The following is a 72,089-nucleotide window of genomic DNA, read 5'->3' as shown; positions in this document are numbered from 1 at the left end:
GACTGCAATACCAACTTTGATCTTTTTTTTTTTTATTTTGAATCCATGACCTAACCCTTAGAAACAACCACTCACCCAAAGCTTCTTCACTTTATAAAATCAACCAATGCTCTGCCATAGCAACCCTTGTTTACTACCACGAACATACCCAACAAACTGCTTTCTGCAACGCCTCTGCCACAAAACTATCACACTTCCCTACTACTGTTATCATACTTTTGTTACGCTTCTGTAATTGTTCTCCTGCAACTGTGACATTAACCTTTGTATCACCCTTCTTGAATAACACGACGAGCTTAGACCACTTCTCTTTCTTTCCTTGTCTTCTTGGCAACAACAACCACTGGGAACAACAATTCTTCTTGGAAGCATCAACAATGACTACCAACAGACTCCGTAAAATTCTTTCTTCTTTTGTTCAACTCGAGCATCAACATATTCCATCACTGATCATCACAGCTCCATTTACTTCAACAACAACTTCTCTTTCGAGAAGAACATGGTGCAACAACAACGATATGCAACATGCGCAATAGCAACGAATACCAATATTCATTTCCTTTTGTCATTCTTTTCATCATCAATATGATGTAGCAGGTACAACTCAATCTTCGCAGACAATTCACATAAAACATGACAACAACAATCTTCGTCAGCAACAAACTCTTTTCTTCACGTAAAGCTTCAAACTGTAAACCTGCAATTTCACTACCAAGTCACATGAGCAGCTGCATCTTCATCTTTCTCTGCCTTACATCAAACATGTCTCCGTGTCCAGTCTCTGAACATCAAATAATACTCAACAACAACCATTAAACCATGACTACGACAGCAACGTAATCCTTAACATCACCTCAAACGACGCATCTAACTCATCTCAGTTCTCTTCTTATATCAAAAGCAATTACCACCTTCCATCAAAGGAATACAATGAGTCAAGCTATTTTCAGTTCCTCATTCATCATCTCGAGACTGAGATGCATATCCTTAAGCTCGTACAAACCAAACAGCATCAGTTCTTCGTCACGGATTTGCTTGATTAAATCTCAGCAATAATTCCGACTAAATCGTACCAAACTTCCTTGTTTTTATAAAAAAAACTCTCGACCTTGCTCAAAGTAATTTTACTTCAAGATACACACTAACAAACCAATACGAAAACATCTAGACAGTCATCAAGTCACAAAATAATGACCTAAGACTTACTCCTTCTTCTCAACAAAAACTAAACACAATTTTATTATGACCAGAACTTTGCGCAACTTCAAGAACACCATGAATTCTCTAACCCCGAAAAAACTTATGAATCTTCTCTAGCTCTTTCTCATTATCCTCTCTCTTCCTCTCACCTTGATCTGATACCATATGTATGATCGAGCAAGAGAGAGGAGAACACAACGCGGAAGCAATAACAACTACATTGATAATCAAATTCAGTGTACAATTATCATGGCTCAACAACCTACTTATAGTCTCACAAATTTGACGATTACTCAAAGCACTTTCCTAATAGAAACAAACTCTGAATAAAACACACTTTTAGAAACATAAAGGAATTCTAAACATAGTAAAACTCTAAAACCAGCAACCGGGTCAACTTGCTTCTCAAGTTAACTCGACTTCCAAATAGGACACATTGTGTCAACTTCTCTTGTTGATCCAAACTGACTGCGTCAACTGCAGTAGTTGATCCCAACTCTTCTTCATGCCACGTCAACAATACTTGTTGATCCACTAACCAAATCACCATATCTTGGTTTAGCTTCCAACACAAATTAATATAACCAGTATCATATGTAATACCATGTATTTTTAGCTACTGTTTTGGGTCGGGTTATACCCGGATTGGTTAACCTCGTGGCTTAGGTTGTTTTTATTTATCCTTAGCCTAGGTGGGTGGATTGGACTAGAAAGACTACAAGTTAGGGTGAAAATAGAATAATCAATAATAAATAAAATTAAGGGAAAATGAAAAGATAAATAAAAATAGTTTAGAAAAGAAATTTTATAAGTTAGAAAACATAAGGCTAGTAGAAGAAGAAAGAGATGGAGCTATAGATGTTTAGAGAAGAAGGATAAAGAAAAATCAAGAGGAGTTTGTAGCAATTGAGAGGTAGAATGTGAAACCCTTTCTATTTTGATGTTTTTCTTTGGATGTTTAATTTATATGATTTTTTTTTGTTAGGTTTCAGTAATTTATTCATATAAGTATATACCTTTGATTGATGATCAGGCTTCTGATATGGCTAGATAACATCATTGAGTATAATTGGTTAAAATTTGAGAACAATCCACTGTAAATTCACCGTTGAATGGTTGTTTGAATTTAGGTGATAGTTTCTGAATTTCTTGACAGTTTCGCTTTGATGTGATGTTGATGTTCTTAGGAAGTCTTAATGATGTTAAAATGATTTGAGATCTTAATAAAAGTTGTAGATAAACATCTTATCTTTCAGTTTGCTTTGGATTGGGTCAATTTAAGATTTTTATGAATTTATCATGAATTGTTTGCTAATAACATGTCATATGCCCATACTTTAAATTGATAATATAAAATCATTATCTTTTGATTGAGCCGTCTGTTTACTGTGAAATTTGGATATGTTGTACATGATGGTGTCAGAAATGTTCAGTAAAATTTTGAAGTAGATCGGACAAAGTTATCACCTGAAATGTATAATGAAATATGGCTGCAGTTAATTTGTTTGTATAAAGGCTTGAAAGAAATTCATGTTGTTAAGCCATGGTTGCTTGTGTTGTTTGTAAAAACGGTTTTCAAAAGGAAATGAGTTCATGTTTTTTCAATTAGATGGAATATAGTTTCATGCTAACGGCGGGTAATGATTCCCGAGAGTTAAATGGGTAATGATCCCCATGGGAACTTGTGTTTCCCGACCATCGATGGCGGCTGTCCGTGCCGATAAACGATAGGTGGTGTACGAATTAATATTTTCGTACTGTGAATGAAACGGGTAATGATCCCCGAGAGAAGATGGGTATGATACCCATAGAAACTTTCGTTCCTGACCTTCGATGGAGGTTGTCCGTGCCGATAAATGATAGGTGGGTGTACGAACCAAGGTTTCTGTACTGTGAACTCAAGATTTGTTGGAGAGATGTGTTGAAATATAGTTTCCAGACACATCGCACTTCCGCTCAGGTCGAGGCTGCCACTCGTCCCTAAGACGGATCAAAGAAGAGTGGGGAACCTCTCGCTGGTTTTTAGAATTCGACATCAGGAAGCACATCGAGATTAAATGATTTATTGGAAACATAATTCGTTTTATGAACTCATGCGTTGAAATTTAAATGGATGAATTGTGAATTGATGTGTAAAATTCAAATGGATGAATTGTGTTATTATCAATGATGTAATGAATCGTAAATTGGATTATTTGTTTGAAATATTATTGGCGTTGTGAATTCATGATTGGAATCTAAATAAGATAATTTACTAGAAACATTATTGGTAATGTGATTGTCAAATATAACATTGATTCGCTGAAGTCATGATGTGTTTCTTGGTATATGTTTTTGCTTGATAAAATGATTATGTTTGCGCATCTTTGGAGAATTGGGAATGCATTCTATTGGGATGTTATCTCACCCCAATTGACATCCTTACAGATTTATCAGAGTGACACAACAAAAGCTAGGAATGAGTAGCTTAGTGATTGAATTATTTTATTGGATTGCTTGAAATGTAAATCTTAACTGAAATGTTGTTAAAGATGTTAAGTAAATTCATATGAATCAACTCATGTATATAAATATTTAATTATGTTTAGTATAAAAATAAATTTTTAAGTCTCTTTCCGACCCGTAATTCTTCGAGTTCGGATCTCCATATGGGTTTGACTTTGAACCAGAATTCCCGGTGTTACATCATAACTCCAAGTAAACATTTTTTTCAAGTACAATAACAAGTTTTTTTAGTACAAAGGCAAGATTTTTTCTTCAACTTTAAAACTAAGAAGGAAATCCTATACACACTATTAGAGCAACTAATGCGATGGTTTTATTTAATCAAAAATATAAGGTTAATAAGTACACGTAAAAAGACTATATCAATAAAGTTAGAATCTTAAATTAAAGTATATTATATTAATACTTATGCTATTCTTTTCTTCATTTTTGAAATAACACAATCAAATTTTATAAAACAAACCGAGAGATGAGTAAAGAAATTTGCTTTCTATCAATAAAAAAATATTTACATTTTGAAGTTCTGCAAAATTTAAATACAAGACTCTAGAAATCCAACAGAAATAATTATTTATTTACTGAAAGAATCCGAGAAATGATGTAGACATGTAATTTCCATTAACCATGTTATTGACTTCAATCGTGATTTTTCGTTTAACATTTAAAACTTAAGTATACTAACATTTATTATTTTTACATGCTTATTGCTTTGGTTTTCTCCGGTATCTCAAGTCTTTTATAACAATATACTATATAGAGGGATCGGGTACAGTTCATGCATGTTAACCAATAATGATAGAAAAATAATTTCATATATGTTGTATATAAACGCAAAGAACACACATGATAAATTGAGAAAAAATCATGTTCCAACTACTTCCATCAAGTTCATATTTACATGATAAATTGAGGTAAAAGTATATGACTAGATGCAAATGCGTGATAGATTTGGTCCTATATCTATATCCTAGTTTCCAACAATAAATAAAAAATGATTTGAGTTTCATAAACCAAGCGCTTTAAATCAATAAAAATTACAATTTACCAAATAAGTGTATTTACATGCTATTTCAATATATAACCTACATTTTTGGACAACATGAATATGCACACACTCAGCCCAATTGGCTCCCAGACTAAAAATTGTAAGATGTTGAGCTACCAAGCCCCTTTTACATATTGCACTCCCTATAATTTTTTTCGCTTCCCATTGGTCAAATACTTGGCTCCGTCTTAGGGTTTACGTAACCACATAGGATCCTTTTGTTTCCCCATATTCTTTATAGCATGTTTGGATAACACATTAGAAATAACTTTTCGAAAAGTTAAAAATCAGTTTGGATGTCAAGTTTCAAAACGACTTCTAAAAATCGAAAATTAACTTTTTATGAAACAAAATAGTTTTGCTTCTGACTTCGGGAGAAGCAGAAGTCAAAAGCAGAATTGTATCCAAACGAGCTATAGTCAATTTCCAATTCACTTGCTATCTATACAATTTTTACCTGTACTTTAGTCAATTTCACCTCCTTTTTGTACATTTTTACCTTTGCTGGTAAATAGTATCTTATTCAATTTTAAACCATCAGACGTATGGTTATTGGTTAGGTGCATATCAGGCTCAAGGTTAGGTAGGTCAACACGAATCTGTTCCACAGGTCCATTTATTTTTCCATAGTTAAAAAAAGAACTCTATTATTGGGGCTTTGAGGGGTGGGACTTTGGGGGCTTGAAAGACTATGTGGAGACTAAGTGGTATAGGGGGAGATCAGATTTATGTAAAAGTTCTAAAACACCCTCAATAATTTTCACTTATGACACTTCTACCCTTCCATTAACTGATTAATCTAATCAAAAAAAAAATCATTAAATTAAAAAAAGACTGAAAATCAAAATCATTAAAAGAAAAAAAAAAACCGTCCCACCACCACCTCTCTCTTTTCCTCCTCCTTCTTCTTCTTCTTCTTCTTCTTCTTCCCTTACTCCCCCCTTTCTGTTTTCATTCTTCTTCATCTATCATTCTTCGTTTGAAACGATTAATCTTCGATTCAAAAAAATTACGTCGTCGATCAAACTCATTGTATAAAAGCATGAAAGCAAAGGAAAAATTAGGCCATTCTTCGTCGAATCAACCTCCTATTGAAGCAGAGAAACCAACTTCAACTAATGAAGTGGTAAGTGAAGATGAAGAGGAATTGAATGAAGGAGATGGACCAGCCTCTCAGACTCCTGAGATGACAGCAATAAGGTATGGATCGAAATACCCACTGTTTATTTAAGCTCTTTCTCGATCTTTCAGCTGGTTTCGAAGATTTTAGGTCTGAGAAAACAGTTTCAGAATTTGATTACGGCTGGGAGTTCTTTGATTCTCATCCGTAAATATGTATCACGGTTGGGATATGTTGAATACCCAGCCGTTTAATTGTAACACGGTTGGGAGATATAAGAACTCCCAGCCGTTTTAATTTTCACGGATGGGAAATTGTTGAATACCCTGCCGTAATTCTGGTCGATGCATACGAGATAAATTATTCCCATCCGCAAAGACTGAATCACGGCTGGGACTTTCCTAGCCGTATACGTCTCTGAGTTAGAATGCATGTTTCAGCGAATGACAATATACTCGTTTTTAGTATGTTACTTCATGGATATTTTGTTAGCCTTTGACATTTTAATGTTTTTCGTTGTTTGGTTAAGGATTGAGATGGATGGATTTTTATAACTTTGCATTTATGAATTAATTTTAGTCTTTCAATGTGTTTAATCTAAGAAAAATGAGGAAAAAAAAAACAACATCTTGGTTTTTTTCAGGCAGTTTCGGCTAGGTCGATGCTTCACAAAACCTAGCCGAAAATGCCTATAAATGTTGAAAAAAAATCTTTCATAGCCGTAAAAAGAACAACGGTTAGGAACTCCCAGCCGTGAAACTCAAAACAGTTAGGAAACCCGTCCGTAGGAGGTTCACGGTTGGGAAACACCTAGCCGTTTTTTGGTCTGAATTCCCTGAACTACAATGACTTATGTTTACGGCTAGATATCCAAGCCGCGTTGGAGAAAATGGAAAGGTTATAATTTAAACTTCGAAGCTCAACTAACCATCATCAAAGATCTCTTGATACATCGGAAGGGATGTTACTAAAACCAACTTTGTAATGGAGATACATTAAGAATGTAATGAGTTTTATTGTGGTCTAGTTAATGAAAGTATCAGTAATTTTCAATCGTATTAAGAATTCATGTTGAATCCAAAAAAATATCAACTTTCAAATCTAATTACAGCCGAGAAAGTTTGTATACCCATCCGTTTTGCAGACTCAGGTAATTCATGGAAGAATTACGGCCAGAAGTTCGTAATGTCCCGTCCGATATTTTTAATCACGGCTGGGAGTTCCTAATATCCCAGACGTTTTAGTTATTTACGGCTTGGAATTCTTAATATCCCAACTGTTATGTGGCGTTTCGGCCGGGTCGACAAGTTTACCCAACCATTACTGCAGAAAATTCCAGATTTTTTTTTGTTCAGATTTTCGACGGATTTGAACTGATAAAATTGATGTCGGGAGTTGATTACAAGGTTTTCTTGAGTTTTGTGACGAAGGGTTTCGTCATTTGTCTTAAAAATTTGTCATTTTTTTCTTTCCAAAATTAACATTTATCCTTCTTCAAGACTCAGTAAAATCAAGTTTTGATTTTCAAATGATTAGTGTTTTAATTAGTCTAATCGATTCATTAAGACTGATTAATTAGCTTAATAAATTTAATTAGCACTAATCAAATGAAGGGTAAATTAGACACTAGAGAAAAATATAAATAAGGGGTCCTATGGGTTGTTATTTAAGCCCAATAATAGGATTCTTAAAAAAAAAAAAGCCTCAAAACCCGGGTACCATGTTGATCCGAACTAACCGCACGTACAACACGTGTCAATCTTCACAACCGTTAGATGATTCTCACTTCGCATAAGGTTCTTCATTCGTGTCACACATAAACCCAAACACACGCATGGCCACACGCGTGAAACCCTAGATTTCTCAACTCCCCCTTTCTCTCCTTCCTCCTCCTTCTGCACACACGAATCTCTTCTCAGATCACCGGAATCCCCAACCGGAGCCCTAGAAACACAGACACTATCAGTCTCTCTTCACCACCTCACATCGTCGAACCTCTCAGTGATCTCCTCCTTCGATTCCACCCAAAAATTTCATTTTTGAGCCGCCAGGAAAAAGAGATCTGGTAAAACGTCAATTTTAGGGTTTTTATTGATGGGATTTTCTTTAATCAGTCCAATTTTTTAAGAAATTCCAAGTTCAATTTCGTAAATTATTGATTGAATTCGTTAATGGCACAACAACACGAGAAATTCGGTCCGTTTGGTGTAGTTACGACAACGGAACACCACCACGAAGATGCAGAAGAAGAGGAAGAAGAAGAAGATGTTGAGATGAGAGACGAAGGAGAAGAAGAGGAAGAAAGAAACGGGAATTCAAATAATACTCCGTCGACACCAACAACGGCGGGTGGTGGAATAAGGAGGAGTAGACCAAAAGAAGAAAAAGAAAGAACAAAATTAAGAGAAAGACATAGAAGAGCAATAACAGCAAAGATATTAACAGGATTAAGAAGACATGGTAATTATAATCTAAGAGTAAGAGCTGATATTAATGATGTTATTGCTTCTCTTGCTAGAGAAGCTGGTTGGGTTGTTCTTCCTGATGGCACTACTTTCCCTTCTTCTTCCTCCACCTCCTCTCAGGTTAGCCTTTCATTTCTTTACTTAAAATGTCTATGAAATCTGAATCTCCTCTGCAAATTATTTCCATTTTTTTATTTCTCTTTGACCCATTCTGGATTTTTACACCCCAAAATTTGATTTTTCACACCTTTGGAGTGTTTTTATTTCTCTTCTTATCTTTCTTCTTTGCCACGTGTACGGTGAATAAGTCTTTCTCCGGTTGTATCATTTTCCTGCTAAGCTGTCAGTAACACGTGTCCTAGTTTCTGTTGGAAGTTGGGCTTTTTTTCTCGTGAAAAGAGGAACACTTTTAATTTAAACTAACGTACGCCGCAATAATCTCCGTGGTGCACGTTAGTAAAGTGTAAATGTACTTCGCATCATCTCTCAGCTGCTGCTTCCCGTTGGAGACGGTTGAGAGTAAAGTTTTTTCAGGGTCCCGCCCAAAATGAGATCCAACGGCTGGATATCAATCTTGAAATTTTTGCAGGATCCCCCTGATTCTTGGATCCATCAAAAAGACCACTCACTCTGTTAATAAGAGTCTCCTGCTCTTTATGTTTTGATCTTCATTTCATTTTGTTTAGTGGGTTTGTTCAAAGAATTAGTGTCATAATGGGGATATTATCTGTTCAATGTTTTCAGGCAACAAAACCATTAACAACAGTAACAAATGCAGCGGCATTAATGAGTACTAGTAATCAAATGGGTGGTGGTGGTGGTACAACACCAGTAACGCCAAGTATAATTGGTGTTAGAAATTCGGTTCATAATCGATCAGCTGGTCGAATGAAGACTGTTTTTGTACCGAGTAGTGTTGATGTTAGTACTAGTAGAAGTAGTACGATTGCTAATGCGGTGGTGGGTGATCAAGCTGGAGAGAAAGTTAATGATGATTCGTCGGCTCTTATTGATGGTTGTATGGAGGTTGTGGATATTAAGGATATGAATCCTGATGGGGTATGTTACTTTTTTGTTTGATTATCTCTATCTATCTTGAAGTTTTTTTATTCCAGTGATTTGTTTGTTTCTTGATTTTGGAGTTTTGCACTAGAATACTAGACTGGTTAATATAATTGTTTAGCAAGACTGAAACTAGGGAGGACCTTTCTTTTCTCGGAATTGGAGTGAAATAGGGGGGTTTTGTCCAATTTGAAAATTGATTTGGGATTATATGATAAACGTTTGGCATCCTGTTTACTTCAGCAATGATTTAAGTTATGAACCTAGGGAGGTGTTAATAGTTGACAATATTGGGTTAAATGTAAACATCTTTCTAGGGGTTATGCTTTTTTTGTGTTGCGTAAATAGAATATGTTTGCTAGTGGCAGACTTGTGCTTACTGCTGAAAGGTTGAGTCAATTTGTTTGGGTTTGGAAGATGGTTTATTTTGATATGCCATCAAATCAGTTGAATACCAACTTATATGTAATGACATTTCTAAAGTCTATCATTGTTATCATGTGGTTAACTAAAGATGGTAAGCTGCCTCAGTGACATTTCAATTTTGTGTCTCTTAGCCAATTATACTACTAGTTGGCTTTCACATTATTGTGTTGCAGATGGATAATTCTTTCTTGTTAGAGTTATGAGTAGCTATATCTTATATTGGCAGCATTTAGGATGGATTACTCATTTCAAAGTATCCTTCTTAAGTTGCATAATCTTTCTATTCCAATGCCATTGTATCCATTTTTTTCATTCTATAAACCTATGAATCAAAGCTTTTCTTCCGTATTCTTATATCTGTTTGATATTTTCTTCTTTGCTCTCCATAGATAATGGATATAACAACAAACTTTCAGGAAAGGGATTTTGCCAGCAGCCCGTATGTTCCAGTTTATGTGATGCTACCTGTGAGTTTTCTATGAAACCTTCATCGTTTATTTTCCCTCCCTTTGTTGTTGTTTCTAGGAAACAAATTTTGTCTACTCGGCAAGTAATGTTGATCTGGGATAGCAGGTTCTCTTTATATCTGATTGTCCTGGTCCACACTGATTTAGTTTAAATGAGTCATGTAATGTTTTCTGATTACAGCTGGGCATCATCAATTCGAAGTCCGAACTGGTTGATCCAGATGGTTTGTTAAAACAGCTGAGGACCTTAAAATCGATTAATGTCGATGGTGTGATGGTTGATTGTTGGTGGGGTATTGTAGAGGCACATGCTCCGCAAGAGTACAACTGGTATGGTTATAAAAGACTCTTTCAACTTGTCCGTGATCTCAACTTAAAGTTGCAGGTGAGCTGTGTGCCTCTTTTTTGTTTGTTATTATGCACTTGAGAGTTTAAATAATACTGTTTCATTGTGTTCAAAGATTTTTGTCTGTCCAAATATCCATTTGATAAGTTGTCTTAGGATTCTCTTTTTCAGACAACTAAATTTAAGCCTTAGCTAATATTCAGGTGTGCTAGATTGATTTTGATTGAGAGGCTGTTTTATTTGACAATGTGTAGGTCGTATTGTCATTCCATGAATGCGGAGGCAATGTTGGAGATGATGTCTGCATTCCTTTGCCTCACTGGGTAGCAGAAGTTGGTCGCAACAATCCTGACATTTTCTTTACGGATAAGGAGGGAAGGCGGAACCCTGAATGTCTTTCTTGGGGGATAGACAAGGAGCGTGTTTTGAGAGGTCGGACAGCTGTTGAGGTAATGGAGTCTGTTACTCTATGCCGGTTTCCTTATGAACTTTCATGTAACCCTTTACTGAGAGAATAATCTTCAACTGCGCATAGTTCAAATGCACACAATAGGTATTCTATTAAATTCAGGATCCATGCTTTCATAGGCTGCAGGTTTGATGGGTTAGCTTATTGATGAATTTCATATGGCTTGATGTGACTGCCAACTACTTTTACAAATGTAAATCTCATAACATAATATTTAAACTAATAACAAAAGGATTGGAGTGAACAAGAATGCAGAGACATACTTGTATTAGTAAACTGATTGGAACCCATCATATAAATAAGTGTTTGATGTGGCTTGTTGTTCGATGTGGGCATGTGAAACCAATTATAATAAGACATGTAGCATTTGAGTTGGTCAAAATCAAACATTGTTTTTCATGGGATTTGTTGAAAGGAAACAAAACTTAGAAATGTGGATTGGTATCTATCCATTGCAAATATTGTTTGATATTTTACTAAATGCATATCACACATTCCATAGTATGATTGGACACATACTCACATCAAACAACGACCCACACAAAAATATATTCATATGTTTCACTATGATTTCTTCTTTAAAATACTTCCTTAAACTTTTTTGGAGAATGGATTTCATGTGGACCCTGAATTATGTTGGTAACATAATATGTGAAGAGTTGGTAGCTTAGTTTGATCCGTCGACCCTAATTAGTCATGGCTCCCCTCATAAGGATCAAGTGAAGGGTCAATCGACTCAATTCTCATTAGATTGTTGTTGCTTCTTGGATACTCTTGGTGGTTCTGTGTTTTATATTATATATTACTTCCTTGCTTGGTATAATTTTTGTTAGGTTGACTCTGAACTGATATTTCTTGTCTGGTAATAAGTATAGGTATATTTTGATTACATGAGAAGCTTCCGTGTAGAATTTGATGAATTCTTTCAACAAGGAGTAATTTCTGAAATTGAAGTTGGATTGGGACCATGTGGGGAGCTGCGCTACCCATCGTACCCTGTAAAGCACGGATGGAGGTACCCAGGCATTGGGGAATTCCAGGTAATCAACAAAGTTACGTATTATGTTAAGTGTCAATTCCAACTAGTTAAAATCAGCATTGCATATTGGACTACTTGGGATTGATAGTTGTATGAAATCTCCAATCATAACTAGTTACAGACATGCTTAAAATTAAGAATGTCAAACTACCAAAAGGAAGTTCACCCTCAGGAAGCTATATCCACAAACCTAGATAGAAGGCTGATGCAGCAATCTTAAAACTGAAAGTTTAGAAGTAATCAGTTTCTCCACTATCTCCTCTTTTCTTGTCTTTTTCTTGTTTATCGAATTAGGCTTAGGATATAAATCCCAAACTGATACAATTTAGTGGCCCAGGAACCTCGAGTAACTAGAAATATGAGATGGAGGATACCTTCTTATACAAAATACAATCCAGCTGATCCATATTTTCTTATATTCACCAAACTATCACACATTACACCTAGTATATCAGTGGTGATATTTTATGTGATAAAATTGAAGATGGGTTGTCACGGGATCTGAAAGTATTTTTATTAACTACACATATCACGTGTGTCTTTATGTTATGTTATTTTTATATCATTCTCTTATTAGTAGTTAGCTTGGTTTCTGTCATCTGTGTTGAATAGTGCAGCCTCAAATTCTGGTTACCAAACTATTTGATCTCAATATTAGTTATGCCACAATCTTCGCATCTTAATAAGGTTCCGCACTACCACCACCTGATCATCCGCTTAAACGTCTTGTTTAGTTCTGTTTAGAATGTGCTAGATCTTTTATTCCCATAGACGTATATATTAAGCCTTTTGAATTTTCCGGATATTGTTTTAGTGTTATGACAAGTACCTGATGAAGAACTTGACAAAAGCGGCAGAGGCAAGAGGACACTCTTTTTGGGCTCATGGACCTGAAAATGCAGGTTGTTACACTTCACAACCACATGAGACCGGGTTCTTTTGTGATGGAGGTGACTATGATAGCTACTATGGACGATTCTTCCTCAACTGGTATTCACAAATATTGATTGAGCATGCTGATCGTGTACTGTCCTTGGCCAAGTTGGCCTTTGAAGGAACCAGTATAGCTGTGAAGGTAAATAAACACGTCCAAACTTTGCTCCATTTTATTTCCCTCAGATCGAACTACATCAACTTGCCGGCTTCTGGCATACTTAGCCTTACAGTCTGCCATAGTGTTACATTAAAACAATAGAATCTTGATGGTAATATGATATTTGCCACCAACAGACTTAGAGATTATCAGTAACTTGCTGTTATCTCCTCCAAGCACCTATGGTACTGGTTCAAGCATTAGGTGAGGATAATGCACAATAAATGACATGTTATGAGTTTGCTGGAGCAGTTCTGTTTGACCTGGAATTTCTCGGTCCACACCCATAGGTTTTACTAGCTGAGTAAATTGAAAAGAAAAAGTATATGCTGTATACTTTTTTCTGTTAGTGAAATGTTTACCAGTGATTAAAAAATATATCATTTACTGTTGCTGTTTGTCCATGATTCGGGCCAACTGACTTGGTAAAGAAAAAAATTGTACCATTCCACAGCAACGTCCTGAAGAAAGTTTGATCGAAGTTACCAGCAAAATTGCCTTGTTCACTTGCTTGTTTGTTTTTCTTTCTTCAATTTGATATATATCTCATTTGTGTTTCGTTGAACCAGTTATCAGGAGTCCACTGGTGGTATAAGACGGCAAGCCATGCTGCTGAGTTGACTGCTGGGTTTTATAACCCATGCAATCGTGATGGATATTCAGCAATTGCGGCAATGTTAAAGAAACATGAGGCTGCACTGAACTTCACGTGTGTTGAACTTCGTACTTTAGATCAAGCAGAAGACTTCCCAGAAGCACTTGCAGACCCAGAGGGTTTGGTTTGGCAGGTAATGAAGAAGATATTCGTTTTGAAGTTATCATTTAAATTTTTGAACAACTTCAGACCTTATTGTTTTGTGTTTGTTTTACTCTTAAGGTACTGAATGCTGCATGGGATGCTTCCATTCCCGTGGCCAGTGAGAACGCTCTGGTTTGCTATGATCGTGAAGGGTACAACAAGATACTAGAAAATGCCAAGCCATTAAATGATCCAGATGGAAGACACTTGGTCGCATTCACATACCTTCGGCTGTCTTCTTATCTTATGGAGGAGCCGAATTTCGAGGAATTTGCACACTTTGTGAAGAAGATGCATGGTACGACATCTATCTGACTATCTCTATGTTTCTTCGTTATTACACTGTATAATGTTTCGCTTCTTACGTTGTTGATATAACCACTTTGTCATGTAAAAGAACTTCTTTCTTTCATCTTCCCTTACATTTCAGATTTTGTTCATGCTTGATTCTAGCGATCTTTTTGAGTTGCTAGAAAGAAAAATGGTGACTTTTTACTTCCATATTAACGGAAACGGAGGTCCATAATATGAAACATGACAACTTCTTTTATTCTCATTTGGCAGGAGAAGCAGTTTTGGACCAGTAATCGTAATGTGAGGATCATCAAGGCTATATGTGATCTAACTAATGAATATCAGTATCTTCTGTTGACGAAGTATTGTTTCTTCGTTTGCAGTTTTGTAAGAATATATTACCGTTACTACTCAAGGATGGATCTGGGGATGTTTCCCACCTGTAAATCATATATCCTTTACAAGAGATAAGAAATTAAAGATATCCAGCTAGCCTTCAGTTCTTTTTTGTTTTGTAATTGATTACGTATTTATAATTTAAGAAGAACTTGAAGAGTTGTCAACAACTAAGGTGAAACGTTGAACCATCACAAATCACAGAAAAGCCCCATTCTCTTTGTTCCCTTATCAGCAGCAACCCAAATATTCTCCCACTGATATATCATCGCTGCCATGCCATCAATCACCGCAGCTACCGTCATTTCAGATTTGTGTTCTTTGTCCATCACCATCATTAGCCATGATAATCAACGATTCTCACAACAACCTCAACCCATTCATACTAGCAGCGCTAGATTCCCATTGATTCATGTACCATTCGATTTTCAGAAACATTCATCAACAATCAATGATCAATCACTTTTCACTGAGTGCATGCATCATTCCCTGTAGGCTACAACGAAACCCCATTCGACTTCTATTTTAAACCCATCGAACATCTGAACCATTCCTCGCTAGCCGTGGCAAGAAACCTACTGATTCACAGCTAGCCAGAGTCATCAGAAAACTGCTCGTGAACTGAAGAAACCACGTCCAAGTCATGGTTGTTTGGGTTAATAAAACGGCGGCCTTGAGCGAAAGCGCGTCTGTCTTTAGCATTATTTGAATTTAAGATGCCCCAAGTAATTCCAACCTCTACCTTTAGCAATTCTCGTTTTACTGCCATTTCTGGGAAACCGACAAGCTTAACCTTTTATTTCGCACATTAATTCTTCATACGACGATATCAGAATGAGCTCATTCTTTCGTTGTTGACTGTCTTTTCATTGTCTTCGAGATGATAATAAGAGAAGTAGACTTCACTTTTGCAGCTATTTTTTTTTCTTTTGTGAAGGTGATAATAAGAAATTCGTTTGAAAGAAATAAATAGGATTTTGTTTTTCTAAAACGTCTTTTTTGTTAGTTACTGAGGTAGCAATTTCTAAAATGAATGACACACTAACCTAGTTTGTGGGATGTGTACAATAAAAACAATACCAAACTTAAAATTATAGTTAAGCTTCAGTGACCGAAGTCAAATGATTGTGAATAAAAACATGGGCTATATTTAAAATAAGCATGAAAAATTTAAAGGGATATAGTTTCAAGTTTTACGTGCAACCTTCGATTACATATGATCAATATTTCAACAATGATTGAACTTTTTAAAAAAGATTGACTATAGAAAATTGTATTAAACTTTAGGAAACCTTAAATCTTTGCGTAGGTTTTCACCTAAATCTATGTAGGGTTTCCTCTAAATCCAAATATATATATGGTGGAACTTTCTCATTTTAATAACTTGAAAAATTAGTTGGGTCTTTTAACTTCTCTTCTTTGATGCTACTATTGAATCTTTTCAAGTTGATTTCTTGGTGTAGTTATGGACTTATAATCAGTGAAAAGACGAGGGTAACCAAATACACCTCTTTATTTATCCATTTATAAGTCCTCTACCGAAAGTGATTGTCTATAGACTGAGTCGAGGCAATACAATAAATCGGTTCACACTTCGTGTGATCGTCTATGGATACGAGATCGAGACAATACGATTATAAGATAACTTATGTGATTGACTATGGATACAAGATCGAGACAACACTACAACGAAGTATAATACTTGATAATAGGTTTGGACTTAACCAAACTCTATAGGATCACTATCAAGTATGTATGGAGTTAATGTTTGTGTATTTTACTTTTAATTATAATAAAACAATTATAATTGCGGAAATAGAAAAGTAAAAGACACATCAAGATTTTGTTAACGAGGAAACTGCAAAGGCAGAAAAACCACAGGACCTAGTCCAGAATTGAATACTCTCATAATTAAGTCGTTATACAAAATCTAAATCAACTTCGTACAGTTGAGACCAAGCAACTACCCCTAGTTCACTTAGTTTCCTCAGTATCCCTGTGCCTCGACTTTGATGAGTGCACGCACTGGAACAATTCCTTCGGATCGTATTCCAAACAGTAAAGGAACAACAAATCTGTTTGGTAACAACTCTTTCGATTCTTTCAGGATAAAGATATCTCAAGTCATATGCAAAGGATCTTCCGTTCAATCTAATAAACTCCTTTGCCTGGTTAGATCAATCTATCCTATAACTACCAAAGTATTCAAGTTTAGATTCACACACAATCCAAATAAATATCAAAGAGATATATTGAGAATGCCGATCCCACGCAACTAATCAATCGAATAAATTTGATTGTAGTTGGATCCCAGCCGATCAAGGTTTGTGCACACCCAAAGATAAGAGAACCAAATAAATCTTCTTTGTGTTCAAATCTTCTTTAATCTTCAATAAACACTTGCACAACACCACTTGAATCTCTTTTGATCAATGACGCACAAAACGGAGTCTGTTAACAATGGATTATCAAAAGATGTCTTCAGATCTACAAACAGTTCTAAAGATCCCGTCGATACTTCAATCTAGTTCGACTGAATCTTATATTAGAAGAGAAGATTCTCAAGAATAAGCAAACTAGGTGCAATCAAAGATTCAACAACCGTTAGTCAATCAAATCTATCGAAAACTAATAACACTGCAATTATCTAGTTTCCCATCAGCGGTACTCGTAGAGCTTCTTGATCCCACAAAAGTCTTTAAACGAGCGGTCATAAGAGATTTCTCCTAATGGGGTACTTTCCACTCCCGATAGACGGCTCCACCAAAAATAATAAAAATATGAAGTTTGCCCGGATCTTAGTATAGTTTGCTAGAAATGAAAACTTAGGTATTTATAGACCAAGGATGTTTGGACACCAAGGAATTTCCAAAACCGAAAATACTCTCAAGATATGCAATGAATAACAAAATTCGGTTTTCATAATTCCAATAAATGTTTGTCCAAAATTTTCGAAACTCTCAATATAAAATCTCCAATTAGTAAATGCACATTACTAATTTTTATTCTCTAGAGATATGCATTTAATTACTGGTAATTAAAGCATACAAAACCAAAAACCTTAATTAAAAGATTCTCAATTTATTTCGGCACAAGATCTCCTTGAGTACTAAGGAATATCTTTGAACAATAAATGATAAGAGTTACCGTACGTGTTGAAAGTATGTTGACATCTTTTCACTATAAATCCTTTCTCATATTTACATGGATTTACATTCTTGGAATCAGTTATACCATACTTCCAAACAAGTTTAGAATTGGTTCACCTGTATTCCAAGATCACTATTCATGGGTTTACGGTTTTACCAAACACAAAGATTGGTTTTACCTCAATATGGTTACTGGGACCGGTTACATCAGTTACATGGATCGGTTACGTCAATTACCAGGATCGGTTAGCATATACTCATGGTATTAGTTGTGATCGGTCACACCAGTTACCAGGATCTTTTACACCACAGGACCGGTTAAACCAATTACAAAGATCGATTACACACACTCTTTGATTGGTTAGACAAATTACTAGGATCAGTCACACTAATTACAAATATCGACCATACCATCTCATGGTGATTACTTAGGATCGGTTACACCAATTAATAAAAACTAGTCATACCATAATAAGTCAGGCATTGTGATTAGTTATACCAAGATACAGAAAAAAGTTACGACCGGTTCTACAATCTCACACATATTGGTAATCCAAATATTTGCAATGAATAGCCGTATCAATAAGCCTAGCGATTTTCTTTTCGATTCATAAAAAAAGTTCATGAATGTACTTCCTTTAAACAAATGTAAAACATTCTTTCCTAGGATGAAATCTTTAACCCGTTCACATAATCATAACAGTATATACAAGACTATGTCGATGTCATATCTACGAAGTTCAAAAGATAAGTGTTATACTTCATAGTCTAATTCCCTAATACTATGATCATACAAATATGACCATTTCACATCACTAGAGTATCATACAATATGTACAGTATATACAGCTTCGTAGTTATGTTTTCAATCAAGGTTGTGAAATCGTGAATCGCGGAGCGAATCGTTTTTAATTTGGAGAATCAAACCGTATGTTAAATCATGAATCGAAGATTCATGGTTGATTGTTGAATTGATATATGTATAACTATATATTTCACTTAACTAAACAAATAATTTTCATTCTTGATTTTTTATGTATAATTTGTATATATGTAAAATAAGTTAAACATTAACAACAACGACCAAGTTGGTACAGTGGTTGAGACCCACTACCGGGAGCGCTGAGGTTCGACCCTCTACAACCACTTTAAATTTTTCATAGCATTGTTTCAACAGAAGTTTCATAGTCAAAAAGTCACAATCGTAAGTCAAAGCTGGTCAATGTACGATTTATGGAAGAAACGATTCACTCCAACGATTTGAATCGAATTGAATGGATTTGGATCGAATCGCAAATCAGACGATTTTCAAAACCATGTTTTCAATATAGCACGACTTGAAAGTTACGTTAGAAATGAAAGCAGTTCAAGTCAATATTACTAACCTCAAGAGGAAGGATGATGTTGTCGTTGTAGTTTGCTTCTTCTTCACATTCTTCAGGTTTTCGGAGTAATACTTGTATGTCTCAACATTCCTAGACTTTCTAGTCTATCCTAAACGAAGTTGACTCTAATATACAATCAAGCGACTTTAGATGAGTTTTGAATAACTAAATTATGACAACCAAACTTGACATACCAACGCTTGGTAAGTTCAACCGAGCTATGCTCCAACAATCGGGTTAATGATGATTGATCAAGCGAACATTGAAAAGCAATAAGAAACGAAGGAGAACAGACAAGATTGACCAGAGAAATAATCCAAACACTAACGGGTCAAGGGTTAGGTCCGTAAAATTTTTATGATGTTGATTAAATCACAACTTTAATATATTTAATGGTTATGAGGCAATGTTAGATCTTGTATGTATAACCGGAGCCTGTCATGTTTTAATTATCTTCATTTTGTTTAGTTGTTCGTTAGTATTCTTGATTCATTTCAGTCTCATTTTCATTATGTTGTTTGACCTTTCTATACAATTATCTTTTTATTTTTATTTCTGAGAAGTGCATTATGAATGGTGTTACTCAAATTTTAGTGTTGCAATGGTTTCAAAAAAAAAACTTGTTCAATGAATCGTGCGAACGAATACCAAAAAGAAATACATCAATTGTCCACCTCTTAATACGGTAAGGGTACCACCATTTTTGAATAAGGTGATGCTGCTTAACCCTTCGAATCCCTTAGAAGTTTCCCATACTTGTTTTTCCTTCCAAAACATTATTGTTTTACAAATGTATGTTCTTGTATACCAGCAACCCAAACATATGATGTGAGCTGAGAAAAATCGTCTGTTGTACTAAAAGTGACCTAAAATTTGGGTATTTTTATGTAAGTTTCTCATTTTCTTTGTGATTTTGTAAATAATTAGAAATTCTATGGAGATGGTAATGAAATGAAATTTATAGTGTCTTTTGAAAAGGAGGGGGTACCCAAATATACCTCAAACTAAAACTTTTCCTACCTATAAGTCCTTTCTCGGAAAGTGATTGTCTATGGACTGAGTCGAGACAATACCACTAATCGGTTCACACTTCGTGTGATCGTCTATGGATACGAGATCGAGAAAATACAAAAACGAAGTATGTTTCCTTGATACAAAGGTTCGGACTTAACCAAACATAATATGATTGCTTATCAAGTAAATAGGAATTAAATCTTGTGTAATTTACTTTAATTATAATAAAAAAATTATAATGCGGAAATATAAAGTAAATGACACAACAAGATTTTGTTAACGAGGAAACCGCAAATGCAGAAAAATCCCGGGACCTTGTCCAGAATTGAATACTCTCAAGATTAAGCTGCTACACAAAATTACACCTAACTTCGTATGGTTGAGACCAAACAACTAAACCTATAGTTTACCTAGTTCCTTTTGTATTCCCACGCCTCCAACTTATAAATAAATCACGTACTTGGAACAATTTCTTTGGTTCGTATTCAAAAGAGTAAAGGAACAACGAATCTGTTTGGTATCAGCTCTATTTAACCAAGTGATATGAGTCGGACAAAGGCTCTTCTGTTTATCTTAACATAAACTCCTTCGTCAGGTCCTTAGATCTATCTTATGTTCAATTACCGAAGTAATCGTTTAAGATTAAGTCAACAACACTCTTAATCCAAAGAATTGTGTTGATGCCGATCTACTCAATTAATCAATCCAATCTACCACAAGGATAAACCGATTATTAATTGGATCCTCTTTTACCAAATCAAGTATTGTGCACACCAAAGATTATAAATCAAACTCAGATCTTCAATATCTTCTTTGTCTTCAAATCCTCTCAAATCTTCAATAAAAACCTACACACAATCTATTGAATCTCTTGTGGTCAATCACACACAGAACGGAGTCTGTTAACAATGGATTATCACAAGATCATCTTTAGAACTAACAACAGTCTAAAGATCCCTGTCGAAACTCTGAACTAGTTTGAGTGATTCTTATATCAGAAGAGAAGATCCTCAAGCATAAACAAACTAGGTGCAATCAGATTTCAACCACCGTTAGTCAATCAAATCAGTCCAAAACAAAAGATAAACCGCAATTATCTAGTTTCCCACCAACGGTACACGCTAGAGATTCTCAATCCCAAAGAAGACTTTAAACTGAGCGGCTGTGAGAGATTTTTCCTAATTAGGTTACTTTCCTCTCTGAATAGGCGGCTACACCAGTAACAAAAAAAAAGAGGAAGTCTGCTGTTACGAAGGATTAGTTTGCTAGAAAGGAAAACTTCAAGTGTTTATAGACAAGGAAGTTTGGACACCAAGGAATTCCCAAAACCGAAAATATTCTCAAGATATACATTAAAGCACATATTCGGTTTTCATAATTCCTGAAAATGTTCTGTCCAAAAATAATGATCGAAATCTCTAGTGAATGCACATTACTAATTCTTATATTTCCCTACAAAATGAAATTATAACTTTAATTAAAAGATTCTTAACTTACTTATGTTTCGATCCTGGGAGTTTCTTCCTTTAGCTATTAAGGAATATCTTTGAACATTTAAAGAAATAAACATTCACAGCACGTGTTCAAAGTATGTCGACATCCTTACTTTGTAAGTCCTCTTTCACACTTACAACCTTGAAACCGATTTTCCACACTTCCAAACAAGTTTAAAATTGGTTCATCTGACTTTCACGAACTATGCGATTGATCAAACAAACATTCAATCACAATCATGGGTTTATCGGTTCTACCAAAACAAGTTTTGGTTCTACCTCCATGTGAGTATTGTGCATAGTCACACTAGCTTTCCAAAATTCGGTTGACTAGGTACTAGGATCGGTTCCCTACATATATATGGTATCTAACTTATATGTGTTGCACATGTCCATAGGATCGGTTCCCCTTTGCCTAAAAACGTGTTGCACATGTCCATAGGATCAGTTCCCCTTTCTGCTATAAACCTTGCTGCACCCCATACAAGGATCGGTTCCCCTTTGTGATTTATTGCACCTCTTATTAGGATCGGTTTCCCTTTCCCATATTTGGTTAGACAAAACATAAACTCGATCATACCATCTCAGGTGATTACTTAAGATCGGTTTCACTAATAAAAGTCATACCAATACATAAGTCAGGCCTTTGTGAATAGTTCTACCAAGAACACAACAAGTTGTGAGCGGTTATACTCAATCACACATATTGGTTGTTCATAAGATATGCAATGAATAACAAAACCAATAACACCTGACAATTTCCTTTTCGGTTCACAAACAAGTTTATGAACTTACTTCCTTAGGAAACACATGTAAACATTGTTCCCTAGGATGAAATCCTCACCTCATACCCATACATAATCACAATAGCATTCAAATGATTATGGCGATGTCTTATCTACAAAGTTTAATGGTTAAGCAATAAACCTCGTATTTTATTCCTTAATACTATGTCTATAGTTCAAATATGCTTCGCAGTTATGTTTTCAATATGCACGACTTGAAAGATACGTTAGGGAATGAAACAGTTCAAGTCAAATATCACTAACCTCAAGTGGAAGGATGATTGTTGTCGCTGTAGCTCCTTGCTTCTTCACATATTCAAGACTTCGCAATACTTGTAATGTCTCATATCCTAATATTTTCAAGCTAATTTATACGAAGTTGACTCTAGTACATAATCAAGCGACTCTTACCATGAGTTTTGATTCACTAAAATATGACAACCAAACTTGACATACCAACACTTAGTGGGTTCAACCGATCAATGTTTTAACATCTTTTATTTTTTGAAAGTGGGAGAATTAATCGATGTTGATACATGAGAATTAATCGATACACCTGTTAATAGTCTGCAATTTTTGCCTTCTTTGAAACATCTAGTAGTTTGTGACCATACTGCCAAGCATAAGATTTTTATAGATATTGACTGCTTTGGAGTGCAGTCTTTGCAAATAGTTGATGAAATATAAATATTCTCTATTCTTACTCATGCTAATTATTATTGTTCTGCATTTCGGCCTCTTGATTTTTACGTAATCGTTTTTCAAGGATCTTATTTTTTGTATCGAGGAGCTGAATGAGTCGAGTATGTATCTCTGATACCTATGGCCATAATCAATAGGCGCTAAAGAACCCATACATGTACTTATAGGCGCTAGGACCAACACCTATGTTAGTTATGTTTAAAGTTCTTTTGAGCTATCTCCAAACAAAATGACCCACACTAGGGCTCAAGTGTGAAAGAGGAAGTGACAAGACGACTCAAAGTATGAGTGAAAATTTAACAAAAATATTTTTCAATGCGCATCATTGTAGAGAAGAAAGGAAACAAGCGCCAACAACCATTTTCAATTTTTCATCTTTCTCTAGGTATGTATTATTGCCAGTGGCACTCGATTTTTTTTTTAATATTGTTTATTTTCACCTCAGTACGTATTATGGATGGACCAATAATTTCCATAGTTTTGCTCTCTTGACGTATAATATTCATTTATATTTCATCATGATAGTATGTACCTCAATCGTCCTTCGATTGTGAATCGGAAGATTCTAGTATCTATGGGCCAACCTCTGTAGGAATAAATGAGCCCGTGCATTTTTATTGATTTAGGGGATGACATTCCCGGACCTTCTTGAGTCTTTGACTATGCCAAAGCTGTAACGCATGCATTTTTATTTAGAGGGAGAATTTTGTTAAGACTTCATATATAGACGTTCTTTTGATATCACAAACTTTTTACACATATCAATCATTTTTATGTGTATGCTTTAAGGTTTTAAAAATTTATTACAATAAAATGCATCCGTAAATGTTCAAACTCATTCATAAAAAGAAAAATCATATGAAAAAAATTATCATATACATAAAGTTAAAATCATGTTACACAAATAGGGAAAGACTTGATCTTGAAGCTAAAGCTATTACGTATCCTTAAAGGCAACGTTTCATAACTATATTATTGTTATTGAGTTTTATAATTAATTTTGCTGAGAAATGTGGTATTAATACTCCAAAATTGGATACTTGGCAGAGTAGGTACTATAACTTTCCTTAACTCTGAGTTGAAAATGAGAGAGTTGCAGAGATCATTTTCAGACTCAGAGTTAAGAGGCTAGCTTATTGTTATTTTCTCTTTCAAACTCAAACTTAAGACTTGAGTATTCGTTTGCAAGTTCATTTCAAACTTGTTTCCAGATGTATGGAAACAACATGCCCAAGTTAAAAACAATAAAATTAATCAAATGCTTTGAAGTTACGATCAACAATGCTTGATGAAACCTGCTTGATAATTAGTTACATCAAGTGCAATTTGTTTTAGAAAATGTTCTCTACCAAAAATAAATAAGAACTTTTTTTTCCAAAAATAGCTTCTCTTGTGCTTGGTCTTAACCTTTGTCCTCCTCCGTCGATCACGTATATCCATTATTGGATACCTTTTCTTGTGTGTTATCACCTGTAAGTAAATCTGTTTTACTCTTTACGAATTATGGTGATATGATTAAATTTATTTTACTCTTTTCTTGTGTGTTATCACCTGTAAGTAAATCTGTTTTACTCTTTACGAATTATGGTGATATGATTAAATTTCTTTTACTCTTTAAAAGCAATCAGTTTTTTCAGTATTGTTAAAACACTGCTCGGTGGAACTCGTAAGTTTTGCTACCTCAGGCTTGTTGTCAATATTAGATACACAAAACTATATCTTGATTTCTAGTCTACTAAAGTGAAGTATCAGACTAGGATTGGGGTATGGTAGTTGAATATCAAATATCACTAAATAATGCTCGAAGATTGATGACTGGAGATCAAATGAAGACATTTGAAGAACTTCATTGACAAAGAGGTATGTGAAGACTGAATCACCCTATTTACTCACGGAATATACCATTCTATCTTATGAGACTATGTCGTATGATTTTAATAGATTTAATATTGCAAAGAAAAAAATTTGAGTCAAACTTGTCTTTTCAAGTCTCTCGAAATATGATTCAAGTAATGAATTTTCATAGATCCTTAACAATCTTGGTTAAGAACAATATATTTTCCATGAACTATATTTGTTTCAAGTTGATTATTTTGAAATTTCCCATGCAATGGAGAAAATATTGAGATTTGGTCTGACTTCCGGAATGGGGTGCGTATATCCTAAGGCTTTGAGTTCGTGAATGGAAGGGAAGTATGCATACCCAGCACGTACCCCAAGGATTTGAGTTCGTGAAAGGATAAGGGTACACATACGTAGTACGCGTAGCCCAACATCCTAAGTTCACGGAATGGTCAACAGGTGTGTGTAGGTACCCATACACATACTTATCCAGTATCAAACTAACCAGATGCTCATAAACCGGTAACGATGAAGTCTATGATAACATCAACCCAAGTAGCTTCAAAAACTGGTAATGGAGTATACAGACCAATATTTTAAATTGTACCTTTGGAATGTTGACAAACCATTTCTTTAGATCACGCTTCAAAGAACGCCAATAATATCATTCTCCCACCAGAGTAATAGTTTTATCACTTCCAAAATATCCACTAAAAGCACTAACATGCAATTCATGAATTAAATAAAGACGTAATGAACCTTGGGGAATACAAAGACGATTATCTTTATAAAGAAATCCATCTAAAATAAGAAAATCATCAACTCCATTAACTTTATATCCACACTGATCCCATATATATATTAATTAATCATCTGCAGCATAAACGTCTTTAATATAGTCAAAAGATACACTTTCTTTGCTAAGACTAACAAGTAGGTGAGTAGCTTACTTAGAGCATCTGCAACTTGGTTCATCTTACCACTCTAATGTCTTATACAAAAATTATATATTTATTAATTGTAGATGAAAATCGATCATGCCTTATGTTCATATTAGCTGAAGTTTGCAAAAAATTGAAAGCTTGGTTATCAGTGTTAAACATGGATTCATTATGAACAAGATATGCATGCCACTGTTTCAAAGCTTGAACTAGAGAAAGCAATTCTAGTTCATATGTGGACCATTTCCTTCCAGCATTCGAGTTTTTTTCACCATGATAAGCCACTGGATGACCATCTTGACATAAAAAAACACCAATATCCACAACAGATGCATGCCAATCAATTTTAAAAGGCTTGTCAAAATCCGGGATACCAAAAACTAGTATACTATGCAATTTTTTCCTTGAGAGTGTTAAAACTCTTAACTGCATCTGCAGTCCAAACAAATTTTTCTCTTTGTAAACAATTTGTAAGACCTGCATCTTTAATAATTCTTCATAAAATGTACGTAAAAATTAAGATCCCAATCCATCAAAACTTCTTACATCCTTAACATACGTAGGTGTAGGCCATTCTTCAATTGTTTTTACCTTTGAATCATTTACTGCAATACCACAATGGAATCCTCTGAGAAACATAATTAGGTTAATTACGAATTAAAGAGTACTTAATTTAGGGATTCATGAAGCCAGATCCGACTATCATTTACCTGATAATTGTTATATTCTGGTCTTGTTCTCATTGATCGTTGAGGTTCTGGTAAATCTCCGATCAGGAACGAGATAGATAGAAATCACAATGTTCTTTTCATTTCAGGCTTTGTGATTCCTCAAGATAGATATCCAAAACTCTTCTTCATTAATTTGTTTAGATTTTTTTTGGAATGTGATTAGTAATCTAGTCTTCTCAGCTAACTAAGTGTAAGTTTTTTCGGATTCGTGAGGTTTGCTACACTTTGTCTATTGCAAACATATTTCTAAACCTATATCGAAAAACCAAAAGGAAATAAATAAAATAGGCTTATCTGTTAAAGGTATATTGGTATCATAAGTCTTTATTGGAGGAAATCAATTGTGTAGAGCCTTGCAAGGTTCAAGAGACGTAAGGAGCACGACTGCGGCTGAATTGCTTGAAGGGTTAATTCGGCCTCAACTACATTCTAGTCCGAAGTATGATAGTAGGATATGTCTGTACTCTATAGCGGCTTAATACAGTTTTGTTTCCTAAGCTGGACGAGGTTCATGGGATGTTTCACAGGTGCAGTTTTCCTTGTTAACAAAACTTTTGGTGTCTTGTATTTTTTCTTTTCCTTATTATATTATTTTATCTTAATAATAGGAATATCACAAGTAGTACGTAATCAATCTGGATAGTTTTAAGTCCTTATTAATCGAGATCAATAACAAGATTAACTCTTGTTGAATTCGTATCTTGAAAGATAGATTACAAGTTTCATACTTGTTAGAATTTAGATCCTCTTGATTTGGATACGACTAGATTGATCTTGGATATATTGATTTTTGAGATCATCCAAGAACTCTTATACATAATTAGGTGCACATACTTTTAGTCTAAACTTATTGACTATGGAAGTGAAATAGAAAAACTTTATATACAATCTTATTCAAGGGTCTTTGTCTTGACCTAGTTGTGATTATATTAGATTTTATCCATACAGGTTTCTGAACGAAAAAGTTGGTGGTGTACTACCATCTCCTTTTTAATCTTTGACACTTTTTCACATAGGTAAAACATTGTGCATAACCTTCTACTCAAACATTTGAATTTTTGTTATAGGACTGAGTTTCCATAATTGCTTCCAAAAACTAACAATATCCTGATTATACGTGGATATATATATATATATATTTGCAAGCAAAATTAGTTGTGATCTATGTATTTGTTTATGATATCAGTTCCGATTTCCTTTGTTGTCTAACATATGAGTAGCAAGGTAAGGATTATCATCATCATTGGTTTTGGGGATTAGAAGAACTTCTTGCTTTAGAAGCCAGAAGTCATACCAAATTCTAATATTTTCTGAAATTAGTAAAGACTGGAATCTAATTTGAAATTGAAATTTCGAAAAGAAAAAGAAAAGAATAAATAACAATCCAATAGGAAAATTATGTGTAGCACTATAACTACGTCAAAAGGTAAAAATAAAAATAATACCCTATAGTAGGAAAATGGCTACTAGTAGATTCGGGTAGTCACAAACCATCAGGGGTTAGCCCAGTTGGCCAGGAGCCTGACTCTCAAGTAGGAGGTCAGCGGTTCGACTCTCCGCTCAAGTGTTATTTATACTTACTTTAGCATGGGTTCTAGAAGGGACGAGTTTGCTAAGTGGGGGTAAACTGGTGGCTACGCTGCCAGAGGTCTGGACGGGCCTATGCCTTGGGAAAAAAAAAAGAATTCGGGTAGTCACAAACGGGTTCAAAAATCAACTTACCGGCAGTGGATTTGACTGGGTTAAGGATTTTGGCCAAGAATCAAGATACAGTTTGGAAACAAGTAATTGATAATCCATGTTTCCTTTTTTGGTTACGGATTCCAAATTAGAACCTAATTCTAAATCGTGCCTGGAGTATTGACTTATATATATTAATCGTCCCAGTTGCTCTCAAACATACCACTGCTCTTCTAGAAAGAAACATAATTTAGAGAGCTCAAAAGTATTCTTGTGTCCGGTAGTATTATGCTTGTTTTATCAGCTATTATTTACGGGTTAGTCCCGGAAAAGGTCTCTCGTTACATATCATTACTTTGTGAGGCGTAAGTTTGAACAAGTAAATCCATATATCGATATTAACTTCAATGAATTTGGAAATGATAACTGGAAATTATCTAGTCGCGGTTACACGATAATTGATACTTATCTTGATCACGTAAGAGTAGAAGCCGCGAAGCCAATGAAGGGTCCACTACCGAAATTCTTTAACTACTTATTAAGTTTTACCCTGAATGGTGATTTTGAAAGAATTGTTGATGAGTTTCAAGGTATGAAAATGTTGTGGTATTTGAAGAAAACTACAGATCAAAGCAAGTATCGGTCAGAAGGACGAGAGTTGAGGCTACTATTTGATCGAAGAGATCAAGAAACCATTATGAATTGTTATCTAGATCACATCCTGAAAGAAGTTAGCATAATTATGGATATCAGTGTTAGAAGAATGCTTGAAAGACCTTATTTCAGGCTAATTAATTATGGACTGATTAATGAGGTTCTTTATAACGAGAAAAGAAGCAAGTTGAGCTGAAGAAAGGAAGATTCAGTTGGTTCGCAAGAACGATAAGAAAACAAAAAGTTAATGAATGTCCTTAGTCATTAGCAGTATTCGCTAATTATTTTTTCCTTTCCTTTGGATTTGTTTAGTAATTTTACTCCAACATTTTGGTATATCTTCTCTGGTTTTATTTTTCTTCTGTTTCTGTATTTCTTTTATCTTCGACCATAGCTTAAACAATACTAGGAACCTAAGTAATTGGTGGTGTGACATCAAATTTACATGAGAAAGAACAATTGCACATCAAAGACTGCAAAGTAAACATTTAGGTATCAGTTTGTCCAACATCACCAAGCAGTTATGGCGTCAAATAAACCACAAAATCAGTCCTGCAAACAGTATCTCAGACTCATGGTGAAATAAGTCCTGTTACTGTCACTAGTCTAGATGAGCAGCCAATCTTAAAGAGTAGATTATTCAAGTGAAAATGGTGTGTGGATGGGTTGCAACTTGCAAACCAAATAGATGTACAAGATGGCCCCTTAATTAGAATGTCAATGAGGTTGCTTACTTGCGTTGCAGGCATTTTATTTTAGTTTTACTAGAACAGTCATTATTGTGCATCAGTTCCAAAGGAAGAAAAGTCGGCTTATATACCTCAACCCTCGATTCTTGAGTTTGGCCGAGATTGATATCGAAGGAGGTTGTAATGTACTGGAGTCTGGAGCATGATGTTTTATGTAATTTGACCAGGAGTTCACCAGTAATAGCGAGGGGACAATGGCAGAGAGAAGAATTTTAGTTTTAAGGATTTGCTTACTATGAGTGGGTCAGAAGTGTAAGTCATGAAGAGACACTGGCACCACGAGACTATGCAAGCTTAAGTCCAAGATCAACCATACCGCAACATTCAGAGGCTAGAGCGCTTCATCTACAGAAATTCAAAAACCTAATTAAAGTAGAAAACTTTAAGAGATGAAGACTCCAAAAAGGTTTTACTTAATTCTTTTTCATGTGCGTATATTTTAAATAAAAAATTACAGCTAAAGCAATTAACCATAACTGGCAATTAGCTAGAAGCACTTGCTTCTCATTTTTGTTAATCAATATCAAAGTTCTAATATATATTTACTTCGAGGATATATTTTGTGATGTCATTTCAACGAACAGCTGCGGCTTCTTCCTTGAAGAATGTAAGTAGCGCTTCGACGCTCATAACTGTAAGTTCTGCCTTATCTCTAACCCGTCGGCTCACCTACAAACCATTGGCAAAAATTAAATAATTAACAATAGGCAGGACATAATGGATGTAAAGAAAGAATGCTTAAAGTGCAAAGTGAAGTAAGCCAACCGTGTTGTTATTGGCTTCAGCCTCGCCAACCACCAGCATATAGTTCTACCGTGCCAACTGTGCTTCCCGAATCTGCAAATTGCCCAAGAAAGAGAACAAAAGAATTATCACAAAAAAAATTCAAGTAATGTAGCAATAAGGACACGTCATGTAGAACAAGTTAATGATTTCACGTAATCTTAAACTATTTACATTCTGAACAATGCATGGACTCATAAAACTGAGGTTCTTTTTAATTTTTGGAAACAATATACAACGTCTTATTTCAGGGAAAACACTATTAACAACTGCATTGAAGCCTTCAAGTGTCAGACGAAAAAAACAGAAAAAATTCTGGACCTGCAATCCTGAGAAGCACAAAATCTATCAACTCTATTGGATTTTCTGAGAGGAATAAGAAACACACCTTCTTGTCGATCTTTCTATCTGTGATGTCAACATCGACGTAATATCCAGCTTTCTGTATTTGATCTTTCAACTACAAGATAAATACAAGTACCTCGTCATTTAGATGAAAGGAAAAAGCCAAACAAATAGAAAAGATAAGCAGGAAAGACTCTAGCACTTTTAAATTCTTAATTACTACAGAATACAGAATGAGAAACCCAAAACTAAAATGTTTGCATACCCTTGAATTCAACTTATAAACGCCTACACATTTACCAAAACAAGAAACTAAGACACCACCACAAGAGATAAAACTCCAAAAGAAGGCAATCCCCCACTGGCTACCAAAGAACAAACTCCGCAACACCTCAATAGAAACTATCATTTAAGCATACTCATGGGCACTACCAAAGACAGACATACATAGATAATCTATTTTAAGGGTGCCAAACATGTTATGAAACACCACAGTAACATCACTGCATGCTATCTGGCTATGATTGATATATTATACAATTCTCACCTTCAAACCCTGTTACAGCAACTAGCTCAACTGCTCAAGTATACAGCCTTTCACAAATCCTTCTAAGCCCAAGAGATGTAGAACATCCTTCATGGCAATTATTTAGAGTGAAGTGTTTTACGATTAGAATTTCATATTTTTAAAACTTATCTTTTTAAAAATTTATTATTTTCAAAGTTAGGTTAATTAGAGTTTTATTAGGAATATGAGTATTATTGATTTCCCTAACAATAGGAGACAAATCTCTTGCAGTTGTGTATCTTATTATATTGTTGAACGAAAATTATAATTATATAGTCTTGTAATGAACGTAATGGAGAAAGAAAGACGTTACTAGTCGATGCTACTTACTTTTAGGGCATATGCATTCGATTTTTCTGATATAGGGCACACAATAGCTTGTCTTGGACTGAGCCAAAAAGGCACTTTCCTTTATAATGTTCTAATAATATGGCAAACGTACGTTCCACAGATCCAAGGATAGCCCTGTGTATTATGACAGGTTTTTCCCTAAGCGCTTCATCTTCCGCTGAATAAGAGAGGTTGAATCGACACGGCAGTTGAAAGTCCAGCTGCAACGCAAGCATTACCCAATTAACCATCAAATGGTAGTTCCAGTAGAGAAAGATAAGCAAAATGAAAAAGATACATGAAGGGAAAACGAGGAAACCCAAATGCTTAGAAATACTGACCTGCAATGTTGCACACTGGAACTTCCTCTTTAGAGCATCAAAAACGCCAATATCTATTTTGGGTCCATAAAAGGCACCATCTCCCTCATTTATCTGCAAAACATAAGTGCATAAACAGCTACTGAGAAAAATGAAATTTTAAGTAAAACAAAAAGAATCATATACAAAATTGTGGAATATGTACAATATCATCATTGATGAACATAATTATATAGATTATTACGTAGCAACTAGATCAGTAAAACAATCAGCATTCGTTTACTTTAATTTGAAACCTCCAATCGAGATTCTATTGACTCTGATGCTGCAATATCCAGAACAATGGACCCAAATCATACTAATTCAGAACTCATCTCCATTGTGAGACATAAGTTTCTCTTGTAATGAACTTTCCATATGTTTTCCGTTGTATCCTACCTTAGGAATTAAATGACTACCTAAAAAATGAACACTGAAGATCCCAGATAAAACACGGACTGGCACCTCAAATTATTTGGCAATCTAAAGAAACAGAAAGAGACCCCAATGGGGAAGCGAATCAACTCGTATCACCAGACTTTATAAAACACAGCAGGAAATTAACAGAGAAAACTAAACAGAATAAAGAAGCCGCCTACTCAGAATCATTTATACATGTATAGATGGTGACAATAAATTTAAATGTGTAATGTGCACAAGTCGTGATTTATTAGCAACTCATGTCTATATGGATGTACTCGATGGTCGCATTTGCATCTAGGATGCTGAAGTTGGGTAAACATGGCCAACATCTCTATGTTGTCAATGGCTCATGTTAAACATTTTATGTGTCACATATTCTGCACGGTGATTGATTTAAGTCACATGGGGATAACACTTGGGATTTTGGTTTGGTGGTTTACAACACTTGTGGAAACATCTCCAAGAGTCCAATGAAACTTTCAGAAAATCGAGAATTGTGCTAGCGGCGTTAAAGTCGGAGTTAACGAGTCATACGTTACCTATTATATTCAATGTTCGGTTATGTGTTAATGGGACAACTACTAACATCCCAGGACAGGCACTCAATCAGAGTAGTGTAAGCTTTGGAAATTCTAGAAATAGATACCAAGATTCAAAAATAGTTGGAGCCAAAATATAATAACTCACCTTCCATGGCCTACCAAACTCATTCAGTGCTTCAGAGAGAGCACTTTCAGCTTTATCCCAGGTTGATATTTCTCCTAGGTATTTCTCTGGTCTCTGTACAGAGAACAGATACACAATGAATTCAAGTTATTCACTTCATATAACCGTAAGAAAAAGAATACCGATCGGAAACAAAAAGATTAAGTTGTAACCTAGGCAAGTACGGCATAATAATTTCTAGCAAGGTCGTAATTAAACAACATCTTCATCCAAGCCAGGTCGTAGTTCCTGATTCATCTAGGATGAGATATGAAGTGAAACTACTATATTCTCACACTGTAGCAGTCGCCTACGCACCAATACGACCAATTTAACGTCTTAATATTTTCAAATCAAATGCTGGAACCCTAATTTAACCCCATGAAAATGAATACAGCCAGCACAGTTTCTTACCGTTGATAGTTCTAGCTCAAAAGTAAACCCAAAAACGTCATATGTGTATCTTATAAATTCTAAGACACCCTTGACTTCATCCTTTATCTGGGATTCCCTACAGAAGATATGAGCATCATCCTGCTGGAATCTCCTAACACGTGTCAATCCAGTCAGTGCCCCACTTGCTTCATTTCTATGCAAGACACCAAAATCCGCCAGCCGGAGAGGTAATTCTCTATAAGAACGAACTCTATAGCCAAACATCAAGCAGTGACCAGGGCAGTTCATCGGCTTAAGGCCAAACTCTTGTTTCTCAATCTCAAACACAAACATGTTCTCTTTATAGTTTGCAGCATGACCAGAAGTTTCCCAGAGTTGCATATTATACATATTTGGTGTTACAACCTGCCAAGGAAAACTAAAAAATGAGATACAGAGCCACTTAACATCACAAATTTCAGTTAGAAGGAGAACAAGAAATAGAGTTTAACCTCTTCATAACCCCTCTCCCAGTATTGAACTTTTATGAAATCCACTAATTTGTCGTATATGCGAGTTCCATAAGGCGAGAAAAACCAGCTTCCTGGGCTAAAGGGGTGATAACAGAAAAGCTCTTGTTTAGCTCCCAATAATCTATGGTCTTACTTCTTTGCTTCCTCCAGCTTGGTGAGATATTCCTGCAATAGAGTTTCCAGTTGAAGAAGTCACTAACCTTGTTCGGACAGTGGTACAAATCAGAAAAGAGTGGCATGAAAAACGTGTCCATTCTTAAAATTTGCAAGACACCATGCAATACTGTTAAATCTTAGTAAAAGAAACAGTAGCAAAACATCCATCTACGCAGAAAAACAAACATTCTAAAAACTAAAATGCTCTTCTTACATAGAAATGATGTTAACATACAAATTTGCTATCAACTCAAGCAATCATAAATTGATACAGATATCTAATATATGATCCAAAGAGACCGGAAAAGATGGTTAACAACAATGCAGTTCATCAAAATATATTTTATATACTAAGTAGGTCAATAAATCCAAGGTACCTTCAAGCGTTTATCATCTGGATATGATATCCCGTAAACTCTTTGCAAACTTTCTCGCTCCTTATTTCCTCTCCAATAAGCAGAGGAAGCCTGAAATTTTGTGCACATAGGTCAATATAGTGCTTTTGTGACGGATAATAGGACTTACACGGAGAAATAGACCAAGCAAAAACTTATTTGAGCATGTGATCATTACCTTTAAACAGGCAAACGCCTTCACAAATGATATGTTTGGTATATGAGGCCCACGACACAAATCAACCAAGGGTCCACATCTATAAACAGTGATCGTCTTGTCTTCTGGCAACTCCTGAATGATTTCAACCTACACAAGGCATTTAACTTCTTTGCTTTATTCATACAGGCGCGCAGGTAAAAGGTAATACCATACAGAAAGAACTGCTCACACGAGAAAAAGCAATCTAGGGTGAAGTGTAAGAGTACATCATGAGAACACCTACCTTAAAATTGTCTTCTGAAAACATCTCCAGCGCTTGCTGCTTTGTAACCTCAATGCGCTCAAATGGTTGTTTCTCCTGCAATATAAAGGAAGAATGAGCTATAAAAAAAGATGCTAGCAACACAGAGATTTCACCATACACTTGGAGAAAACTAGTGACTTGTTATGTGGCTAGGTAAGCCTTACAGTATTCCCTGCACAGGAGAATGTTGACATGTGTTTTCATACCTCATTCGTAAGATCTTTGCCAGCTCAAAGAAAAACTGTAGTTATAAGTGCTCAAATCAGGTGATAATTGGCATGTAAACTAAATTGCTCTGGGAGACGGAACAACTCAGATCAGCATTATTTTGTATGCTTCTTCAGCATTCTACTCCCCCAACTGTTTGCTAATTTTAGACAGGAAAACGAGTGTGTTCTATTGTCGATTTTATTAACTGGTGTAATATTTAGTACTTGCTAGTGAAGCATTAACCAGATTATACAAACTAGGATGCATCAAAATGGTCCTCTACAGACCACTATTCTCTGGAGATCATAATATAAGCTGTAGCTTAAGAAAAGTTTAGCAGCACGGCATATATCTCTAAAAAGCCTGTAAGTCACAATTATTGCATTGAACAAGCATCTCCGCCATTCACTTGGCAATAAACGAGAAACGCTCATATAATGGACAAGCAAGCAGTGTCACGTTTGAACTTCAAAACAAAATAAAAAGCAGACGAAGTCCCAAATGTGGTGCTAGAAGACAAGTTATGCTTTCAAGATAAATTCAAGTTTCTAAAAAAGAGAGAATAACGTACCGCAACAGCTTTCTCGGCTGCATTCTTGATGATTTTAACGTGATCCTCATTCAATCCAAGATCACCATAAAATGCATCATAGTAGAATCCCTACACAAATGGAAATTAAAATTTGAATAAGCTGACCCGCTCAAACTGGGTAATTAACTACCACGCCATATCAAAAATTGCAATACTGATGAACCAAAGAAATTGATACATGTAAATGGTAAGTATTGCGATGACTACCAAAAACCAGCACGGTGCATGCTGTTAGATAAAAATGATTATCAATCCAAACTGATAACTCTGAATTATATTTAATAATTCGCCTCACACATCCAAAATCGAGCTAAACAAAGTAAATGTAAAAAAACATACTTCCATAACCATCCCAACTTGGTAACAAAAACACTGAGCAAAGCAAAATTCATTCATCATTTACCAGTCTTTTATGCCCATTCCTATTCCTATTAAACAATAACTCCATGTACGTATTATATAACATCAATGTCATTACCTCTCCTCTTGTGGTGCATGGACCAATACACAGCTTGCATCCATACTGCCTCTCAAGTGCCTGTAAATAAACAAAACACCCAAAAACACTATCAGACCACAACCTCGCCAACAACTTCAAAAACCTTTGGTACAAAAACAACCCCCACTTACCTCTCCAAGAATATGAGCACTTGAATGCCAAAATGTATCCCTCCCTTCATCACTATCAAAAGTAAACAATCTGAGTTTACAGTCACCTTCAAAGGGTCTCCCCATATCCCACAGACTTCCATTCACTTCAGATATCAATATTGGCTTCGACTTCAACTCTTTAGCTGTGTAAATCTCCTTGGCAATATCATCTGGCGTTGTTACCCATTTTTTTCCACCCTTTAAAATATTGCCATGATCAGGCAATGTTATTCTTAAAAACACAACAATCAAATTCTTAAATCAAATTACTTACCAAATTAAAAAACTAGGGCATAATAATTTAATTAAACCCAAAATAGAGAAGATAAATTAAATTAGGGTTTTAGATGATCTTACTTGATAGATTCACCACCAATAACTTGATGTTGATTGGCTTGTTCAATTTTGATAGACTCAAACAACTTGATACGTTTTTCTGTAACGGAATCCAGATAAGCTTCGTCTTTTGCAACATTACTGAATTACAACAGTCTTTAGATTTCAATTTCTTCTTGTTCTTCCCATTAACGTTATTGTTACTGGATTCTGGTGGTGTTTCTCCCATACTATCGATCGGTAAAGAAGAAATCGGGTTGAGAAGAGATGCTGGTTCCATTAGTGAAGGGGGAAATCTGAAACCCTAGCTAACAAATATAGAGAGCAGGAAACGGGGACAGTGATAAAGATGCTTTTACAGGGGTATATTGGATTGGGATTTAGATAGATATCTAACAATTCTAAACACTCTTAGGCATTCAATTAGGATATGTCAAGATTCATATTAGGATATGTCAAGATTCATGAAATATCCGAGGTATTCAATTAGGATATGTCAGGAATTTTAAAATATCTTAGCTATTCAATTCATTTAAGATTTTTTAAGATAGTTGAGAAGAAGAATATATCAGGATTATTATGGATATTTATAGGCAAATTATGCATATTATTATCTCGTTATAATCTCAATCCAAACCGCAAGAATTACACGGATTGTAGTGGACAATTTTTTTTTCTTTTTTTTTATCACATCATATTATGTCTTTTCCCCACCACTACCATACACCACCAACCAACACTAGCACCACCATCGCCACCGACCACCACCACTACTTACCACCACCATCGCCACCACACACCACCAATACTAGCGCCACCACCAACAACAACCACCACTGTCGACCATCGTCACCGACCACCACCAACAACAACAACCACCACCACTACAAATACCACACCACCACCATCACCTCAATTTTATTGATGGGTTTTTTTTTTTTGAAAGGGAAAAATGATCTTCACTTCTTATAAATCTAAATTAATCTTAACTCAATCAAATATAATCCAAATTATATATCTATAAGAATCTATAAGATTCTTTTAAGAAACCTTATAAATCTACTAGATTCAGGTAAACTAGTATCTGTTCTTATCCATATAAATCCTGATCCAATACACCCCTGTTAACCTAAGGGCGATTTTGTTTTTTTTTTTCTTTTTTTTTTCTTCTTTTTTGGTAAGCTGGATTCATTGCACGATTAAATGGGCCGGGGGAGATCCCTTCCTCTGACATCGAGGGTGAGCATTGGGTTCCACTCATGGGTTCGGTGCCACCAAATCAAATCCATCAAAATGGCTGGTGCTAGATTTGCGTCCACAGGACCACATCCAGTCTATCACATGTATATTGGTGGGTGCGCATTGGATTTGGGTAAATCTATGGATTTCAAAATTTTTTACAAAAAAATGAAAAGTAAGTTATAAAATAAAACACTAAAATTTGAATAATTTATAAAAATGTAAAAGAGGTTAGAAAAATTCCTTATAAAGAGAAATCAATCTTAAATCTTTAAGTTGGAACGATGTTGTGTTGGTTATTATCTGCGAATTGTTACAAAAGAAACAATTAGGATAGGAAAAAAAAACTAACACATATATAATTTATAACTTACAAAATCATCCCTATGATGAGGATGCCAAATACACTATAATCTTTTTGGATCAACCTATTCAAACATAATTGTATAGTCTTTTCGATTTAATAAAGATTAAAGACTATCTTAAACAAGTTGATCAATCGTACAAGTGAAAATACTTTAATTATAATATAAAGACAATTATACTGCGGAAATAAAGTGAAGCATACAACAGAATTTTGTTAATGAGGAAGATTACAATCTTGTAGAAAACCCGGGGATCTAGTCCAATTTTGAATATTCAATGAATGGAGATGCTACAAAAATTAAACCTGCAATTTCGTGTAGACGAGACCAACAAATTTAAAATCCTAGTTACTCAGCTTCAATGATATTTTTGTTTTCATAACATGTAGCAGAACCTGAGTTCTCAATTATACCTTAGAATACTAGATATCCTAGCAAAACAATTTTTTTCTTTTAGGACTAGATCTAGTAGATCTTCTTAATGATTGACAATAACTTCTGCTACCAATCTTTCAACTGGTAAGACAAGATTCCTTTTGAATCATATTCCAAATGCTTAAAGGATCAAAATTTTTTGGTAACCAAATTCACCTTTCCCAATCACAATGCTGAAATATATGATAAAGTCCCCAGTTTAGGATCGTCCATTTAAGATCAATTACAAGATCTGAAACTCCTCTGTTAAGAGATCAATCAAGACAATGACTACCGAAATAATCAATCTTGATCACAAGGTTTATGATTAACTCACAAACAACTTGTAGATCTCAAAAGACTTATGTTTATCGAAATAAACAGCCTTTTAATCCCGGAAAATCAAATCACATGAAGTCACACCAAGATCAAAACAAAAGAACAAAGTCTCCCAATCTTCAAAGTCTTCAGTGTATGATTAATCTTTAAAGTAACAACATGCAAAACAAATAACTTGATTCCTCTATTGATTTGTCGCACATAATGGAAAATCAATAGATCTGTATAGTAGTCAAACCTTGAAGTTCTTGAGTGCCTTATATCATAAGAGAATGACCATGGAATAAACAAAATCTTATCCATAAGATATCTGACTCGTTAGTTCTTAATCAAATAATAATCAAAGAAAACTAATATAACAATATGATTCTAAGTTCTCACCAACAGTACTCGTAGATGCTTCTTGATCCCAAAGAAGTCTTCACCTAATTAGATTACTCTCCTCTAAAATTAAGTATTCAAAGAATACTTAGTATTACAAGTAATATTGCAGTCGGCTTCCAGCAGTGACTACAAGATGAAGTGCCTGCCTCGGGATCAAGTTTTTAAGTTGAACAAACTTCTGTACTTATAGACTAACGTAGTTTGGATACCAAGTAATTACCAAATTCTGAAGATTCTCAAAGATATGCAATAAGTACATATTTTCGGTTTTGTTAAAATTACAACTAATATCCAACTAATATAGTTTGAGTATCAAGGAATATATTTAAACAACAAAATAAAAGATTTGTGCATGTTCAAATTACACATAATGTCGACATCTTGAACTTTCCTATTATGCAAACCCAATTTCCAAAATCACACAAACCCCAACATGTACGTGACATTAGAACTCGGTTTCGCTTAAGGGATCGGTTCTACCTTATAAAGATAGATAGGTAGGGATTGTTTCTACCTTCATTCCCCAAATAGGTTGGGATCCGTTCTACCGTATAAGAATATATAGGTAGGGATCTGTTCAACTCTATAAAGATAAATAGGTAGCGATCAGTCATGCCTTGGATCTTCATTAAAAACCGTACCACCAATCCGCTTGATTTCTTTCAATTAAGAAACAAGTTCGTAAGTATATTTCCTTAAACTCATGTAACCAACATAGTTTTTTATGTATGAAATCAATCCTAAGTTCATTATACAATCTAGGAACAGGTTAGAAATATTATGTCGATGACACAATTACGAAGTTCAAAATATAAGCGATATACTTGGTAACTCAATATACCAAAGTTGTAAAACAACTTGCATATTCTTTCTTGAAACTTTGATCATAATAAGATGATCAAGTCTATAATACTAGAGTTTCATATATATATATATATATAACTTCGCTTGTTATGTTTTCAATGAATAAAGACTTGATGGAAACAAGATAAAAACAGAACAAGTTAAGTATGTAGTACTAATATTAAGCTGAAGGATAATGTCTTTGTTGTCTTCAATCCATCTTCAGATCTTCGTGAGTAACTAGAGAAAGTTTCAATATTTCTATCATTCCTAGTCTAACCTAATGAAGTTGGTCCTAGTTCATTTATTAAGAAATCCATATTCTCGAATTTTTGAGCAAAACACTCGAGTTTTGGAACTAAATATAACAATCAAACTTGACATACCAACACTTGGTGGGTTCAATCGAGCAATGCTCTGACATAAAATTTTCATTTACCCGTAACCTAGCGGGTGAGGGTGTCAAATGGATTTTTGGACTCGTACCCATACCCAAACCAATATTTATTAGGTTTTCAAAAATGCATCCATGTCCAACACACTCATAAACCGGTTGGGTGTTTGGCTGGTTGGTTGGATCGGATTGGCGGGTTTGGGTTCAGATGCTCACCCCTATTCCTGTAACACAATAGTAAAAAGATCAGGAGGATTAAATAACCATTCATTATATAAGGATTCATTAGTTTCCTTCTTGCAAAGAACAACTTCATTACCTTCTTTAAACTTTTGTACAACTATTACACGGTCAAACTGAGATATCAAAAAATTAACATCAGCCGAAACATTGGCCTTATTTGATAAAATTTATGATTATAGATAATCATAAATTGATAAATGATTTTGATATAATCATTTTTAAAATAAAATTTTCCAAACACTTTTTTTCAAATAATTGATTATCTTAGAATGATGATCTTAAAAAGGAGAGGAAAGAACAATGATCTTGGATTTTTTTTAGTCCTATGTAGTTTGTATGTCTCTTTCTTGATATTTTAGAAAAAATAAGAAGAAAAAATTCAACTTTGTTATAGGGCCTACGTCCCATGGATGTGCGGTCCATTAGATGACTAGGGTTTTGCCATCTTATATATATAAAGAACATTATACCTATGTATTATCTCTCTGCCTCTTTTACTAATAAGAAGTTCCCCTTTCTCTTTCTCTTGGTTTTACCTAATTATAATTCCAAAACGTTATCAGCACGAGCTCTAACCCAGTAGCATAAAATCTTTTTTTTTTACATTCAGTGGATAGTACCTCGGGAAGATTCATCATATTCGGTACTTGTGTTCTAGTTTTTATTCTCTCTCAATCGTATGGATAAGAAGGTATACCTAAACCCGTTTTTTTTATTTTTCTGCTATTGTATCTCTGCTTGCTAGGTTGCCATGATGACTTTCACTGATTGATTTGACTCTACTGCTTTTATTAAGTGAGAGATTTTTTTTTATAATATATTCTATAACAAGCAATGATTCCATGTATGTTTTGTGAAGTGATTGATTGATTAAGTTTTTTTTTTTTATTAATTGAAATCTGATTGCATGTGCTTGTCTGTGTAAGAAACTGTGAATACGATATTTATTTTATTTTATTTTTTTAAAACCATGAATACGATTTGTCTTAATCTGTTCTGTTATTGGTGCTCCTGTTTCGTCTTGACATCAATTATTATTATATTATATATCTAATATAAGAATATGATTTCTGTACATGTATTCGTCTTTATTAGCAGATCTATGATGTCTTTTTTCCTATGTCGTAGGCTATATGTTGTTAATTAGTGTGTTTGATGTGATGTGGAAGATGTCTTCTATGCTTTAAGAAGTAAAACTATTTATATTTTCCATGTGCAATCCACATATGCATGTATGCTTCCCATGTTTTCTTTTTTGGTTTGTGAGTGACGGTTTCATCTTGTTTGAGAATTTGTTTTATTTTATTTCATTATGTATCTACATGATCTAGAATAGTGTGTATAGTCTAGATTCTGTACTTTAGACGTTTCTTGTGTGCCATGTATGAATGATTCTCTCATATTTAGTTATTATTTTCCTTTATTAAAGATAATGATATAATATATTATCTTGTTTATTAGGAATTATGTATCTTTGTTTATAATAAGAGAGCCCAAAAATGCCACATGGTGTACACTCTGATTTGTAGTGAAGCCATGTCATCACCTTTTTCCAAGTCATTTCCATGTCATCGACATCCTAAAAGTCACAACATCCTAAAACACACAACTGGCAACCAAAATACGGTTTCACATGTCCTTAGAAAAGCCGTTCTTCAAAAATCCTTTCAAAAGCACCTCCTTACAAATTATTTCTCCATAAAATAATTCATACTAGGAAAACCTCATTAGAAACGGTTAGGAGAACACATATCCAGGGAACCTATAAAAATTAATGCATACAAAGTTGCATAACCCTAGCATAATATGGTTTCATGAGAAAAAACAACGATTACGAATGGAATCTTTAATTTCAGGGAAAAGAAGACACACGGCTTGCACACTACGAAACCTGCAAAAACAAATAGAGTCGGGAAACATCCGCCGCAATTGAAGATATGTAAAGCAAAGATATAGACAATCAACCAGCAATTAAGTGGGTATTTTTTCATTATTATCAAGCAGTGACGGTTGATGCTTTCAGGATGAAAATTTCATGAATACAGTGAGTATATAGTGGATCGATGCTTAAAGAAACTTTTAAGACGTAAGAGAGATACTCAATACAAAAAATCTGTACGTGAGTGCAGAAGTAAAAGAGGTATTAAATGGACCTAGAGAAAATCAAGCACGCCGATAGTTTTTTTTTTTGTTTTGTTTTTTAATCAGAAGCACGTCAATATAGTTTGTGATTCAAATAGAATGCATCAATGGGATAGAGCAAGAAACTAGTTTCCCAAATAACAAATCTACATGGCTTAGATCTAATGTTCGCCGACAAAATGTTAACGATAACTTCATCTACTTCCAGTTTTTGTTAAGTAATTACATATAACATGAATGATATTCATAACTTGATTGTTGAACTTTTCACAGAGACATCAAACACATGAAATAATTTTTGAAGACTATAGACGGATCCATAGATCAAAACTAGTAGAAGGGAATATATTTTTCATCGAAACTTCGAAATTGAAGAATCCTATAGATTTTAATGACCCTTCATGAATGAATATAAGTTTTTTTTTGAGAGGATACGGAAAACTAGAAAGTACAAATTCACATTCATGGAGTTTGAAGAAATCCAAGGTAAACGAAAGAACAAGTATTGGACAGGATACATTTGTGTTTAACGTACGAGTTATGAATATGGTCTGAATATGAGAAAAGTTCTTTTTTTTTAATCCTATAAGAATGCTTCAGAGATATCCACGAGTTGTTATTCGAATAGAATGCATCAGTGGGATAGAGGATGAAACTAATTTCTCAAATATCAAATCCCCATGGCCTAGATCTATTGTTCGCCGACAAAACGTGAACGGTAACTTCATCTACTTCCAGATTTTTGTTAATTAATTACATGTAATAGGAATGATATTCATAACTTGATTGTTGAACTTTTGACAAAGAAATCAAACACATGGAATAATTTTTGAAGACTATAGGCGGATCCATGGGTCAAAACTTGATGAAGGGAATGTATTTTCATTAAAACTTCAAATATGGAGAACCCTTGGGATTTTAATGACCAATCATGAATAAATAGAAGTTTTTTTGGAGATGATACGACAAACTAGAAAACTAAAGAAAGGTACAAATTCACATTCATGAAGTTTGAAGAAATTCAAGGTAAACGAAAGAACAAATATTGGATAGGTTACATTTGTGTTTGACGTACAAGTTATAAATATGGTCTGAATATGAGAAAAGTTCTTATTTTTATCCTAGAAGAATGTTTAAAAGTATATACATATCAATAGTAGATTAACAAGTTTGGAAAAGAGAAACCATTTGTCAAAAGGGACAGACATGAGACTATTTTAATCAAATCGACAGTCGGAATAAAAGGTTAAAAATGGTAAAATGTTACAATGTATGAGTATTATGCATACAAATCACAACAGAGGGGGGAATGAAGGCCTAACTACAATGAAGGACCGTTGTCTGTTCAACAATAATTGGTTGTCACGTGTCTTCAACAACGAGTTGCATGATGTGGTAATATCATGAAGTTAATAATATACATAACCTGCGTCCGTGGTGAATGATATTGTGTTGTAGTTGTTATTCACTGGGGGACTAAGATTTTATGTTACCTCACCATCGAGATGCATATGGTTACACTCTAGATTTGTTCAGAACATATGTAACACGAAGTGGCTAGAAGTGAACCAGTTTGATTACATCTCAAGTAATAGAAGATCCTCCCAATAAAAACTAATGGCCATTAAAAAGATGGATCACATACACTTGATTCAAATTTGAATTGGAGAAAACTCAAATTGTAAGCATGTGGATGAATTTTTCCATAATTTTCCCAGCTACAATACTAAGTATTCGAACACATTGAAATGGAAAAAAGGTTTTCTGGTTTTGCTAGAGGAGAATGTAAAAATGATGAAAATAAATTTTGTGTCTCCGGTTTCGCGTAGTATTATAAATTTCGAGAACTGGACTGATGTAACTAATCTAGAGCATTACAACGTAAAAGAAGACCCAAGTTGCCAATATTTAAACACGTAGCTGATTTATTTATTTATTTTTCATGAATTTTTGTGGAAATTGGAACTTATATGTTTACTGAACCATGATGACCAAGTTTCGTTATTTGTCACGTTTAAAGCATAAAAAATTCCATGAAGAGAAAGACTAGCTAATGATCATTGCAAATCATTTCACTTATAGTTTTCCTTAAATTCTATTTGCAAAATATCCGGTGTGTATGCACCGGGTTAGATGCTTGTATTATGAGTAAGACTGTATATGCTTGCATTATTTTTCTGACCCGCGGCTCTGTTTAAATCATGTCTGTGTGTTGTATTATTTTATTATTATTATCATGTATGTCTAATTGATGTGTGTATGTCACTCTCTGAGTCCGTGTTGAGTCTGTGTTCTCAAATGATGATTGATATAATATTAGTTTGTATTCATTGATATTAATGACTGTATATGTACGAATTCTCATTATTGATTTAATACTATTTTATCCATTTTGTATCTGTTTTGTACGTCTGCATGTTCTGTCGTTACATTTATTCATTTATTTTTCTGTAATTATTTTCTCAAAATTTTTTGTAACGTCTGTACCGTTATGATTATGATATTATTGACGAGTGACTAAGTATTATCGATCATTTATGGGGTTATGATTCATTTTTTTTTAAAAACCATCAACAACTTTGGTTTATAAAAATTATGATACTGGAATTAGTCATACTAATGCCCATTACTCTTATCTTTTGTAGATGAACCCAATTCGACCTGAATTTGAGCTTTTGGACTCAGCTGGAATTGAGTACCATCGTTGGGTAGCTGATGTGGAGACTACTTTCGTGGCGAAAGACTACACCGCTACCATCAAGCCTTCAACCACAACAAATATTGTTCCAGCGATTGAAAAATAAAAGGCCAATGCCCTCATGTTTCTCAAGAGGCATATTGACCCTAACTTACGATGGGGATACCACCACTTGAAAACACCAAAGGAATTATGGGATGCTCTCGAAAGTCGTTTCGGGAATATTCACGACTCTTTACTTCCACAACTGCAAGTCCAGTGGAATGAAATCCGTTTCCTGGATTATATCAAAGTGAATGATTTTCAAAAGGACATGATGCAACTACAAACACGTCTTGATTTTTGTGGCACCAAACTAACTGATGCTGAAATGATCCAAAAGACATTGTCAACTTTCCATACATCTTCAATGATATTAGCGAACCACTATCGATTGGAGGTGGATAACAAAAGGATAACTACTTTTAGTAAGTTGATTAACTTACTTCAAGTCGCCGAAAGGCATAGAGAAATCCTTGTCAACAACAATGTCAGAGATGTGGGCAAAAAGAAAGTTCACGAAGCAAATTATGGCATAGTTAACAGAGGAAAGAACCCCAAAAGTAAGAGGGGTGGACATGCTGATCATTCACATTCCCATGATTCACATTCCCGTGCTCTATACGCACGTGGAGAAGGCAACACACGTGGAAGAGGAAACAAGGGACCCAACAGAGGTCACGGGCGTGGCCAAGGGCGTGGTGGTAATTCAAATGTTTGGAACAGAGATGTACCTTCTGTCCCAAGTGGTGGAAACTCCAAGGCCGAGAAAGCTCCAAGAAATCCCCCTATCAAAAATGACGAAGTTGGAAACGGGCTTTGTTATAGGTGTGGATCCATTGCACATTGGTACCATCAATGCAAGGCTAGTAACAAAGTTTCATACATCTACAAGAAGTATCGAGAGTCTGTGGAATAAGAAGCTCACTATCTAGAAGATGATGAGAATTCCCATGACGTAAACCTCACTATATCAGATTTCCAAGGCAACAAGAGTAATGCCATATTGGATACGCCTGATTTCGATTGAAATTGCTTCTTTAGTTACCTTTTTGATCTTAGACGTTTATTTTAATAGACGTTGGTTTAAATAATTTTTTCTTGATAGCTTGGACTACTTTATATGTCAACATGATTACCTTATGAATGGATTATCTATGAGTATTTATTATATCAATCATATTTTGGTAATAGTTTAACATAATTTTACTTTGATAATATGTTGTTTAGCATTCAGACTTTGTAAGACTCAAATTCTCCAAAGTACATAGATTATTCGGATTTTGTAATGATACCACATTATCTATTTGTAGGAATGTCTCAAGGGGAGATTGAATGTCTGGCCGATAGTGGAACCACCCATACTATCTTAAGAAATAGACAATTGTTTGTTAACTTGACCCCTTATAATACATCTCTGACTATGATGATTGGATCATCACAAGTGATAGTTGGGCGAGGTAATGCTCAATTCATGTTGCCAAATGGCACGGAAATTAAAGTCACATAAGATCTATATGCACCAAGATCTAACCGCACCTTGTTAAGTTTTAAAGATATTCGTGCAAACGGTTATCATTTGGAAACTCGTAGTGAAAACGGAATTGAATACATACATGTTACCTCTAATGAATGTGGAAGAAAACACATTTTAGAGAAACTAATGAGTCAATCTAGTGGATTATACCTCACTACCATTCGGTTTATTGAATCTCATGTTGTTACCAACGATGAGTTGTTTAATAGTGACTCATACAGGCTTTGGCACGACCGATTAGGGCACCCAGGTCGTGACATGATGATCCGTGTTTTAAAGAACTCACATGGACATCCCTTTTTTCGAGAAAAAAAGAAAATGGGACAACATACTGTTAGTGCAAAGTAACCAACTAGTAACCAGTCAGAATGTTACTCTAACACGACAGTTGCCTTCTCAAGGAGCTGATGCACAAAATATTTCCCATTCTACTTCATTGACTATGTCAAAAGCACATAATTTATTTTGCAAAGCATGTTCTTTAGCAAAAACAGGATCGAGACCATCCTATGCTAAAGATACCAAACAAAATATCCCATTTTTACATAGGATACAAGGTGATATTTATGGACCTATACATCCAGAATGCAGAACATTTAGGTATTTTATGGTTCTGCTAGATGCTTCGACTCGTTGGTCACACGTCGCATTATTGTTCACAAGAAATGCTGCATTTGCAAAGCTCCTAGCACAAGTTATTCGTTTGAGGGCTCACCACCCTGATGACCCTATCAAGTCTATCAGACTTGATAGTACTGGCGAATTCACATCAAAAGGATTTGATGATTACTGTATGTCTAATGGAATAGACGTAGAGCATCTCGTACCCCATATTCACACTCAAAATGGTCTCGCAGAAGCTACCATCAAAAGGTTACAGATGATAGCTAGGGAACTGGTTATGCGTACCAACCTGCCTATTACTGCCTGGGGATACACTATATTGCATGAAACTCTATTTATTCATTTTCGACCCACTGCTAGCCAACCATTTTCTGCATACCGGTTGGTAACTGGACATGAGCATGATATTTCATACTTACGCGTATTTGGTTGTGCCGTATGTGTGCCTATTACTCCCCCACAACGTACTAAAATGGGTCCACAAAAACGATTAGATATTTATGTTGGATATGAATCCCCAACTATTATCCGCTATTTAGAACCTTTGACAGGCGATCTTTTTACCGCTAGATTTGAGGATTGTCACTTTTATGAGACAACCTTCCCGTCGTTAGGGGGAGATAAGAAAAATAATTTTTTAAGGGAACGACATGAATTGTCGTGGTGTGTTCCCACATTGTCTCACCTTGATCCCCGTACTCCACAATGTGAGAGTGAAGTGAAACGAATCATCGATCTTCAAAATGTAGCAGATTCAATGCCTGATGCGTTTACTGATATCGCCAAAGTGACGAGATCACATATACCAGCTGCAAACGTGCCTGCAAGGTTAGAAATCCCTACTACGGGACAGAGCACTCTAGATAGAGGTGCTAAGCTTATACTTGGTGGAAATTTAGCTGAGGCTGTGGCCCCTCAAAGGAAAAGGGGGAGGCCACCTGGTTCGATCGATACTCACCCAAGGAAGAAAAGAGTGAGTAAGGCACAATCCGATCCATTTATCATCAATGCAGATAATCCTTCTCATGAAGTTGTCTCTGCTTATAGTTATGTCCATGAATCAATACTGGAGGACGCTCCGATGTTTGAAATGATTCCAGAGAACAAAGAAATCTCTATGGATTATGAGATTGCATACGTGTTGATGGAGAGATCCTCCACGCACATTGATGATATATTTGCATATACTGTTGCTCGGGAAATCATAGAGCACGATGATATCAAACCACGCTCTATATCACAATACCAAAGAAGAGCAGATTGGCCTAAATGGGAAGTTGCAATCCAGGAAGAACTAGATTCACTGGCAAAGAGACAGGTATTTGGTGCGGTAGTGCTAACCCCACTAGGTGTAAAACCTGTAGGACATAAATGGGTATTTGTCAGAAAGCGTAATGAGAAGAATGAAGTCGTAAGATATAAGGCTCGCCTTGTGGCGCAAGGTTTCTCACAACGCCTTGGAATTGATTATGAAGAAACATATTCCCCTGTAATGGACGTCATAACTTTCCGCTACCTAGTTAGTTTGGTAGTTTCAGAAGGACTTGAAATGCAGCTTATGGATGTGGTTACATCATATCTCTATGGGGATCTTGATTCAGAGATATACATGAAAGTGCCTGATGGCATTCCATTGCCAGAATTAAATAACTCTAAACCACGGAGTGCGTTTTCAATTAAGTTGAAACGCTCACTTTACGGATTAAAACAATCCAGGCGGATGTGGTATACCCGTCTAAGTGATTATTTGATTGGGAAGGGATATATAAATAATGAGTTATGCCCCTGCGTATTTATAAAGAAAACGAGTTCCGGATTTGCAATTATAGCTGTTTATGTTGATGATATGAACATAATAGGTACTCTTGATGAAATAAGAGAAACCGCAAGCTATCTGAAATCTGAATTTGAGATGAAAGATCTCGGGAAAACTCGGTTTTGTCTAGGAATTGAACTAGAACACCGAGCCTGTGGAATATTAATCCACCAGTCTGCATATGTCCATCAGATACTCAGGCAATTCAATATGGACAAAGTGCACCCTGCTAGCACTTCCATGATTGGTCGAATCTTAGATGTAAATAAGGACCCATTTCGTCCCAAGCAAGATGACGAAGAAGTACTAGGATCTGAAACTCCTTACCTAAGTGAAATAGGCGCATTATTGTACTTAGCGCAATGTACTCGACCAGACATTTCATTCTCAGTGAACTTGTTAGCTAGATACAACTCATCGCCAACGCAGTGTCATTGGAATGGTATAAAGAATGTATTTAGATACCTTAAAGGAACCATTGACATGGGTTTGTTTTATCCCTATGAGGACGAAAGGAGGACTGCTAAGACAACCCCCTATACTGAAACCCCAAATAATGTTTTGGTTGGTTTTGCTGATGTTGGGTACCTCTCCGACCCACATAAAGCTCGATCCCAAACTGGTAATGTATTCACCATAGGGAACACAACGATATCCTAGAGATCGACCAAGCAAACTCTTGTGGCTACCTCCACAAACCACTCAGAGATCATTGCCCTACATGAAACTGTTCGTGAGTGTATATGGTTAAGGTCTATTATTACACATATTCGAGGGACTAGTGGTTTGAATTCTACCACTGAAGATCCGACATGCATTTATGAAGACAATGCAGCTTGTATCGAACAGATGAAGCAAGGATATATCAAGGGTGATAATACGAAACATATTTCACCAAATTTCTTTTACAGTCAGCAACAACAGTGTCTCTTAAACATTTAAGTCAGCAAAGTACCGTATGATGAAAATGTAGCAGACTTATTTACTAAGTCACTTCCTAAGTCCTTATTTGAAAAGTATGTAAAGAGTATTGGACTAAGGAAATTTTCCGAACTCCCTCGAGTACAATCAGGGGGAGATGACGACATCAGGGGGAGTATCTGATGATATGATGCCGACATCTATCTTGGTGTGCTGAACTCTTTTTCCCTTCACCGAGATCACTTTTTCCCACTGGGTTTTGTTACTCGACAAGGTTTTTAATGAGACGACACCAAGATTATAATTTCTCGATTAAGGTTTTTCTTTTCCCGCAGGTTTTTTTTCTATTCTAGGAATTTCTGAAGCAACAAGAGAAGTGGCCAACTTTATGGAGCAACTTTAATAGGACTCAACACGTTGTACTTTTTTCCCTACGTCAAGGTTTTGTCCCATCGGGTTTTCCTTGTCAAGGTTTTAATGAGGCAACACATTTGGAGTTCCACTTTTGAACCGCATAAGGGGGAGTGTTATAGATCCTACGACTCATGGATGTGCGGTCCATTAGATGACTAGGGTTTTCCCATCTTATGTATATAAAGAACATTATACATATGTATTATCTCTATGCCACTTTTATCAATAAGAAGTTCCCCTTTCTCTTTCTCTTGGTTTTACCTAATTATAACTCCAAAAAACTTGAATTCGTTGGAAAAAATAATTGATTATAATAAATTTTCAAACAATTTTTTTTTATTTATGAAAATAATGGATTTTTTCAATTATGATTAAAATAACCAATTATTATAATGGTTAACAAACACATACATAATCCAGTATAATCCGCATAATGGATTATGGGCTCCATTAAAATAATGGTTACCAAACAGGCCCATTAGCAACAAAAAAAAACCAAGGGACGCGAGTCAGTCCTTTACACAGACTGATAACATAAGTGGAGTCTCACATATGGCTCAATGTTCTGCCATATTCTTCACATTCTTATAGATATGTCATGCGCACGCATCCGAAAATTATCCTATATATCATCTCTCAAAACCACCTGCATCCACCCAACCATAAAAATTAGATGCTCCATTTGTGTTCAATTTCCCTAAGAACTAACTGTTTTGAATGATCGAGATGACTTTGGATGATAATTTTGAGCAGAGATATACTCATTAGCCTTGGATAAAGCAAGCTTGTTGACATCTAATGCATCAAAACTCTTAGAAAACAACCATTTTCGCGCATACCAAATACCCCAAAGTATAAATGGGATTATACAAGATTTAAGAGTCTCCAGAGAATGAGAATGCATACTAGATATGATACTAACCCACGCTATGTTAATTATCTATAAATTAGAAGATTGACCCTAATTTTGGAAAATCGAGTGCCAAATACTACTAGTGAAAGAGCAATCTTACAAAAGATGGCCAACTGTATCTCGGTGAAGCTGACACAAGGGGCATAAATCAGAAATATTTAATCCTCTAACACATAGAGTAGCTCCGACTAAAGTTCTCCGATGACTTAGAAGCCAAAGAAACTTTTTGATATGAGATGAACAATGAAGTTTCCACAACCTTCTTCATTGAGACTGAAGTGGAAAATGCCAAAATTCTGCTCACATAAATGGTTAAAAGCACTTTTTACCATGGTTATACCCGAATCGTCTTTATTCCATACAAGTTAGTCTTTTCCATGAAAGAAATAAGTAACAGGAATAGCCAGTATCTGGTCTCTAATATATGAAGGATGATCAATTAAAGAAAGATTCCACTGACCCAAAGAGGGGTCAATTAAAGAACTGTGTCAAACCAGTTGTCCTCCCAAACATTAATATCAAGCCCATCACCAACAACTAACCCATTTTATGCTAGCCTTAAGAATATCTCTACCCCTGGACAATGAACGATTTTTTGGGGACTACTCAAAAAAGGTGGGGACTATTTTGTGATAGAAATGTCCACCCTACATTATAAGGGATGTCCTAAAAGATTAGGGAAGACTAATCTGTCCTTATCCTAATTAAGGTTATAACTAATCATAATAACCCACTAATTTAACCACTACCCACTAACCTAACCCACTAAATTAAAAATTCAAAACCTAAATTAAAACCTAAAAATCAGTTTCAAAATTGATTCATTTCTTTTCTTCTTCTCTTCTTCTTCATAGACATCGACGTTAATCGTCGATTCGAAAAAATTTCATCGTCGATTAATCAATTTTTATAAACAATGCGTTCTAAGCAGACACCAAGAATTCCAGGATCCAGTCCGGGGCTTGCAACTATAGCGAATCTCCCAAATCAATCTCAAATTGATAAACAACTTCAAGCAAAGTTGAGAGACCAAATCAAGCATCAAACAACAAACAAGAAGCCCGATTCGAGTGAAATAAAAATCCGTGGGTAATTTCATTCATACCCTTTCCTTTTAATTCGTTTTTCGTTGACAAAATCGATTAGAAATCATCAAAAACCATAGAAAATGGTAGTTACAGTGTAGATTTCGGCTAGGAGAAATTTTGAAAACCCTAGATTTTGGAAACCGAACTTTCAATATGAAGAACAGTTCGGCAAAGTAGGAATTTTTAGGTAACCGAACTATCTAATTCGGTAAGATCGCAAAAAAACTATGCGTAACCGAACTCCTTCTTTATATGAAAAATTTGAGTTCGGTGTAGTCGAAATTTTTTTATAGGTAACCGAACTTTGATAAAATAGTTCGGCTACTTCACATATTATTTTGGGTAACCGAACTTTGATCTATCAACACCAAACTTGTAGTTCGGTGACTTCGCAACATTAGTATGTCAATACCAGATAACCGAACTTTAGTATGTTAACATTTTGTGTTTGGTGTAATCCCATGTTCAATTTTATTTGATAAGACAATAATCTGTTTAGCTAATAATGTGGTTTTCATTCATTAGGAACAAAGGGAAAAAATCTAACTCCCACCTAGATGAAGATTTGAGAACTCCCACCCCTCGTGGAGCAAAACATTTAGATTTCCGAAACCGTGGTACCAAAAATGCTAAGTATGGAGGAGGCTCGTTACCGGAAGCCAACCAAGAGAATGTTTGTAAGGTAATCCAAGATGTCAATCAAGAGGTGATGGAGAATACAATTATTGAAGAATAGAATGATGATGATGAAGAAGAAGGAAATGAAGACCAAGGAAATGAAGAGGTTGAACAACAAAGAGAACACGTTGAAAATGTATAGGAAGAAGCACAAGGACAGGGGTAAACACACCTCTCTTTGTGTTTATATTGGTTGGTATAGGCATAAACAAACCTCTTTTTGTGTGGTCCCAACCATTGGCGAAGAACATGCGATACAACATCGGGGTAATCGGGAGTATCCCAATGGGTGATAAAATCCGCAAGATTTAGATAATACTCTTCCTCGGTAAGGGACCAACACAATGATTCCCATTCACCGTTGAATGCAACCCATTTAGCGTAATTTATATCGTATTGTTTTTCAACTTCCTCTTTTGCATATGCTCGTTCATTTTTCGGTAGCATCTTAATTTCTTCATATCCTATTTTCTTGGGTGGACAAATTATTGGCTTACACCTATTCATCAAATTACACCATATATGGAACGTACAAAGCATATTATGTGCTAGTGGGAACACTTCCTCTATTGTATTCATCAATGCGACATCATTATCCGTCACTATAACCCTGGGAATATCATCACCTCGGAAGATTGCCTTAACTTGTATTAGTGCCCAAATGTAACTAGGTTTTTGCTTATCTCATACGAAACAAAACTCCACGATAAACGGTGACTTCGTCAAAGTATGCCCAACAATATTCAACAATGGCATGTCGTACTTGTTCGTCTTATAAGTGCAATCCATTATTAGAATTTCATGAAAGCATTGATCCAATTGAACACTCTTCAGATGCGCAATAAAGAGTTGTGTTATCTCTCCTTCCGGGTCCACATCCTTTTGAACCGCGTAGTTTTTCTCTTGGGCCAAAAAAAAAATTTTGGTGCATTACTTGTCTATCTCTCCATTCCTTCCTTCTAATTGTCTCAATTGCATTGTAAATTATGGACAAATATGAGTGGTTATCCTCCTTTAGTATTTGGAGCATTTGAACTGGTGAAATACCCATTTTCCTCATTTTAGCTACCTTGTCCATCTCTTGAGGAGTTAGCTTTGCCGCCATGAAATGTCCTTCAAGATGCTCCGGACGAGAATGATTATGACAACTTTGCATAACCCTGTAAAGAACCCTTCCACCCAAATTTTCATTGTAATTAAATGCAATCTTGAATGGGCAATTAATCTTCTTTGAGAAAATTTTGTTCTTCCTATTTGTCTTTCCTTTATAAACATAACCCTTCCTCTTGTGGCTTTTATCGGGATCACCGCTTCTCTCACAAACCATTTCAAAGAGAGTATTTCTTTGTCTCCCATTCAATACTAATACGCACATGTCTTTTTGTGCATGTTGTTGAGCCCAACTCTTTGCATCTTCCGGATTTTTGAATACCAAGTCATTCATGTAGCGATGGGATGTGTCATCGTAAAAAATATCAACCGGGGAAGGTTGGTTTTCCATTAGTTCTATTGTATCACATGGAACCTACAAGTAATAGCACAACGTCAATACCATAAACAAGAAACACTTACAAGTAGCACCAAAACTACGACGACCATCTCAGTCTGTTGGTCAACCCCTAGTATGGACTGGAAAAAAGGCATAGATGAGGCTGCCAGAGATCACCCGGGTATTGCGGGGTGCAAGATTCATCTGCAAGGACTCGAAGGCGAAAACTGTGATGCCAGTGACACAACTATTAGCAATTACGGCTGCTTTAGCATCTGAATGTTGGGCCATGCTATTGGTATCCAAAGCTGCAACGTAAAGACAATGCTATAAGTTTTTTGTTTTCTGAGACAGATTGAGAAAATTCCTCTTCATTTTGTTAGCTCTCCTGCATATATCAGAAATCATCGACGGAATAAAGAACAAAATGCTCCAAATTCCTCACTGTCTATCCAGCATAACTACAGGGAATGAAACCAAACGGCGGATGGCCTATCCAGTCACGCAACAGCCTAAAATCAAACTGGAAATCTATCCAGAGCGTATCCTAGATTTTTTTCTTTTTTAATCGGTAAATAATTTGGAACTGGCGAGTTCCGAACTTAGGTAACTGATGTCATCACCCAGTGACTTTACAATTGTACTATATCGACACCGGCATCCTAAACATAGTTATTCATACGAAAAGCCTGAAAATTTAAAATGATTATCAAGCGAACACATACCGAAAGATTTTTTTTTTTTTTTTTAAAGATTTGATCATTTCATCACTGTTGTTCTTAGCTATGCTTAGTAATGAAAACAGGTTTAAAAATTGCTTTTTGGGGTTATTTTTGTTTATAGTTTTAATAAGGAAGCGCTGTAGCATATTTGTGATTAATTTGATTAAATTCAGACTTAGGATCTAAATTTGAATTACAGGTGCTAATAATATATTTCCTCCGTTCCTTTTTAATAGGCTGGTTTCTATAAATAAATGTTTCAAAAAAATAGACTGATTTCTAATTGGGAAAGTCAAATGTTACTTTAATTTTTTGGGACCACTTTTCTCTTAACTTCTTTTGATGACAAGTGTCATATGGACCATTTCACTCTACTTCTTTTGCACACAAGTGACCATTTCACTTCACTTCTTTTATTGACAAGTGTCATGAGGACCACTTTTAATGCTTAGTTATCTTAATGTCCTTAAATTTCTCCAAAAAAAAATCAGCATATTAAAAAGGAACAGAGGGAGTAGTTGTTTGAAACATTTTTAGTCTTCTAAAACGCAAAAGATCGAGACGTTTTGACGTGTCTTCAAAGCACAAACACTAGCGGTGATCATAATGGTAGTGGATTTAGCCATGTAGGAAAGGAAAAGTAGGACAAGAGGGGCACATCAAAAATATGAAAGAGAGATTAGACGATAAAAACATTGCATCCAAGAAAAAGAAAATGACATCTGAATTCACGAGATGGAAAATGTAGCTCGTCAGCAGTTGTGTGAATTGTACTGTTTGGTTCTCTTTAGGATCACTATACATATTGTAGAGTGTTTTGGTGTCGCTGGATAGTTTGTTTCAAAATGTAACAACCAATAGGTCATGGTATTTTATAGAAGTTTGTAGCTTGCGCGCAATGTATGCGCAGTTTAAACAATTAACACAAGTTAGTTTATAGTTATAGTTATGCATGAAGGTACAATATTTATCCCAATAACCAAGGAAGGAAGAACTATTTCTAATCACTAAACGTCTAAAATTATAAGCATCCCTAGTCAGTGCTAACTGCCAAGTACACTATGGTGGAGGCATCAATTGCAAATTCAAAGGAGTCCACATCGATCCCACTCCATGCTTATGTAAGTTTCACATGCTTATAATTCATTGCTGGTCCTGTTAGCAGCGCTAGATCATCAGTAAAACTAATGAGTATGACCATATATATGTACAGAAAACTGGCTAAAAGATAAATCATTCTTTAAAAAGATGGTGTGGTAAATGCATGCAAAATATATCAGATTTCTTGTTACATGTATGTGTTTGTTTGCTAGCAGGGTTTTAATGTGAGGAGTCTACATTATTCTTCTACTAGTAGTTCATTTGTTCACATGCATGCATGGTGCTGATATAAACTGATGGCCCATCGGCATCTCTTCGCAATTAAATTACTGGTAGTTGGAGGCTAGCCTTCATTTTCAAGCTCAGATCTAATTTTATTTTTTCAGATAATCGCGTGATCAATCAAGGGAAGGCAGTCAATTACTTATCAGATTGATAACTTGGCTTACTTATATATATAGTATTTTTTGGGTCCAAGGTGATTCTATAATAACCATGTTGAAATTGCTTGATTTAGTGTATACGTGTGCATCTTGGGACCAGCTAGGCGAAAAAGACTACAGCTAAATCCCTCTCGGTTGGTAAATATCTGTGTTTACTTGACCAAGGCTAGCTAGAACAAGGATTTGTTTTTTTATATCAAACATCGATCAGTTGTACTTAATCATATAACTCAAGTCAACCTCTATGGACCTTATAGGGCCAAATTGCTACCCTGGAAATTACTTACAAACGTCTCTACGCGTTCTAAAGTTTTTACTTCAAGTTTAATCTTGATACATCATTCTAGCAGTACTTAATAATTACGCAGGAAGAAATCTTTTCATCGCTAGCTTAACTTTCAGCCGGTCAGGCCAATAAATGCTGTTGAAACTGCCCTACCATTGCTTATTAGTAAACGACACCATTGGATCACAGTCGCATGCAGTCTATCTTACACCATTGGCCAATAGATGCTTTTGTTTTCTCTTTCCTTGATTTCTCTCTATAAATACATACCAGCATCTCTTTCATTTTCTACACCATCCTTCCTTTATTTTCTTTCCAACTTCCTCTCTTTTCAACCACCAGTGAAAAACTAGCAAAACAAATATATCTTTAAACATCGAATACAGTTATGGAGGTCACAATGTGGGCTATAGACCTAATGTAGTGCAATACCAATCAACGAAGCTAACAAAACAGTTCGTGGAGTTATAAACACGATCAGTGCCGTGAATTTGCCTAATTTACCATATGAAGGTGAGGGACAAGTCTTGTTAATGCGAACCCGACGGGCAAGACACAGCTTCCCAACTGTCTTGTATATTTTTTTCTGCACAAATCAATGGTGAGTGGAAGGAACTCTCGCGTGACGACGAAGAAATTTTGTCCATTCCAGGCGTAACCCCAACTACCAGATTTAGTATTCGGCGAGGTTACAAACACAGTTTATACATTTCAGATCCTGCGTATCGCCCGCTTCCAAATGTACTTGGAGAAATGCGGACTGCTATCCAGAGTGCTAATAATTGGGAATGATTTAGCTGGACCTTTTGCTTAGCTAACTAGCTAAGTGAACAGCATTATGAATTAGGGTGTGATTTGCGATAGAATAAAATTAGAATGTGTTTAGTTTAGGACTGGACTTGGTTCGTCTTTTTGTGTTGCATGCAGTTTAGATTTTTCCATGTGTTTTCGTTATTTAGTTTTATTGTACTTCTGCTTAAAAAGTCAGTAATGAATAAATATACATGTTATAGTATTGAAATGGTTAATCATCACTTACTAGTATCGATTTGGGTGTTTTATTTTAGGAACTTATCGGTCAGTGGCATGTTTTCTTATGCTTCAGGCTTATGGCTTGTTTCTGATCCGAATCCTTTACTGATGATATCTGATTGATCACGTAGAATGATAGAACCTTGCTCTTTCTGATCACTAATTACTTGATTTATAGGGAAATTTATAGAATCTTTGACAAGAAAATGTCATTTTTTCCTGATAGTAATGGGCATCTTAGAGGGGAAATGTATACTTAGATTGATTGTAAGCATGCTATCTATATGGTGGCAAGACTCAGCCTCAGGATTTATCCCTGAAGTGGATCAAAAGAATGTGCCAGTCAGTTGCATATGGCCACAAATTCTGGCTTTTGGGGATATCCAGGTTCCTGTATTTTGTCCTAGTAGAAATCTTTCAAAGTCATGAAACATATTCGTAAAATACAAACATATTTCCTGTATTCCCATGTACGTATTATCTAATTTAGTTCTCTTTTGAAAGAACATAGTTTTCATTTGCCGGAAAGCACAAACATATGCAGTTTATATAATTGTGTAAATCAATGCCCTTGATAGTCCCTGGGTGATCATGTGCGTCTTAAGAATGCACATTGCTGCTTCTCTAAAGAATTGTCTACTTCCCTTTGATTGGATGCTATAGTCTACTTAAAATGCATGTCGTGTAGCAAGCAAAGTAGGCTTTGTGCCAGAATGATGAAATTCATGTTTTATAGAAACTAAGCATTACAGTTTTTCTGATACGTAACAATCATTTCGGTTGTGACACAGTCACACAGGACACAAAGGATTAAAGCTCTCTACTGAAAAACTATGGATCAAACGCATATGTGTCATGAAGATGATGATCCCCTCATTCCTGCTGTTGTTGCAGTGTCACACACTCAGACCTCTTGTCTAATTGCAACTTTATGGTGCTTGATGGTTCAACTTTTCATTCACCCTTAAGTGATCCGGTTTTGTATATATTGTGAATCGAATGGAGTCTGTGTTCTACAATGAATTCAAGTTTCATTAAATCTTAATATTAGGTTGAGATGGATCAGTCAAATCAGTCCAGTCAGGCTATCAGTCAGTTAGAGTCTAGTCAGATTCTAAATAGTAAATAATAGAGTAAGATCATCCAGTCCTACGACAGATTATAATTATAACGGTACGCAGGAAGACTTTTAAACTCTTTCGAAGACGTTACAATTGATTGTTAAAGCCGGTCAAACAATGAAAATGACTACTGTTACAATTGATCATATGATGGAGTTATATAACATGACTGGTGGCGATGTTGTAGATACGGATGGTACTGAATTTTGAAATCTGTCACCTTCTGCCTCTTGTTTAACCTTTTCTCGAGTAATATTGAACGCTTGATTTAAGTTACTCAAAGTGACCTCAATACGCATGTATGGTGCCTCATATTTATTCCTACAAATCTTGCATTATATCACTTTAAGTTCCTACTTTTTGCAGTGCGTTCTTTTTTCGGAGAGATTTGCTTGAGTTTTTTCTTTGCAGCATTGTCGTTGATCCTACCAATCTGAGAGACGGTTTTCATTATTTTGAACTCTACAGAGTAGATTGCAAAGCACCATGCATGGTGTGGTCCTCTTTTCAAGCTTCCGTTAACTATAACAAAGCCTATTATTTTGACTGAAAAAACTCGACTAAGTACGTTTTCAGGGATGAGAACTGCACCAGGTTTTTATCTACTTCTCTCGTGATATCTCTCGTGATATGCGCAGTATAGGTTTATATCGCATACTTAGTTTACTTATTTAGATTGCCTTTTCTCTTTGCATAGAATTTTCTCCCGGCAAAGGGCGTATCACAATAATCAGTAGTTGGTCAGGTAAAGTTTCAAGAGATGTAGGGTCTTGGATAGCCAAGATAAAAAAAAAACCAATATTTTTACTCTTTTTTTTTTGGTCGATCAATATTAATTCTCATTAAAAACCAAAGAGTTCCATTACAAAAAGTCCGAGGAGTAAACAAAGAGGAAACTAAAAAGAAACGCTAAACAAATTTGATCGAATCTATAATAAACCATTACTGCCAGGAAATGTGGTCTTGTCTGGAAAATCTGTCTTTCTCCACGAGTTAAACCAGCTCCTCTTTTTGCAAGTTTTTTTTTTTTTTTTTTGACTCAGAAAGGGCAAAATATATTGAGCAAAAATCAATTCCTTACCAAGTAGGTAAAGAATAGATAAAAAGGTACAAGAAAAGAAGCTCAATTATAATATAGCTGCTAAGAACGAAAGTAAACACAGCTCTCTTTGCAAGTTTGTCTGCAGAGAAATTAATCTGTCTTTTGGAGTGACTAAAACTCACTCTATGCAGTCTTTCTTTACTCGGTTACTGTAGTCTTCTGATGTTGTGTTAGGCAAATCCTTACTGCGCACCCCCTTTACTCAAATGCTTGCCTTATTCCTCCATATAGGTAGGCTTCTCCTTAGGAACCCAGAGACGAATTTTGTTTCTCTTTTCAAGCATTTCTTTTAGCAGGGGACATGGGTCTTTTGGATATGATGTTGATACCGTCACGATTTTATCTTTATTATTATAAATAATGCAATTTTGCAATGATGAAGCCTCTTTAACAAGAGTCTAATGCCGATAAAATTAAGCCTGCACATCGTTCGGTCGGCACGGCTTTTTGGTGATACCGACCACCGAGCCGACCAGGTGCCGGTTCTCAAATTTGAAACCGAGGCCGAGCCAGCTACTACTCGGTTCGGTTTTAAACCGATCCGAGTCGGCTCAGTTCGGTCCCGGTTTAAACCGTGTCAGACCTGTAAAAAAATACAGCTTATTTCCTGCAGTTTTCCTGCTAATTTTACCTGCTATTCCCTGCCACAACCATTCATAATAACATAACTTAGACATAATTAACATAACATAATTACATAAATTGATATAAACCTGAACTTAAAGTCTGACATAAACTGATAAAGATTGTTCAAACTTCAAAGTAAAGTTACTGCAACTCTGCAAGTGTACTGCAATCATCCAACTACTTAAGTTCTTCAAGACCAAGTGACCAACTAATATAACTACTGCATATGTACATAAATACCGAAGGAAAATAGCGTTCAAAGATTAACATAAAAGTAAATGAACCAGCACTTCCATTCCATTTCCATTTCCATTTCCATAGTTCCTTTCAATATCAAGTCTGCAACAAGATCTGAACTTCAACAATCATCTTCATCAGTCAAGCATTATTGGACCATCAAACTCCTCCGGTACTGGATAAGCACCCAATATTGCTGCACAGACAATACTTGAGTTAATAACAAATTTAAATTGACAAGTAAAGAAACAAACAGAAAAAGAAAAAGAAAACCAACAGATTACAATAGAAGTTTTATAACATTACCTTCCTCAATGCTTGAGCAATCATCTGGTACATACTCCGATAGAAGATCAAGAGCAATTGGCTTTTGTAGACAGCTTTGGGTGCATAGCAGTGCTTCAACTGTCCTAGGAGATAAAGAGCTTCTCCAAGGACTAAGCACACGCTTTCCAGTGCTAAGCAAAACTTTGAGACATCAGTACATCACAAAGAGGAAACAAACCCAGTGAGCAAAAATAAGACACAAATACATAAAACAAGACCCCAAATCAAAACCCCTAATACATAACAAAACCCCAAATCGAAACCCCCAAATCTGAACAAATCTGAACTAAAAACAAGAACCCTAATTCATATATCTAGGGTTTCATTCAAAATAATCAAAAATACGTAACAAGAACCCGAAAAACAAGTTACAACCACAGATTCACATATTCACAGAAAGAACAAAAACAAATATCAAATGAAGAAGACAAGGAAAGGAAAAGCTGATGAGTGATGACTTACAGCTACTGAGTTACTTGTTGTTGTACTCGTTGATCGTCCCCAATGGAACTTAACGTACCACATTCAGTTAAAAGAAAGAAACATTGTAATTTAGTGAGCTGAGAGAGTTAAGAAAATTAGTCGATATTAAGAAAATTTGTGGCGATGGAGATGTGGACAATGATTATGACGCTGAACAGTATTATGATGGTGTTAAACTTAGGTTTTAACAGTATTAAAAGTATCTCTGAGATTCCAGACCGCAAGTTGTGGAGTTCTATAGTTGGGTGGATTAAACCAAAAATCGATATCAGCTTCGATGAATTAGTTGGTGCTGAGTACTGGAAAGCTAATCGTGCTTACACATTAGTAGAAGCTTATCTTGGTCCTAAAAGTTCGAAAATTGCAAAGCGAATGAAGGTCAACTACCGAAAAAGTGTAAGAATTTAAGTTTCTCCCTGGATGCTGGTGAAGAAATCGTGGATTTGTTCAAGGTATTAAAGTCTCTTGGTATTTTAAAGCAATTCCTATTAAAAATAAATATACGCCGGAAAAACGATTTTTGAGGCTTCGATTTGAAAGAAAATATCGAGAAACTATTATGAATTCTTATCTAGATCACGTCTTCAAGGAAGGTAAGAGAATTACAAAACAAAACAGCTGTATCAAACTCTTTTCGAATAACCCTACAAGTGAGTATGATGACGGTAATATAAAATTGTGGAGTCACGGAGAGTTTAATCACCCTGTCAACTTCAAACATCTTGCCATTGAAGCAAGAAATCATCGACGATCTTATTACCTTTAGCAAAGGGAAAGACTATTATGCGGAAATCGGTAAGCCTTGGAAACGTGGGTATCTCTTATATGGACCTCCGGGTACCGGCAAGTCTAGCATGATTGCTGCTATGTTGAATCTTTTAGAATATGATGTTTATGATATTGAATTGACGGCGGTGAAGAGTAATAGCGATCTTAGAAAACTCTTGCGAAACACAACAGACAAGTCTATTATGGTTATTGAAGATATTGATCGCTCTCTCGACCTTGCTCGGAAACGTAACAAGGATAAGAAGAAAAAAAAGAAAGAAAAGAAGGAGAGTGATTCAGACTCAGATTCAGACTCAGATGACAAGAAGAAGAAAAGTGATTCAGACTCGGATGACAAGAAAAGCAAAGTAACTTTGTCGGGGCTTTTAAATTTCATCGACGGGTTATGGTCATCTTGTGGTAAAGAACGAATAATAGTGTTCACTACTAACTATGTAGACAAGTTAGATCATGCTCTAATTCCAACGCATGGATAAACACATTAAGATGCCATACTGTTGTTTAGAAGGCTTCAAACTATTAGCAGAGAATTATCTACGCCTTGATTCACACGAGTTGTTTGAAATAATTCAATCGTTAATAAGGGAAGTTCAAATTACTCCCGCGGATGTTGCTGAACACCTGATGCCTAAAACTATGAATAGGGATGCAGAAGACTGCTTGAAAGCCCTTATCCAGGCTCTTGAGCATGCGAAAGAGATTAATGTGCTAGAGAATGAAAAAGGGACGACTAATCATGAGAAGAAGGAAGAAAATGAAGTTTCTGAGATTGATGAAGAAACTGAGGATTCTGATAGCCGCGAAGAGACCGAGGAAGAGAGTGAAGAAGTAATCGTGGAAGAAATTAAAGAGGAAGAAAAGAAACAAATAGAACAGAAGAAGTGAAGTAAAGTTGGTTTGCAAGTTAATTAATTAATGTCCTTAATCCCTTAATTAGTCACTCAGTAGTAGCTAAGTGTTTTTCCTTTTCTTAGAATTTGTTTGGTTTATTAATATATTTCTGTTAACGTAGTTTTGGTTTCGTTTCACTTATTAGAAATACAGTTTTATTCTTTATGGTATGTTCTTACAGATAATGTATGTTTTTATTCTCATAATATATGATAGGAGTCTCCCCAATTTACGTGTATCCATGTTTCCAAAGTATGTGATAGATTTAGGTCACATGGAGCGTCTTCGGACTGCATGGGGTACTTTGGAATATAGAGCATTGTCCTAAATTATAAACCTCAAATGTATGTTCACGATATATATTTTGGGTCAAAAACATGAAGCATATTTTAGGTCACCCTGTTAGGGTCACAATGACCAGATATCGAGCTATGTAACGAATTTTTGAGTCGCCAATTAGATTTTGTGTTACATGACGAATTACCGGTAACAAAAAATACATATATATTTTAACATGGATTTTGGGATTTCATCTTAACCTTATGAAAATCCAACTACCTTATTAGTATACTTTGCATGCAATACCTTACGAAAATTCCTCACACTTTAGTTTTATTAGTACATGATAATCTAGAGGATTCAAACAAAAGTTGGTTAAACTGCTGGATGCGCATTATCTAATTTGATACATAACGCGCTACAACTAATTTCAAGCTGTGGATCATTCATAAGTTCAACGAACATCTCCAACAGTCGAGACATTACAGTGAAGTCATAACAAGGGAATTTATATGACTAATCCAAAACCCAACTAATTCCGAGAGGATCTTGTTCGGTTTACATCTCCCACTATTTTATGGTGTTCGTAGTGATTTTTAACCATAACAAGGGGGAATTAATTTCCCAAAGATACTGATACATACAGGTGTGATCCAGACAAAACTTCGAACTTATTGCAGAGAGGCTACTCAATCAAACGCCATCGCACATGATAAAACCTCCAACAATTTATGTTGAGTTCCTTTTGAATATATAACGTAGTTACTACTCACTGAAACTCCATCCTATATAGTGAAGTTATTCTTGTGTTAGCAAGTTGCTGATGCATTGATCTCACCTTATCTTTGCATATGGATCCATCCTCTTTAGTTTTCTCTGACATTTTTGTTCCTCTTTAGTTTTCTCTGACATTTTTGTTGGTAGGTCGGTCAATGACCGGATTAAGAAATCTAGTTGGTTAAGGAAACCAAGTACTTGTGTCCTAACTATAGAAGATTAAGCTCTTAGAGCTAAGTTAGGAAACCATATACTTGTAGGAAAGTAATCCTTGTTAAGGAATGTGTTGATAGACGCATTTATGTGTCTAATATGTCTCTATTGTATGTATTCTTAGTGCTCAATTTTGTATTTATTGTGTTCTTTTATGTCTTTATAGGAATTCTTAGAGAAATAAGCTCTTGCGGTGATATTGACTCAAAAAGTGGTGTTTTACACCCGAGGATAGAGTACTAAAGGCACCCTCGAAATGCACCGGAACCGTCCCAGAAATGTGCCGGAGGAATCCAGAAAAATTACTATTTCCACCCCAAAATTACTATTTCCACCCCAATTGCTATTCGCACCCCCAGTTTGGATAGGGGGACACCATCTTCTTCATTTCAAAAACTGAATTTTGGCGGGAAAACGTGCATGAGAACTGGCAGAAGTTTGATCGAATTTTTTAACGTGTTATAAGGAGATTAAATGGCTGAGACTTGGCAGGAAGATGTGATTAATCCTAAGGAAGATATTTTGGGTGTCGGGTCCGATCGAATTTGGCTAGAATCGTCTAGGAAATTCACGAGTTGGGAACATGGCAGTTCATGTCTGTCACGGGTTTGAGAGAATTTTTGGAGGAATTCGAACGTGTTCTGATGATGCATGGAGGACTCTAACACACTTTTGGACCGTGTAGAAGACAATTAAGGTGAGTTTCCATGAAATTAACAGCTGTAGATACGTAATCGAAATAAAAAAGGAAAAAAAAATATATTATGAACTGTCCGAGTAATGGAAGATTTTTGGGAGTTATTGCAAAGGATTTCGTCTACCTGTTGAGTATAAAAAGACTTCTGGGGTAGATTAGAAGGCTGTTGAGAGTTGGGAGGAGAGGAGAGAAGGCTGCAGAGGGAGAATCACCATTTTTCTCTGCTGCTGCTGCTGCCATTGATGAAGAGGAAGAACATGAAGAACGGACTAGCAGAAGCAGTCGTTTATCAACAGTGAAACGACTCGCGTGGGTCGCAGCACAGTCTAAACAGTAGCAGCACTTGTCATTTACCGTTCATTCTGAGACGCTTTTTGTGCGTCGCAGATTACAGTTTACACCATTTTCTCTTCTTCTCATCATTTGTAAATCATTTTTGAGCCATAATAAATTATTTTGAGAGCATTTATACTATGATGAGCTAATTCCCTCGTAACCAAGGCAATGGAGGAAGCTATTCACGCAACATAAATGGGTAACTATTTCATTTAATTATATAATTCACCTAATCGCTGCTTTTGTGGAGTTTTAAATTGTTTGAATGATTGTCTTAATTATTTGTTATTCAGTTTGATAGGTTATTCTTGGTTTAATCTCTTGATAATCTACGCTTAAGATTTACAAATAATGTTTGAGAATTTGTATGATTGATAGTGAATTAAAGATAAAAGAGGACTTAAGAATTGAATAGAGTTTTGAAATATTTATCATAATTTTGCGTAGTAGTGGAATCTAGTGTCTTGGTTACCTCTCGCCCAAATTGTTAATATTTTGTATAATTATTTATTAAGTCTAAAAAAATTATCCTTCACAAGTCCGAGAGTTTGAACCTCATTACTACAACCCCCATTAAATCATTAATCATGTGTCCACTCCTATTGATGTGTATAAATAGCCATAGAGAGAACTAGAGAAAATACACCAGAACTAGAAAGAGTTCTCTTCTTCTCTGCTTGAGATTTGTATATTCCAACCTATACGGTGATATATAAAATTGATATTCCTTCCCGAGGATTCAATCTTGTTAAATACTTGTTATTCTTGTGTGTGTGATTGTGTTCTTGGCGATATTGGGCTACCTCGTAGTAGTGCAAACCTAAACGCTTCTGAAGGATTTGGCGCAACAATTGGTATCAGAGCAAGGAGACACTCTTGGAACGGGTACTCGAATTGCAGTAGAAGTGAAGGTATTTTTTCTGAAGATTGCTTGAGGTAATACAAATCTCAAAGGTTCTTTTTTTTTATTTATATTTGGTTGTTTGTGAACAATGGTTGACGGGGACGAAGATCCGAAAAATCCTTTAGGAGAACATTTGGAGTCCACGAATAAAGATAAAGAAACAAAAGAAGAAATACTTCATTCACATAGATCACAACTCAAGGTAGAAAAGTTTACAGGAACTAATAACTTTGGTTTATGGAGAACAGACGTAATGGATGCTCTTGTTTATCTTGACCTATAAAAAGCTCTAGAAGGTCAGCCAGTGGAGATGTCTGAAAAGAAGTGGAACAAGATGAATAAATTATGTCTTGCTTCGATACGAGGGTGTTTAGCAACTACAGTAAGAGTTAATTATCAGAACGAGACTTCAGCTAAGGATCTCTGGGAAAAGCTAGAGAAGGAATACCTTGTGAAGAACGTGGCCAATAGGATACATCTTAAAAGGAATTTGTATCGATATAACATGAAGAGAGGTGCAACCCTAACCGAGCACCTAGATTCATATAATAAACTTCTTGCTGAGTTGGTTAACTACGATGAATAATCGACGACGAGGAACAAGCTTTGTGTCTGATAAACTCTGTTCCTGAAAAGTATGAACCCGTGATTAAAGTATTAATGCACGACAAGGATAAGATAACATACGCTGAGGTCACTACAACATTGCGTAGTGAGGAGTTCAGGAAGATGGACTGTGAAGACCTTGCAAGTGAAGCTAATAATGATGTGCTTCTTGCAAGAGGTCGTTCAACAGACAGGAGAAGGAAGACTGGTGGTTATGGTAAAAGTAGAGGAAGTTCTAAGAGTAGAACGCGACTGCGGAAAGATGAGTGTGCTTGGTGCCACGACTTTGGTAATTGGGCTAAGGATTGTACCAAGCGTAAGGCGAGAGAAGGAGATAACGGTAATACCGAGGTGAACATTGTTAAAAGTAATAAAGAATCAGATGATGCTTCTAATTTCTCGCTAACTGTGACACCATCAGCTTGTGCTATTACAGATGGTACATGGGTATTAGATACTGGAGCAACATATCATATATGTCCATATCGGGACTGGTTCTCAATTTGAAGAGCTTGATGGAGAAGTACTTATGGGAAACAATCATACCTGCAGGGTGATTGGGATTGGTAGTGTTCGTATCAAGATGCATGATGGTATGGTTAGAGAGCTGAAGGAGGTAGGATTTGTACCTGCCATAAAGAAGAATCTGATTTCACTCGGAACTTCAGAAGCTAAGGGTTATCAGATAGTCGCTGAAAATGGTGTTCTAAAGGTAATATCTGGATCTATGGTAATCATGAAGGCCACACGTCATCATAACTTGTATTACTTGATTGGGAGTACAACAACATGGGATGTTTCTATTTCTGAACACATCGAGAGAGCAGCTACCGAGAAGACGAATCTATGGCACATGAGACTTGCACATCCATGTGAGAAGTCGTTGCGTAGGTTGATTCAACAAGACTTGTTGAAAGGTGCTATTGCCTACAAGTTAGCATTTTGTGAACATTGTGTTAAGGGCAAGAAAACAAGAACAAGCTTTGGCACATCTATCCACAATACTAGTGGAGTTCTTGACTATGTTCACTCAGATGTTTGGGGTCCTTCCAAGAATGCATCATTGGGAGGGAAACATTGGTTTGTGTCGTTCATTGATGACTATTCTAGGCGCGTATGGGTGTATACCATGAGGCATAAGGATGAATTCCTAGAAATATTTGTGAGGTGCAAAAAGGCAACTGAGACTCAAACTGGAAGAAAGATCAAAGTACTACGTTCGGACAATGGTGGAGAGTACAAGATTGATCAGTTCTTACAAGTATGTCAGGACGAGGGGATAAAGAGGCACTTCACAGTTAAGAAGACACCGCAACAGAATGGGGTAGCTGAACGCATGAATCGTACTCTTTTGGAGAAGGTACGATGTATGTTATCTAATGCTGGATTAGGTAAGGCGTTTTTGGCTGAGGCAGTTACGTATGCCTGCTTCCTCATTAATAGGTTACCATCAACTGCATTAGAATGTAAAACTCCTATGGAGAAGTGGTTTGGTAAACCAGCTTATGGTAATGACTCAATTCATATCTTTGGTTGTCCTGCGTGGTATCATGTTAGTGAAAACAAGCTTGATAGCCGTGTTGTAAAAGGAATCTTTGTGGGTATGAAGAGTGGAGTAAAATGGTTCAAGATTTGGAATCCAGTTGAGAAGAAGATAGTCATGAGTAGATATGTCACATTTGATGAGATGTCTATGGTAAAGTCTTGGGGTTCTCGGCACGTGGAGGACAGAAGCACCAGTACTAGTGAGCCTTTGCAGCAGGTGGAGATTGATGCAACTCCACCAATTCCAGTTAAGTCTGTATCTGTTCAGAATACATCTGAAGACAGTGGGTCTGGAAGAGAAGTAGCTACTAAAGTTCCAAATGATAGTGCACTGTTGAGGAAGAGGAACAAGAGTCAATAGAAGATACAGAATCTACGGTCACGGAGACGATAACAACCAACAAATCGAGAATATCAACCACGAAGCCTGGTTGGATGAATGATTACATTGCTTATGCATTACCAGTTGTTGAAGATGGTACTCCTACTTCCTATTTAGAAGTTGTACGTAGTGTAGAGTGTAAAGAATGGGAAGGTGCAATGCAGGACGAGATGAAGTCTCTTTACAAGAATGACACATGGATTCTTATGAAGCTTCCGAACGGTAAGAAGGCCATAGGGTTCAAGTGGGTATATGCTAAGAAAGAAGGATCTTCGGTGAATCAAGTACTCTACAAGGCAAGGTTAGTTGCAAAAAGTTATGCCCAAAGAGAAGGGATTGACTACAATGAGGTGTTCTCTCCGGTGGTAAAACACTCATCAATCCATATTTTGTTGGCCTTGGTAGCACAATATGATTTAGACCTGTTCAGCTAGATGTTAAGACGTCGTTCTTACATGGTGATCTAGAAGAGGAGATTTATATGACTCAGCCGAGTGGGTTCAAGGTTGCTGGAAAAGAAGATTGTATATGCAAGCTGAAAAAATCGTTGTATGGGCTGAAGCGGTCTCCAGAACTACGGTTGGGTTTGATTCCTATTGAGGATACGTATGCAGCCAGTGATGGTTCAATCGACGTTGGAATATGGAGGTGAGTTTATCTATTGATCGTCTCATCCATGAATACATGATCCGAGGTGGAGAATTGTTGGTAGGTTGGTCAACGACTAGATTAGAAAATCTAGTTGGTTAAGGAAACCAAGTACTTGTGTCCTAAGTATAGAAGCTTAAGAGGTTTGTCTCTTAGAGCTAAGTTAGGAAACCATATACTTGTAGGAAAGTAATCCTTGTTAAGGAATGTGTCCACTCTTATTGATGTGTATAAATAGCCATAGAGAGAACTAGAGAAAATGCACCAGAACTAGAAAGAGTTCTCTTCTTCTCTGCTTGAGCTTTGTATATTCCAACCTATACAGTGATATATAAAATTGCCATTCCTTCCCGAGGATTCAACCTCGTTAAATACTTGTTCTTCTTGTGTGCGTGATTGTGTTCTTGGCGATATTGAGCTACCTCGTAGTAGTGCAAACCTAAACGCTTCCGCAGGTTTTGGCGCAACAATTTTAGTATATCTCCTCTGATAGATTATTATTGAGAAAATTACAATGATAATAATCTACCATTATTGTTATTATTATTTTAAAAGATTATTATTTTTTTTCCTCATCTTCTTGCACCTTCTACCATCACTGTGTCCTCTTTGGTAGATTTTTGTTTTCTGCATTATTTTTTACCGTCAACCATCACTTAAATAATAGGAAACTAAGTAATTGGTGTTAATTACATCAAATTTATATGAAAAACAACAAATAATAATTAAATTCCATCCATCCTTCTTTTCTTCTAATATAGTTTCTTGACCGAGGAATATCGTCTCCGGAAGAGATTCTCGGTGATACGATCAGTTTTATTGCGGACTCGTGTATATAAGAATCGTATCTTACATTAAGCAGGAGCGAGAGCAAAGTATTGGCCG

The 72,089-nt window shown here is 35.6% G+C and overlaps 2 protein-coding genes and 2 pseudogenes across 3 annotated transcripts; 3 read left to right on the top strand and 1 right to left on the bottom strand.

Moving 5' to 3' along the window:
• The first annotated feature begins 7,699 nt into the window (after nt 1–7,699).
• Nucleotides 7,700–14,896, top strand: LOC113304250 (beta-amylase 2, chloroplastic-like). Of its 2 annotated transcripts, none has more exons than XM_026553318.1 (10): nt 7,700–8,455; nt 9,080–9,394; nt 10,240–10,290; nt 10,472–10,675; nt 10,891–11,085; nt 11,981–12,145; nt 12,959–13,219; nt 13,807–14,025; nt 14,115–14,334; nt 14,601–14,896. In XM_026553318.1, the coding sequence occupies exons 1-10, from the start codon at nt 8,042–8,044 to the stop codon at nt 14,621–14,623; spliced, it is 2,067 nt and encodes a 688-aa protein (XP_026409103.1). In that variant the 5' UTR covers nt 7,700–8,041; the 3' UTR covers nt 14,624–14,896. The 2 variants fall into 2 exon arrangements, with proteins under 2 accessions (XP_026409103.1, XP_026409102.1); XM_026553317.1 differs by having other exon boundaries at nt 10,213–10,290.
• A 15,352-nt stretch (nt 14,897–30,248) lies between these two features.
• Nucleotides 30,249–37,828, bottom strand: LOC113304958 (annotated as a pseudogene).
• Nucleotides 37,829–46,258: 8,430 nt separating this feature from the next.
• On the top strand, nt 46,259–47,095 carry LOC113304957. Its single transcript, XM_026554076.1, has one exon. The coding sequence runs from the start codon at nt 46,259–46,261 to the stop codon at nt 47,093–47,095; it is 837 nt and encodes a 278-aa protein (XP_026409861.1).
• A 16,165-nt stretch (nt 47,096–63,260) lies between these two features.
• LOC113304956 lies at nt 63,261–64,811 on the top strand (annotated as a pseudogene).
• The last annotated feature ends 7,278 nt before the right edge of the window (nt 64,812–72,089 follow it).

The sequence above is a fragment of the Papaver somniferum genome, chromosome 8, assembly GCF_003573695.1.
Source record: "Papaver somniferum cultivar HN1 chromosome 8, ASM357369v1, whole genome shotgun sequence".
NCBI lineage: Eukaryota > Viridiplantae > Streptophyta > Magnoliopsida > Ranunculales > Papaveraceae > Papaver > Papaver somniferum.
This window is presented reverse-complemented; position numbering and strand designations above follow the sequence as displayed.

Coding starts and splice junctions, on each gene's coding strand:
- LOC113304250 (XM_026553317.1), top strand. CDS start 8,042: ATGGCACAACAACACGAGAAATTCGGTCCGTTTGGTGTAGTTACGACA. Junction 10,676..10,890: donor ATCTCAACTTAAAGTTGCAG/GTGAGCTGTGTG, acceptor GACAATGTGTAG/GTCGTATTGTCATTCCATGA. Junction 13,220..13,806: donor GAACCAGTATAGCTGTGAAG/GTAAATAAACAC, acceptor TCGTTGAACCAG/TTATCAGGAGTCCACTGGTG.
- LOC113304957 (XM_026554076.1), top strand. CDS start 46,259: ATGTTTCTCAAGAGGCATATTGACCCTAACTTACGATGGGGATACCAC.